The 60948-nt window shown below is 42.1% G+C and overlaps 1 pseudogene across 1 annotated transcript; it reads left to right on the plus strand.

Moving 5' to 3' along the window:
• The first annotated feature begins 34025 nt into the window (after positions 1-34025).
• LOC308620805 (elongation factor 1-alpha-like) lies at positions 34026-36769 on the plus strand (annotated as a pseudogene). The gene is made up of 7 exons: positions 34026-34169; positions 34354-34514; positions 35023-35303; positions 35439-35589; positions 35853-36109; positions 36270-36483; positions 36612-36769. The product of its transcript is annotated as an elongation factor 1-alpha-like (transcript).
• The last annotated feature ends 24179 nt before the right edge of the window (positions 36770-60948 follow it).

The raw sequence follows: 60948 nt of genomic DNA on the forward strand, positions 1-60948 counted from the left end.
TCCCCTCCCCCAGCCCCAGCTCCACATTTAGATTTTTATTTAATAGTCTGTAAATAATGAAATAGGAAATACAAAGAGCAACTGAAGGTTAAATTACACCAGGGCAAAAAAACCCTTATAAAATCTAAATTTCACTTTAAGCCCCAAAGAGGTAGCAGGTGAAATGTCTTCAGGACAAATCCTTCTCTCCAAATTGCACTGCAGAGGCTGAGTCAGGTGCTCTGAGCCCAAGGAACTCCCGCTGACGTCAATGCATACTTGGAAAACAGTCTATTAAAACTACAGGCAGGCAGACAGATGGCCCTGACAGCAAAGTCGTGTCCTTGGACTTTGGGAATTGCCAAATCCTAACCTTTGGAGAGGAATATATTTTCTGGCGTAACAGGGCACATGCCTCCACAACTTATAGTGACCTTGAATCTTGTTTGTTCAAAGTTAAAGATTCTCTGACCCAAGACCTAGAAGCTAGGCTTACATCATCCTATTTTATTTTGTTGTATCCACTTCCCAGGGGTCTATTCACTCTTTAACAATTATTTATTGAAGGACTTGCTATGAGCAAGGTCTAGACACACGGAAAAGCAAACAGAGACATGCATGGTCTAAGCCTGCATGGAGCCGAGTCTAGTTGAAAGCCAGACATTAAATCAATCAAATCAATCACACTAGTGAATATGTAATACTGAATCCATAGACTCAGGAGTGAAATGATGCTCTTTAAGAGAGAGTAATCAGGGAACCTGACCTAGATTGAGGAGTCAGGAGTGGGAGGGTGAGGAAGAGATTTCCAGGCAAAGGCTAGGATGCCGGAGGGCCTGAGAGACTGAAGAACAGAGGCAGGTTGGTGGGAGGGGAGCTGAGAGCTGGGCAGAACTAGACCAGGCAGGGCCTTCAGGACCTAGTTAAGGATTTGATCTTTATCCTAAGCATAATAGATGTGTTCAAAGCATTCTAAGATCAGGTTCATACCTGATCAGAAAGGCCTTTTGGAAAGATACCCTGGCAGCTGTGTAGAGGAGAGAGGGGGTGGGGGAGGATGTCAGATAGTAATGTCGGAAGACCAGTCAGGAGACCATTGTGGTGGTCCAGCCAAGACCTGATGGTGTCTTGGCTGGGAAGGTGGTAATGAAGATGGAGAGGAGAAAAGAGATAAAGTTAAATGTGACTGGATATAAGCTGAGGGAGAAGGAGGTGTAAAGGATGGTGCCTGGGCATCTAGCTTTCAGAGCTGGGTAGATGCTCGTGCCATTTGGTGAGATGAGGACCCTATAAAAGGACCAGGTGGTGAGGGAGAAGGCCACCTTTCAGTCTCAGCCATAGGAAATGTGCAGTGTCTGTGAGATAGCTTAGTCAGGATGACTAAGTCTGAGCATGGGACTGGAGACAGAAAGGCCAGAGCTGGAGACATATCTTGGGAATCACCAGGTAGTCATGGACATTTAAGATATGAATGAATTCCTCCAAACCAGGAGAGTGTACAGCATTAGAAGAGAAAAGGGCTTGGGTGTGTCTTCAGGAATTTTACCATGTGGCTTGAAAGAAGAAGATTAGTGTAAAAAGGCCTGAGATGGGTTTGCTGGAAAATAATTCTCTCTCTTGTATGGGCCCCATTCAAGGTCTTTTATTAATAATTTGGTATTCTTTTAAAGAAAGCCCCCCAAATTGAAACTCCTTCCGGCTCCACAAAATCCAGTTGCACCTCTGGCATTCTTAGAGGTAGGAGGAAATTTAGGAATACAGGCGACCCACAAAACCAACAGAAGATAGTGTTTCATGCAGGAAGACTGGTTCCAATATCCAAAGCTGCTGAATGATTAGGTAAAATGATGGTCAGATAGGTAGGAAGGCAGGATGTGAGGGAGAGCTGAGGACCCTTCCCAGGTTTCCAGCTTCTGTGATAGGGCAGGTGGTGGCGCCGAGGTAGCAATTCAGGAAGAGGAGCAGGACTGGCCCAGCCCTCTCTCAGGGCCACACGGAACTCCCTTTCCATCATGGAAATCAAACATCAAGATCCCCATGGGGCTCAACCTCTTTTCTTGAAAACATTACCTTTTCCTTCAAGCATTCTCGTTAGTTTCTTCTGCACAAGCTCCATATTCAGAAACTGAAGCCTGCCTTCCAGTAAGGTCCAAGCAGCCCTGAGGAGTGTACTCCATCGCCAAACTTCCTCATTCCAGATTCCATCTCAGTGGTTCCCCACTGCAGCTGCCTTTCACAGCCTTGCTTACTTGTCAATTAAAAAAAAAACCTATTTTCTGCTCATGTTCTGCTTCTCAGCCACATCTCCCCCTCTGATATTTGTGCCATTGGATTTTTTTACCCAAATGCAGTACCTTACACTTGTCCTTGATAAATTACAAACCTGTAGATTTAGTCCGTCTCTATAGTTTATGAAAGATGCTGTCCAGTCCTGATTCTTAATGTAATGTATCTTCAGAGATATCTGTACTATACTGTGACATGGTCTCCAGTACAGCAGTCAGCAGAAGGCAGGCTAATGATTGGTAAGTCACATATTGTAGCTGGCAAATTTTGAGAATCATGACTGCACAATATAACATGTTCTCTGCTTACACAAAGTTAGATTGAACATTTATGCTAGCATATATATTTTTTTAAATGTGTAAGTTTATTTATTTATTTATTTATTGCCCACACCATGCAGCATGTGGGATGATAGTTCAACGACCAGGGATGGAACCCGGACCCCCTGCAGTGGAAGTGCAGAGTCTTAACCACTGGACCACCAGGGAATTCCCTGCCATATATTTTTTATCTCACTCATTTAAATTAGAGTTACAGGTATCAACATGGACAAATCATAATATAATGTTGAGACAAAACAACTTGCAGAATAATATGTGCAGTATTATATTTATTTATATAAAGTTTTAAAATATGTAAAAACGCCATGCATTGTTTGTGAATTTGTATGTACATGGTATAAAACTATGCAAAGAAATGATAAACATCAAATTTAAGAGAGCGATTGCCTTTGAGGGGAAGGAAAGGGAAAGACATTGGGAAAGGGTCCTAGGAACCTTCAACTATATCTATAAAAGTTATTTTTAATTTTTTAACACATCTGAAGCAAATAGAGCAAAAATGCTAAGATTTGACAAGAATGGGTACCTGGAAGTTTATTATTCACTCTACACTTTTTGAGGTGCTTAAAGTATTTCTAAACTTTTTTAAAGGTCACAATCAAGTGAGGAGATAATAAGTGATACAGGAGAGGCATTGACAAAAGATTATGGGAGGACAGGAGAAGGAAAAATTAATTTTAACAGGAGAATTTATGTTGCTAACTTCATCATCAATAGAAATATAGCCAATGTATGTGCCTGGTTCTTCTAATTCAATAAACATTTATTAAGCACCATCATGTTAGTTGTTAGAGGCACAGGTATGAATACGGCAGTCTGTAACAACAAATCATACCGTTTGAAAGGGGAACAATGGACCTAGAGGCTGTCACACAGAGTGAAGTCAGAAAGAGAAAAATGAATGTCACATATTAACGCATATATGTGGAATCTAGAAAAATGGTATAGATGATCTTATTTGCAAAGCAGAAATAGAGACACAGACGTATGGATGCCAAGGGGGAAAGAGGGAACGGGATGAATTGGGAGATTGGGATTGACATATATATGCTCTTGATACTATGTATAAAATAGGTAACTAATGAGAACCTACTGTATAGCTCAGGGAACTCTACTCAATGCTCAGTGGTGAACTAAATGGGAAGGAAATCCAAAAAAAAAGGGGATATATGTATACATATAGCTGATTCACTTTGCTGTACAGTAGAAACTAACACAATATTGTAAAGTAACTATACTCCAATAAAAATTAATTTTAAAAAATTTAAAAGAAAATAAAAAGGGAGCAGACTTCATAGACAGTGAAATGATAACCAGGCAATGTTATGTTAGGGTTAAGTAAAAGGTTTTGAGACACCTATATCTGCCTGGGTAGGTGGGGGAAAGCTTCACAGATGGGGAATCTCTAAGAAATAGAAAAAGATAAGAAGAGCGAGAGGGAAGAGCAAAAAACAGGCGACAGGTACAGAATGTATTAAGATATGGAGTTGTGAAAGTTCCAGGTGACTAAAGATGAGCCTGGAGAGAGTCTAGTTTGTGAATGGTTCTGCATGGTGTGCTGAATGCCTGTCTTGCCCATAATTATTTGTAGGACGAAGAGAGGGAGAGAGGAAAGTAGGAAAGTGTATCTCAACCTGTAGACAAAGTGTAGCCAATGGAAGCTTTTCATAAAGGGAGTGACAGGATATGATTAGGATGGAGGAGAAGGAGAACATTGGCTGGAGTTGAGGGGAGAGAGAGTGGGGGAAAATGGAATGCTTTCACCTCGGTGCAGGAGAGAGATATTGAGGACCGGAACTAAGACCAGGCAATAGAGAGTGAGAGGAGAGACTCATGTGAGAGAAATGTTTGAAGTCGAGGCAGGACAATTGAATAACTGATTAGTTGTAGGAGGTGATAAAAAGGAAGAGAAGGAAGAGGTTGAACACTTTTTTAAAAATTCCAGTTGACTGGTTAAATTAACTTTATAAAGGTATGCGTTACATAAAATTAAAATGTGTCAATTTTAAGTATATAGTTTTGATGTTTTGACAAATATATACACCCATATACACATATATAATATATAAATATATATAATATATACATAATATATAATATAATACATATATAATACATACAGAACCAAGACAGGAAGTATTTTCATCATCTCAAAAGTTCTCTTATGCCCTTGACAGCCAGTAAACAATTCCCCTATGCCGCCCAACCCAGATAAACACTGATATGTTTTCTGTCCCTATAAATTAGTTTTTTCTTTTCTATAATTCCATATAGGTAGAATCTTACAGTGTGCACTCTTTTTTGTGTGTGGTTTCTTTCACTCAGCATAATATTTTTGAAATTCATATAGAATACTGTCTGTGTCAGTAGTTTGTGCCTTTGTTTTGCTGAATAGTATTCTGTTGAGTGGATGTACCAAATTTTATTTGTTTATATGTACCAATGGTCACCTGTTGATGGATGTTTTTGTTGGTTTCCATTTGGGGCTACTACAAATGAAGCTGTTATGTACATTTCTGTACAAGTCTCTGTGTGAAATACATTTTTATTTCTCATCAGGGAAATAACTAGGAGTGAATTACTAGAGTACATGGTAAATGTAAACTTAACTTTACAAGAAACTGCCAAACAATTATCCAAAGTGTTTGCACCATTTTGTATTCCCACCAACAATATACATTGCTCCATGTCCTTGCCAACACTTGCATTGTTGGTCTTTTCAATTTTAGACATTCTTGTGGATATATAGTGGTATTCTATGGTGGTTTTAATTTTCATTTATTTGATGGCTAATGACATTGAGCATTTTTTTCATGCGCTTGTTCATTTGTATATATTCTTTTTTGAAGCGTCTGTTCTATCTTTTGGTTGTAAGAGTTCTCCTCCCCAAGAAAAAAACAGTTTGGTTGGGAGCACAGTGAGAAAGATTAGAGCTCAAGAAGGAAATTTCTTGAACATAGAATGGTACACGAAGGTTGCAGCAGCCGTTCAGAATGCAATACAGGGCTACCGTGTCGTCTATGACAAGAAAAAAAGAGCTATTACCCAGACATCACTGGGTCGTTTTTTTTTTTCAAGAGGGTAGACAGAATCGAATCCAGCAAGGAACCAGAACCTGTACCATCAACATCAGGCGTGAGTGAAATTGCAGCCTGGCTTCCATCTCCTGTTCCTGACGACCCTTCAGCTCTACCATCTCCCACCTCCTCTCCCTCCTCCAGTCAGTAACTCTTCTTGCCTGTTCACTCGATGCCAACCCCTGTATGCCAGCTGCTGTACTGTACTACTGTACTTTTCAAGGTACTGTACTGTAAGATTAAAGATGTTTTCTTAAAAAAAATAAAAGGGAATTTCTGTGCAGCTCTAAAGGCTTCTTAAGGAGCTGTGTTACCTGCTGAGCAGTCCTAGGTGACAACACAGGACAATCTCCCTGATAGAAGGACCTGAAATAACGAGGTGGGCATGGATGGATCCTTCGTACCCTCATTAGATGTGGAGCGTATATTGTTGCTCTTTCTCAGGGAAAGAGGAATAATAGGACAGATAATTAATAGTGATCCCCCATGACTGCCTCTCTGGCAGGTAGGTGCTTGGCTATGGCCCCAGGAGCTTGGAAACTAAATAACTCTTTATTATAAACTGATTTCTCAGTGAATGGGACTATTGGTATTAATAATTAGAGTTAATTTACTATTATGTACATTATTGAGTGGCATGATACTGTGTAGAATTTGGAGCACAAGATGATTTTTTAAAATGCTTTGCATTGTGCTACAGCTATTTAACTCTGCTCCAATACATTTACTTTTTTGATTATGTCTGACTTGGGATAATTTGAAAATCATTTTGCAGTCCCAGAGGTGGGCCATGCAAGCATCCTTCTGGCTTCTTTCTTCCCTCAGACAGTCATGGCATTCCCCATTCTAAGAAATTTTAGCCTTAGACTAAAACCAGGTTTTATTTTAATTCTGTAAATAGAATTATTGAGAGTAGACTATGTTAGAATGATCATTGTAGTAATTAATGTGTCTCAGTCTAATCTGCCATAAAACATTTTGACAATATCTACTACTCAATAATATTTAAATCTCCTTGTTAGTCATTCATTCAATTTTTGAGGCCATGTAGCAGGTGTAGGAGATGCAGAAATAAATAAGATGTGATTATTTCTCTCTAGGAACCACCGGTATAGTAGAGGAAACAGGCATGGAAACAAATATTTGCTCTCAAATTTAATAAACATAAGGAAAAAGCAATCAACTCAATATGGGGTTGCGGCCTTCAGTGAAGATACATATGAGCGCTATCTAAAAATATTGCCTCCTTGTAGCCCGAAGATATGATCCCACTTTCATTTACATAGATCCAACCCAATCCAAGATTAAAATTCACCTATCTTCAGTGTGCCGCACGCAGACTGTCTCTGTTTTAAACTATTGTTGATATTTTTGTTTTTTAATTTATTTTTAGTCTTATTGCATTAATAGTGTTGCTTTTATTGACACAGTCCAGCATCTCTCCATCAAGCTAAAAGAATGACAGGCAATAAAAAGCTTAATTGTTTTCCTAGCAAACGTCTCAGGCCCAAAGTTTATAAAAAAGAGCTTTTGGCCATCTGCAAGAAGATGGATGATCACATCTAGATTCCAGTTGTGGACCCATGTGTTACCACCCCAGGCTCTTGAACTCTTTAATCAGTAGAAATTAATAAGGCCAGATGAGAATTTCAGGCAAGGCTTTATAGGGGCTCATGCTACAGCACAAGGGAGCAAAAACAAGAAGCAGGTGTTCTTGCTCGCTCCCCACCCAGGGGCAGGGGGGAGCTGGTCCCTTAAATGGGGAGAGGGTGGGGGGGATGGGTGGGTTGGGCAGGAGGTGTGGCTTAGGTGGTCTGCCCACCCCCATGGTGGTGCTGTGTTCAGGGATCACGTGCAATACCCTGCTTTTGCTCCCAGCACCTCAGAAATGGCAGTTGGTTTGTGGCCTTTTGGTATCCTATTGTTCATAATTGCCCCAACCATGCCTGAGTGCAGTTATCTTTAGGCCTTTATAGTTTCTTTGTATTCTGTTGCTTGAGGAGACTTTGTCCAGGTGCAAGCACTCTGGTAGAGTGTCTCAGGTCCCAGCCTGTCTCACATGCAGACTCAACCATGCAGGACTTTAGACATCACAGGTGGTGGGTGATGTTTGTTCTTGGCTGATGAGCTACCTCCCTCTGTCCCTGACCTGTCTCAGGGTAGTACAGTCTGGGTATGTTAGATCCAGTGCACTATGAAGACTGGTGACTTAAGACATTAGTAGGATGATAAGTGAGCATAATTTTCACCTCTCCCAGGCCTCTACATAGATATTGTGGATAGTATCCCAAAGATTTTATTCCCTCTGGCTGGGGAGAAGTCTCTTAAACATTATCCCTGTGAAAGAATAAAGAGGAAAAGGTAAATCTGTGGTTGACTGGACCTTAAGGTCATCGCAACTCAGATCCGTTGTTCAGTCATTGATTCATGCATCAATATTTAGTGACTGCCTACTGTATGCTAGGCGCTATGTGTGGTGCTAGGGACAAAACACACTATACAGATAGGCTGATCTGTGGAATTTACAGTCTAGCAGGGGAGAAAGATAGGAAATAAGGAAACAAATAAAGAAAGCAATAATAGACCTCAGATCAGTGCAGGAGTTGGGGGGCGGGGTGGCAGGCACCTTAGATGGAGTGGTAATAGCAATCAGGGCCAGGAGATTAAGGCCAGATGTCACCAAAGTAATGCTGGGAACTCTGGCTGGAGAAGTGGAGAGACTATAAAAATAGGCATTTCGCTATTCCACGATAGTTCTATAAGAAGACACGTAAAGGAAGCTGAGCCTGGAAAGAGGTATGAACTAGCTGTCATCAGTCATAGAATTTTAGAGATTATCTAGCTGGTAGGGGCTGAATTGTGTCCCCCTCCCAAATTCATTTGTTGAACCCCTAACCCTCAGTACCTCAGAATGTGACTATATTTGGAGATAGGGCCCTTAAAGAGGTGATTAAGTTAAAATGAGGTCTCAAGAGTGGGCCCTCATCCCATCCGACTGTCCCTCTAAGAAGAGGGACACAGAGACACCAGGGAAAAAGACCACGTGAACACACAGCAAGAAGGTGCCATCTGCAAGCCAAGGGCAGGGGCCTTGGGAGAAACAACACCTGCCGACAGCTTGATCTTGGATTTCTACCCTGCAGAACTGTGAGAAAATATATTTCTGTTGTTTAAGTCACCCAGTCTGTGGTATTTTATTATGGCAACCCAAGCAAACTAATACACTAGCCCAGGATCACTCATATCAGATGCTTATTAATAAACAGGATCTTGGTCCTGTGCCCCACTCCAGATTAACTAAATAAAAATTTATGTGGGGAAACAGGTAGAATTCTAAATTTTAAACAAGCACTGTCTCCAAAAAAAAAAAAATCCAATAATTGTAAAGATTTCACTACACCGAAGTTTGAGAACTATTAGCATTAAGACCAACTTGCTTATTTTATAGATGAGAAAACTGGGGTCCAAAGAAGGAAAGCAAGCTGGGGAGCAGGACCTGCCAACCAGGTCCCCTAGTGCTGAGCTTGCTGCCCTGTCCCCTGCCCCAACTGGAACCTGGGAGGTGTGATGTTGGGAGTGAAATCAGACACAGCAGAGGCCGCCCAGCAATGCCAATTAGGCAGTTGGCAGTAGCAGCTCCAACAATCTGTCCCACTGGAACTGAGATTGAGGGTTGTGTGGGTGTAGTGAGTAATGAGATCAACAGAAAGTAGAGTGAGAAGGTCCTTATCTCATAGCCATGTGCTGTGCTGACACAGCCCAGTCACACGGGCTCTTAATAATTCTATAATGAGATTCCATTATGGCCCCTCAACTCTTCTTGCTGTAGCTGAAACCTATTTCTTCTTATTTTTTCCACCTGGCAAAGAAAAATAATTGACCATTATTGTTTATAATAACCTCTTCTATAATTAAAGGCACTGACTGGTAAATTTCCATATTTTTCCTTGAATGAATAACCATTGTTAACCTTTTAGCAAAGCCCATTTTTTTACCCTTTTATCAATTTGTTTGCTTTTATAGTTTTCCAAATACTTCCCATACTAGGGGACCCCAAACTAGCCAAAATAAAAACTTAATCTATGACTATTGAATAATTATATCAATAATGAAGGAATGATTCTCCTTTTATTCCTCCCTCCTTCTAGGCTATGTTTGTGGTTAAAAAAAAATCTATAAGAACAACAACAACAAAAAAAATGACCCATGCATTTACTCACAGAAAATCCATCATGCAAAATGTTAGCTTGTGAGTAATGCTTCAGTCTTAACACATAATTACCAGCTTGTACTGGCCTGGTCTCTCAAGGCCTTATGCAGTTCTTTAGATGCCATATTCATTTTCTACCTTCTGATTGCCTTGTCTTTTACCTCAATCTTGTTTTGATCACCTTTCATTATAAAGCACTTTTTCTTTCTTCTAAATAATGAGAAAGTTGTCAGGGGAAACCTGAGTTTTGCTATTTACTTAGCTGGAGCAGGGGCTCCCAGACAGGGAGGAAGGGATCTTCGGGGACAGGAATAGATCCCAGGCACATAAAGCAGCTATGTAAATAAGCAAGGGCCTGAATGAAATCAGACTGGACCATATTTAAGAATTTACCAAAACACAACTGTCTCACATCACTCAAAAATGTGTGTATGTATGTATATATGTATGTGTATAGATAGGCACATACATGTGTATAGTTTAACATGGATCTTGGCATACATAAGTATTAAGTACATGGTAGCAATTAATTATAAGAAGCAAAAGAAGGCAGAGAGGGGAGAGAAGGGAGAAAAGGAGAACATTTTTCCAGGCAGGCAGAGTATGCTTTCAAAGACACTGGAAAATTTTGTTAATGGACTTGACTGTAAGGGAGAAAATGCTTGATTGGGAGGTATTTTCATGGGCCCTGAGCTGTGTGAGGGTTGAAGAGTGCATCCATCTAAATGCCTGACCCTTAGGATCAGGAAAGCTAGTAGCTAATATAATCAAACAGTCTTCTGAGAATCAGTTCTCTTCAACAAGAGCTGCCCGGCTGGATCTGTTATTAGCATCACCATGACAGGATCCTGGTCATAGACTCTCAGAGTTGGAAAGGACTTTAGAAATCACTGCATCCAATATTCCACCCAGATATAATAAAGAGTACTACCTCATAAGATTATTATGAGAATCAATAAGTTAATATTTGCAAGGCAATTGGAATAATGTCTGACACATAATAAGGCCTCTACGAGTGTCAGTTAAATAAATAAACACCATCTGTTGAGTGCCCTCTAAGTGTGGCACCAGCCAAGGTGTGAGTCATATGTCCTATCATTCAACCCTCTCCCCAGCCCTTACTCCGTTTCATACACAAGGAAACTCAGCAAGATTAAGTGACTCATTCAATGCACAAGAAAGTGGTGTTGCTGGGATTCCAATTCAGCTTGATTTCAAAGTCCATGTTGCTCTTACTGGGAACCATGACATTCCAGTGCCTTGGACTAGGAGTCCTCCTTGGGCTTGAACACTTCCACAGACAGAGAGCCCATCCTTCTGAGAGCCTGTTCTATAGATGGAAACAAGCTCAATTGTTGAAGAAAAAAAAAATGTCTCCTCTGCATGGAGCTGAAATTGACCTCTGGTATTTCTTCTCATTGGGCTCCACAAAGCGCGTTTCTTATTCTTCCATTCCACGGGCCTTCAGCTACGTGAGAACAGCTATCAGGAGAGAGAACAAACCAAAGCCTGGAAATCACTCATCAAACCAGTTTCGCTGCACTACGTCTAAGTGACTGTTCTGGGGAGTTGGGTCAAAACTGGAAGAGAAGGATCTGAACGCCAGACCCTGTGAGCTTTCGTGTTTGCTTTCCAGAGACTCAGGGTTTCTGCAGCTGGTTAGACCTGTGGGCAGAGACTGGCGATTGCTGGTGTGATGCAATAGGGCAGGGAGAGGGGGATCCCTGAGAAGAAGGTTCCTGCCAGGTTTCATCTGCCACAAGCTTTAATGAAAGGGAGCCCTCAGCGGCCCAAGGGACTACTGGTGCTGTTGTGTTGGTGTCCAGTAGGGGTCCGCAGAGAGGACCAGGAGGCCGGTAGGCAAGCATTGGAAACACTCAAAGAAATGAGAGAAAATTAGCCTGTGCTGGCTGCCAATAAGATAGGGGTTACAAACAGAGCTCTGGAGACTGAAAGATTGGATCACAAACCCAGCTCTAGCACCTAAATAACCATATGACCTCAGGTGTCTCTGCTTCCCCTCTGCCCCCAATTTCCTCCTCTAAAAAAGGAGATTGAAAAGAATGATTTCTACTTATACAATTTTTGTTAATGATTTACTGAGACAAATACACTTCAGGTATTTAGAAAAGTGCCTGGCATTCCATAGTATGCAATAAACACTAGCTATTATTAGTTGAGAGTTTCTCATACATATAATTCTCACAGAGACATTGGGGCAGAAGTTATTAGCACCCCGTTTTGCAGCTGAAGCAACTAGGTTTAGAAAATTAGGTAACTTGCCCAAGGTCACTGAGTTATAGACTAAGGAGTGCAGATTTGCTGTCTCCAAGGCCCTCTTTTCACCTACATTCATAACCAATAGGAAAGCTCACAGCCCAAGGAAATTAGCTCCACCAGATCAGGGGGGTGGAGTGTGGGGAAGACAGGGGAGATGGAAAACGAAGAGCATAACACTGGGGTGGAACCAGGGAGTTCAGTGAATAGAAACCCAAATTAAAGCCTGATTAAAAGAAGAAGGCAAGTTCAACAGCTTAGAAGAAACCATCGCAAAAGGTTTACTGGAGGGTATGCTGTGCAGATAACCAGTAACTTGTTCCAGAAAGAAAGCCTCCACCCTCCTAATGCCTTCATCCAGATGGGGATGTGGTCCCCATCCATTCAGTCTCCAGGCCCCAATACCCCACCCCTTTAATATAACAAGTCCTTTAATAAGGTACTGAAAGGGGTCAGAATATGCCACTCCAAAATATGCCACTTTGGCATAAGGATTATTTTTGAGCTGAAGAAATTAAGAAACAGCAAACACGGAAGGAGCTCTTTGCCCTCCCCCTATCTGCCTAAAAACAGATTAAAAAGTTTCCTTTGTGAAAATTTTCTCCTTCCTCTCTCTTGTACAAGGTGGAGAACAACTCTTACCACTGGAGATAGAAAGTCAGCCCCGAGATGGGTTTGCACAAACAAGTCTTACTAAAATAACACTTATCTTCCATTAGTTTTCCCCATATATTTACCTTCCCACAATTTACTGCTCCCAGAAGCCCAAACCCCTTTTCCTTTGTCTTGTCATTTTTCTACAGATATATTGCCCTTTGTTAAAATGGTATATAAGCCCCCAGGTCTAACCACCTCTTTGGGTCTTCATTTCTTTTCTGCGAAGGTCTCTATGCGCTAAAAATTAAAATATTAACATCAAATAAAATGTGTATGACTTTTCTTCTCTTAGTCTGTCTTTTGTCAGTTTAATTCTCAGGCCTCAGACACATATGATAAGAGGGTAGGGAAATAGTTTTTTTACTCCTATTTTTTACAGCTCGAAGTCTTTTATTCTGCAATCTGAGAGAGTTTAAAAGCAGATACCCTGGGGAAGGCAACACATTGATTTACAGACCATACTCTTGGACTGTAAATATATTTATCTTGTTTATTGGTGAAACACCAGTACCTAGCCTGGCACTTAAAAGAAGAGATAGATAGATGGATAGATAGATAGATAGATAAATAATGTTCCTGGTGAATTTGAGGTTCTTGATGTCTTGTCACAGAAAGAATTCAGTGAGAGACAAAGTTATAGGTAAGAAGTGGATTTATTTAGAGAGAAACACACTCCACAGAGTGTGGGTCATCTCAGAAGGTGAGAGAGAGCCTTGAAATATGGCATGGCTAGTTTTTATGGGCTGGGTAATTTCATAGGCTAATGAGTGGGAGGATTATTGCAATTATTTGGGGAAGGGGTGGAGATTTCCAGGAACTGGGCCACCGCCCACTTTTTGGCCTTTTATGGTTGTCCTCAGAACTGTCATGGTGCTGGTGGGTGTGTCATGTAGATGCTAATGTATTACAATGAGTGTATAATGAGGCTCAAGGTCTACTGGAAGTCAGTCTTCTACCATCTTGGACCTAGTTTGTTCTAACCAGTTTTTGTCATGTCCTATGGCTATGTCATTCTTTTAAAGGTTGTGCCCTGTCCCCTTCCCTCCTGTTTCAGATAGATAGATACTCATTTGTAAGTAAATAAACAAACAGATAAATAAGTAAATAAATAACCAATATCAAAATATTTTCTGAGAAAAGGTTTATTAATGCCTGACAGTAAGTGCTCAGTAAATGAGGAAATTAAATGATGTTACAGGAAAGACAAGTCATGAAAGCAAAGAAAATCAAGTTAGCCAATTTCACAGTTTTATTGAATCAGTTTTATTATAGTTACTTTTAGCTGTTTGTGTAAGACTTGACGTCTCTGGTTTCCAATTGTTTAGGAAAAGAAAAGACAGTAATCACAAGGAAGTGGCACACTTGATTAGGGTTATTTAAAAGTAATAAAAATGTAGGCGTGTGTGTGAGTTTGTGTGTGTGTGTGTGTGTGTGTGTGTCTCCAAATATTTTTGGAACTAATTGGTAAGGGACAGTTTTAACAAGGTGCATAGATTGAATAGGCCTACCCTATTTTAAGACTCAATAAATATCTGAGAAATTAGCTGAAAAGAACTGAATATATAAATGGAACCGAATTCTGAAAGAGAATTTTCAAGCAAAGGTAAACTTTGCCTTAGGACATAGTTCAGGCTGGTCCTCTGTACCTATTGGGTTGGTACATTATTTTGGTGCAATTGAAGAGTTTATTTTATTCTGAGCTGAGAAGTAGCTTAATGAGTATTTGCATTGCTCAGAGTGGGGACCTCCTCCTGTTTTAATGTTTTCTTCCTTTTCTTTCTTCTTTGTTTCTCTTCTGTTCCTTTTCCCTTTTATTCTTTTAAATCTATAACATTTCCTCAGTGGTTTTTCTCTGTTTATATGGACAAGATCTATATTAATGACAAAGAGCATTCATTCACTCACAATTAAATTTTTTTTAAAAGAACTGCCTTGGATTGCGGTTTCGTTCTCATGGCTACTCCAGAGTTCTTCATTTCCCTTTCATCAGGGAAACATTTCCCCAGATTGCATTTGGATCCTAAAAGTTGTTAGATCTGTGTAAGTGATTTAAGATCAATCGGAAGGCAGACCACCTGAAAATACAGTATTTCCTTAACGTCTTAATATAGAAACACCTCAGCCACATCAGATTTTGTTGAGTGGATGAAAATAATGAGCAAGTAAATGATTGAGGAAAAGAATGAATGAAGTAAAAGAAAAAATAGTGTTTTTCCATCTCTGTCACAAATGAAATATTCCTCATCAATAAAATTTAAGGGGAGAAGGGATAAATTGGGAATTTGGGATTAACATATACACAATACAATATATAAAATAGATAAGCAACAAGGACCTACTATATAGCACAGGAAACTATACTCAATATCTTGTAATAATCTATAATGGAAGAGAATGTAAAACAGAACATATATATATATATATATACATACATATATATATATATATATAAACTGAATCACTTTGCTGTACACCTGAAACTAACACAACATTGTAAATCAACTGTATTTCAATAAAAAATTTAAAAATAAAATAAAATTTAAATGTGGTAAAAACTCTACTCCAAAACATTTTGGATATTTTTCCCACCTTAACATGAGTCCATTGGACATAAATTACTCTTTGCTTGATGACCCAGAGTCATAGTTCTCTGTGCTATAATATAGAAATATATGTGGAGATTATTGAAGCACTTCATCCTCTACATCAGAGACCCTAGATTGGCAGGTGTTGAGTTTGGACATCTGCTAGACATAGAGGACTATAGCTCTTCCTTCAGTTAGAATTAGAGCTGCCACTAGCAGCACCTTAATGGAACAGGTTGCTTCTAATCTCCAGCTGGCTAAGAAAGCACTCATTCAAGCCACTTAAAATTGTGTCCAATATAAGAATATATTGATTCTCAGTGAAGTCGTGAAGCTCTACTATAAGAAAAGTGCATGAGTTCAAGTTTGCTGATTTGAGTCCGTTTGTTTTACTTGCTCTGTATTTGATTTCCTTCAGAGTTTTTTGTTGTTTTGTTTTGAGGGACACACGTTTTTTGGTGGTTTTTTCTTCTTTGTCTTTATTCTAGGTCATCTACTTTTTTCAGCGAGTTGAGACTGCTACCTAAGTGACTCCTGATTACTCTGCTATCCCAAAGCCTAATCCTGAGCTTCTTTGGGTCTTTTCAAGGGAGCGTATTTTGGTATTACAAGAATTAGATGACTAGAATATTAGATTACAAGAATCCCTGGGCTAAGATTTATAAATCCTAGATTTTAATACAAAATCACCTAATTCAGGGTTTGGAACTTGGCATACATTCAAAAAATATCAATTCACCTCCCTTGAGGACCATGCCCTTATCACCATGTGCAGACCATGCCCTTATCACCATGTGCAGAACTTATATGATATTGTGGCCTATAACTTGGTGATGTCTTGGTGTTTTCTTTTTCTCCTTCCTGGGTTAAAAATAAAATGGCTAAAAACATGCATACAAGTGTGCATGTGTGCCCACACACGCACACAAACACACACAAATAAATCCTCCTTAATTGAGGTCCCACTAAATTTGAGTTCATGGAACAGGGACATGACTAAAGTTTATTTCCAAAAGGTTACTTATTAGGATAAACAAAGTTGCAGGGAGAATATTGAAGATTAAAAAAATGGGCTTAAAGACAGCCCCTTCGGAGCATCAACGTACTGCACACACAGTCACTATGCTAATTACAAAGCATTGTCAGACCCAGTCTGGGAACTGGCGCTTCCAGGACACCCACCTGGCAAAATTTGTACCCAGTTTGAGTTACCATTTGCATTTAGGTTTGAGTTACTAAGTGCATTTCTTGGAAAACATTCTATAAATCAGACACTTCTCTCCAGTTAGTCTCAATAAGCCAGGTTTGGCAGAGCAGCCTACAGAAAGGAACTGAACCAGAGCGATGATGAGTATGCGCTTTCTTCATTTTTCCCTTTCATCTTACAAAAGGAGAGGAATGCTGATCTTTTGATTTGCTTGATGTATTGGGTTGGCCAAAAAGTTCATTCAGGTTTTTCCCATGTAAGATGTTATAGAAAAACCCAAACGAGGTTTTTGGCCAAACCAATATTTTTGAATGGTCTCCTAGCTGCTCTTCCAAAGATGCTGAGTCCCAGGATGGTCCTCCAATACAGCCATTAGTTCTTCCCCCTACTCCTTCTAAGCATGGTAACCTCCACAAATAATTATCCTTACATAAATAAAGCAGGCTATATTTTAATAACTTCTTATGTAGTTCAATTGACATAATGGATATACTGCAGGGGAGATGCATTTTAAAGTAATACTAGGAGAGTATTTCCCAAATCCCTAAGTCGTAAGGATAGAGACGGCAGTTTAGAAAGAATAGAGCAGAAAGTCTTTATATGTGCATTTCCTAAAATGGATTGGACTTCATGAATTTCAGTGTGGCAGGATAGTCACTCTGCTGTCCTGCCATTACCAAACAAGATGCTTGTTACAAAAAAGAAACATGCATGACTGCTGAGGATTTTGCGTTATTAATGACTGGGTTCCGCTCTCTGTAAAATACGTTATTGGAATGTTGTCACCTGCACTAAAAGATATGCACAAACTTTCTTACCTAAATTGTCTTGCCAAAGACATTCGGAATATGCTAACTCCACAAATCTCCAAATAAAAAGCCAGTTTAACAAGCCCCCATGTCCTTATATTTAATGTAGGAATAAAATACCAGAATCCTGACATCTATGGATGATTCTTCTCTAGTGAGTTGCAAGATATTTCTCTTTATTAATTGTTCCATGCAGTTAGTTTTAATAAGCAAAAGCCAAGCGACTTACATTTTTACTTTGTGAATGTATGATCGGCTTATGAGGTGTTGTTAGTAGTAAAAATGCATGGTGCTAATTAGTCTGAGGATAATGGGCATGACCTCTAGAGAAGGAGCCAGAATTTCCTCTGCTGGGAGCAGGGGAGGGGATATGTATGTGTGAAAAGAATACCTGTGTCTTCTTTCTGACATTAACCTCTCCTTCCCCTGAGCTCTTGATTCCACCTTTCCAAGCTCTTTCAGGATTTTGTCCTTTTTAATATTGTCAGTCTCTCTTTTTTCCACTGGCTCCTTCCTCTCTGTGTACAATTCTGGTCAAATTTGCCTTGGCTGGAGAACCTTTCATTGGTTCTCCATATGGGTCAGACGGCTCCACTAACCTACATTCACATCCCTCATTTTTGTAACCTGCTGCTCATTTCTTCATGTCCAGAGATCTATGTTTGCCTCTACCTCTCTTTGGAAATTACACTATGCAAAAACACAAATGAGCTTCTAATCCCAAATCTCATGGCAGCTGTGGTGTGTCCTCAATCTCCTGGCCTCTTTGGAGCATTGGTATTGCTGGTGTTTCCTCCCTGAGACTCTACTTTCTCTGGCCCTGGTGGCAGTCTGTGATCTTGGTTCTCAATTCCTTTCTATCTTGGAATGATCCTTCTGTCCCTTTACTCTCTGAGTCCCCCTAGATGTGGGCACAAGCCTGGATTAAGTCCTCTCTTCTTTCTCCACTCTCTTAGAACCCACGTATTCTCATGCCTTCCACAAATTCTTCTGCACGCAGGGCCATCCAATCTTTCCCCCTGCACTTGTGCCCAAGAGCCAGTCTAGTGTTTCCAGATGCTTGTTAGATAGTTCTACTTGCATGTCCTTCCAGGACCTCCAATTCGTCTAGAATTGGATTTGTCAGCTTTCCTCCAGACCAGCTCTTGCTTCTAATTTCCTTCTCTCTTTCTCTTAAGGATACCCAGCAGCCTAGACAAGACACATTTTGACCTTAGTCTTCTATTTGGTCCCTTCATCCTTCCAGTCATCATCCTGTCATTTTCTGCTTAATGAGGCATTTCCCAAGCCCTCTGCTTATCCCTACTGTTTCCAACTGTGGCCAGTTTGGCTAAGCTGGAACTTAATCCATTCCCTATATGGTTCCAGGTGAGACTTGATCAAGAGAAGAATGTGGTGGCCATGAGAATAAGATTCTTGGATTTCTAGCTAGAGGGAGGGCGATTGACTGGCCCCAGATGCTGGACTCTGAAATCTGTCACCATGTAAGCACCCATGTCACACTTCCTCCCATGGGCCACTCTCAGACAATGACTGAGCATGGCAGGGATACTAAAGCAGGCTTGTACCTGTGAGATGGAACATTCCTCTGATGGACATTCCTCTGATTTTGTTTAAGGACTGCCCAGTGGCTTTGCCAAACTCTCTTAGAACTATACTGATCCACCCAACCTTCCTTTCTTCCCTCTCTCCTTCACCCAGGACCAGACCTGCTTCATGGTCTGATGGCTCTTTCAGCCTCCCTCCTACCCTGGCTCTCTCTCCATTTTCCTTCACAGATGGTTCCCTTAAAAAGTCTCTTGCAGGGACTTCTCCGGTGGCACAGTGGTTAAGAATCTGCCTGCCAATGCAAGGGACACGGGTTCGATCCCTAGTCCAGGAAGATCCCACATGCCGCGGAGCAGCTAAGCCCATGTACCACAACTACTGAGCCTGCACTCTGGGGCCTGCGTACAACAACTGCTGAGCCCACGTGCTACAACTACTGAAGCCTGTGCACCTAGAGCCTGTGCTCCGCAACAGGAGAAACCACCGCAGTGAGAAGCCCGCACACTGCAACGCAAAGAGTAGCCCCCGCTCAACGCAGCTAGAGAAAGCCCGCGCACAGCAACGAAGACCCAACGCAGCCAGAAAAAAAAAAAAAAGTCTCTTGCATTGTTAACCCCATTTTGGCTTCTACTTCCCAGAGGACCTAGAGTAATTCAAAGAATCTGAGCAAGTTTTGAAAGGTGAAGTGAATTAGCAGCCACTGCCCTCTGAAGGTCATAATGATGAGAAGTGAAGACAGACAGATGCAGAAGTGGAGGGGTGGTCTTTTGGAGGGGGGGTTCTTTCTCATCTGGCTGTCTTGCTCTCATCTACTTCATGACTGGCTCTCTTTCCCAGCTGTTGGCCCTTATAACTAACGGTAGCCTGGGCTCACTACCAGACACATGGCTGGAAACCTACAGAAACAGTAGCTACAGAGATGCAACTTCCCACAGAGTTTTCCACCACCTCTCCTTTGTGGTCCCACCCTGGAGGCTACACATACCTATCCTCCAAACTGAAGCTCCAACTTTTCCACCTGTGCCAGTGCTTCAGGGAGACTAGTTAGTGGACTTTTCTCAAACGTTCCAACTCCCCCTTTCAGACGCTTACTTCCATGGCTTCTCTCATGATACTTAAGGTCCGTATCTATAACAAATCCTTATTCCATATACTCAGAGTGGATCTGCTTTCCTGATTGAATCTGACTGATCCAGCAACCCACTGGTGCCTTTATCATCAAAACTCAAACCACAGCAATAATGGCCTAACTGCTTTCTCTCCCACCAATGCATCTTGACCATTGCTGCTAGACATCTTTATCTTTACACTCCAAGGATGAAAAGTAGCCCTCCATTGTCTATAAAATAAAATCTGGGGCTTCCCTGGTGGCGCAGTGATTGAGAGTCCGCCTGCCGATGCAGGGGACACAGGTTCGTGCCCCGGTCCGGGAAGATCCCACATGCCGCGGAGCAGCTGGGCCTGTGAGCCATGGCCGCTGAGCCTGTGCGTCCGGAGCCTGTGCTCCACAACGGGAGAGGCCACAACAGTGAGAGGTCCGCGTACCGCAAAAAAATAAATAAATAAATAAAATCTGAAGCATCATCAGGATCCTCTCCACAACCTAACTTTCCAAGTTTATGTTCCTCATTCCCCCACATGAATTTTTCCCTTTTGCCAAATTGATCTACTCACTTCCCCCCAGTACTCCTTGTTTTTCTTCATTCTACCTATTCTTTGGCACCACGTCCCATCTTTCTGTTTTCCTGATCCATTTCTGATCCATTTATTCAAATCCAGTACATCCTAGAGAAGCCAGTTCAAAGCCCCACTGCCTCTGTGAAGACTTAGCTGGTAAAGATTGCTATTTCTACTGAGCAACTTCCTAAAGTAATTAGGGCCGTCTCTTGACATTTCTCTTCTATCATATGTGCCAGAATGTTGATTTTGATAACCCTTTCTCCATTTGACACAAGATGAAATTCTAATAAAGAATTTCATTTTTAATAGACCTCAGTCACCAGTAAAATGGAAGCAAGTATCATATACTGTTGAAACGTACATCAAATCAAATAAAATGTATTTCTTCAACATCTTTATTAGAGTATAATTGCTTTACAATGGTGTGTTAGTTTCTGCTGTATAACAAAGTGAATCAGCTATATGTATACTTATATCCCCATATCCCCTCCCTCTTGCATCTCCCTCCCTCCCACCCTCCCTATCCCACCCCTCTAGGTGGTCACAAAGCACCAAGCTGATCTCCCTGTGCGATGTGGCTGCTTCTAGTTATATATTTTATTTTATTTATTTATTTTAATTTTATTTTAATTTATTTATTTTTTTGCAGTACGTGGGCCTCTCACTGTTGTGGCCTCTCCCGTTGCGGAGCACAGGCTCCAGACACGCAGGCTCAGCAGCCATGGCTCACGGGCCCAGGCGCTCCACGGCATGTGGGATCTTCCCGGACCGGGGCACGAACCCGTGTCCCCTGCATCGGCAGGTGAACTCTCAACCACTGCGCCACCAGGGAAGCCCTAGTTATATATTTTATATTTGGTAGTGTATATATGTCCATGCCACTCTCTCACTTTGTCAGCTTACCCTCCCCCACCCCCCACCCCCCGCAGTGTCCTGGTTCTGATGAACCTAGGGGCGGGACAGGAATAAAGACGCAGATGTAGAGAATGGACTAAAGTGTATTTCCATATGGAGTTTTTTAACCCCCTATCTTATAAAATGAATTGGATTCCCCTTCCCCTTGTTCAGTGCTGAGGATGCAGCTAACGCAGTCAGGGGGGTTCGCAGGGCCAGCGTGGTCCTGATGTTGGGGCTGTGGATGAAGAGGCATCCTGCCTGGTTAGGAGACTACTTACAGAGGGAGGGATGGAGAAATAAGTGAATATATTGGTGATGGTGGGGGAGGGGAAGACTGGAATAAACCCATGGTGTTCGGTTAGAATTGGAAATATTGGTCTGAACTTATATATTTACAAATGTAGAAATAGGGGTGTGTGTATGTGTGTGTGTGTATGTGTGTGTGTGTGTGTTGCAGATTGGGTTCTCTGGAAGCAAACACTAAGATGAAGATTGGAGTGTAGAATATTTACTAGGGATCAAAACATGTGGAAGGAAACAGTTTGGGCAGAAGAAGATGTTGAACTGCGATGCCGGCCCAGGGTAGTCTTGGTCAGCTCCACTCTGGAGCACACATGGCCTGTCAGATTTTTTCTCACTGCATCAAAATGACCAATCTGTATCCCTTTCTTCAATCAGTCATTAGATGCGGGCTGGCTGCCCAGGAGAGGGGTGATACGGGGCAAGACATTTCTCCGCAACAAGTCCTTCCTTGTAGGGGGATCTTAGTGGGACATTTTCATGTCTACCACAATGCATATGTGTATGTGTGTGCATGCATGTGGGTATGTACATAGATTTCCTGGCTCTCTGAGAAGGCCTAGGAGCAATGAAATCCATTCTCTCAAAGGAACCAAGAGTACTCAGAACATGGCTAATTCCAGGGCTGATGCAGGGAAAGTATAAGATATACCTGGAACATTTTGTGCCATAAAGTAAGAAACTGATCCAAGAATGATGAGAGTCTGTCAGAAGAACATAGGCACCATCTTAAAAGGGCTCATCCTGGCCAAATCTGCAATATTTCAGTGTCAAAATAAATAATGATAGTAACAAATTATAACTCACAGAATAAAATAGAGATCCATGAATCCACACAAATAAAAATAAATTGAGGGAAAGGGAAGGATCGACCTATTGTAGAATGACAACTAATAATTGTAAAGGGTTTATGGAACTGAACAATTTGATGATTATAATAGAAAAAATTGATCCAGCAAGATTCATCAATGGATGCTAAAACTAGTAGGTAAAATTTTCAGGAGGACATTTAAGTCTAGAAGTATCTCCCTATAAAATGCTTATTGATGACTTATTGTATAAGGTATAAAATGCTTACAGTTTACCTTTACAGTGGAGAAATCTGGTTAGATACTGTTTTACCACATAATAACAGAATGGAACATCTCTTTTATCATCTCTAGTGATGCGACAAATCACCATCATGTGCCTCCTGGTATAATGCACTGAGAAGAATACAGCATCACTTCTGTGATATTCCTGCCACAGAGTGGATAAACTGAATCTAAACATGAACAAGTATCAGACAAACTTCAAATGAAGGACATTCTAAAAAGTAACTGGCCTGTACTCTTTTTAAAAAAAAGTCATACCGTAGTCATGAAATACAAAAAGACAGAGGAAGTCAGTGGTGTATGGGAGCCAGCTGGTATTGGCTCAGACCCACTTTAGAAAATCAATGGCATGTATCTCTTCCTAACACTGCTGGTCAGTGACAGTGATATCAAGTTGGTAACTTGAAATTGGCTAGAATGGGAATATGTACCCCATAAAAATTGGCAACCACTAAAAATTAGGGCTGTTTTTTTTTTCTCCCAGTGAGCCAGTTTAGCAGCACAGCCTGGAACTGTTCCCGATTGAAGGGGACAAAGGAGTCATGACAAATAATGCAACATGTGATCCTGGGTTTGATCCTGGGACAGAAAAGGATATGATTGGGATGACCAGAGAAATCGACATGGGCTCTGAGGTCTAGATGGGAGTAGTGTATGAGTGTTCATTTCCTGATTTTGATGACTGTACTGTGGTCATGTAGGAGAATGTCCTTGTTTTTAGGACATGTACAGTGAAGTATTAGAGAGAAATGAGGCATCATATCTGCAGTCGATTCTCAAAGGTTCAAAAAAAAACCTGTATGTAAAAAAAATATGGAAAGAGAGCAAATGACAAGGCAAATGTGGTAAACTGTGAATACCGCATTAGGGAATTTGGAATTAGGGAACAGGGTGGAGGCTAGATAGTAGTTCTTTTACTATTCGTGCCACTTTTCTGTAAATTTGAAATTATTTCCCCCCAAAATATTAAAGAATTGTATTTTAATCAAATGCTTTTAAGTCAGGGTCTCCCCTACTTTGCTGCTGGGTCTGATGGGTGTTCAGCCCCTTTCACATCCCACAGAGTTGGAGAAATACTAAAGGAAAGATAGGAATGCATAAATCGCTGTTTGTGATCCCGTGTAGCTAAACGCAATCTCTCCTGGGCTCTTACCCCCTTCTCCTGGGTCTGTGGAGAAGTGGAGAAGCTTCTTCTTCACTTCTCAGAAACTCAAGGATTCCTGGATACTGTAAGAATGTTACTTCACTGCTATTACAAACAATAAGGATGAGAACACAGTGAAAAGCAGAGTTTTTCCAGGGAAGTACTTTTCTGTTTGTTTTGTTATGAGCAAAATAGGTAGCAAGACATAGGTAGTGTAATGACTGAACCCACATTACTAGGAATTAAATGTTGGGGTTTTTTTTAATGCTAAGAAGTCAATTAGTTTTTTAAAAAATTAAGCATTGAACCTCTAATAAATTAATCTTAAATAATTTAAAAATAATGATCAGGGATCACTTGGAAAGCAATGGGGTTTGTTTTAAAATTACCTCTTTTTTGATACAAATGAGCTCATTTACAAAACAAACAGATTCACAGACTTAGAGAACAAATTTTTGGTTAGGGAGGGAAGGGTGGGGAGGGATACTTAGGGAGTGTGGGATTGACACGTACACACTGCTAGATTTAAAACAGCTAACCAACAAGGACCTACTGCAGAGCACAGGGAACTCTGCTCAATATTCTGTAACAACCTAAATGGGAAAAGAATTTGAAAAAGAATAGATACATGTATATGTATAACAGAATCACTTTGCTGTACACCTGAAACCAACACTACATTGTTAATCAGCTATACTCTAATATAAAATAAATGTTAAAAAATAAATAAAATTCCTTCCTTTTTCCCCTCCTTCCTTCCGTCCCTCCACCCTTCCTCCCTTCCTCCCTTCCTTCCTTCCTTCCTTCCGTCCTTCCGTCCTTCCTTCTCTCCTTCCACCCTTCCTTCCATCCTTCCGTCCCTCCACCCTTCCTCCCTTCCTTCCTTCCTTCCTTCCTTCCATCCTTCCTTCCTTCCATCCTTCCTTCTCTCCTTCCACCCTTCCTTCCGTCCTTCCGTCCGTCCTTCTTCCCTTCCTTCTTTTGGTGGCAAATAAGCACTGTGTGTGTGTGTGTGTGTGACTTTCCCACGCAGACTCAGTGCTCCCCAATGAATTTCACCTTACACTTTTGTTACCCCCACAACACCTACCAGCAGTTCTAGACTTTCCCATGTGTGATTGGGCCACTTAATGAGACAATAGAGGTTACTGCCAATGCTGAAAAAGACAGCAAGTCCCTTGCGATAGTTATCTGAATTGTCACCGTAGTTGATCTGAGAGTCAGGATGGAACCAAGTCCTGACAAAGAGCCCACGCTGCTCCAATGGAGGTAAAGGTCCTCTCCACCTCTCCTGCTGTCACAAAGCAATTTATAGTGGAAGGTAGGGAGGGAAGGGGCTGGCTGTGAACCCATTTAGCAGCATCTTTCTCTTGGGCTGTTCAGATTTGTCAAAAGCTCTCAACTTGCCATTTTCATGGGCCCTGCTGTGCTTCTCTTTAGGGAAGGTTAATAATGCCAATCAGGACTTCCTGTGTCTGTTTACCTGTGGTCAGGTGAGTTCCATCTCTTCCTTAAACTCTAAAAGAAGAAAGTTCAGGGCTGGTTACATGAGTAAGTAACAGGGTCTGCTGCACTGTAAGTTCAGTGGTGAAAAAACCAGCAGTCATCTAAGGGGACCGGGGAAGGCCTGTAGGACCCGGATGCATACTCTCTGATTCTGTCACTGCCTCTTCCCAGCTGTGGGCCTGGATATGAATAACCAGTTAGCCTCAGGCTTGAGCATCAGGGGTAGTGTTTTCAGCAAAAGTAAATAAAACTCACACTAACAAAATGTATGTGAACTATTTTAAACTCATAATATGTATATTAAATCAAGTTAATTTTTTTTCAATCTTTAAAACAAGCTTTTCTCTGCATTTTGGTAACTCCCTAGTGACATTGCAACTCCAATCGTTCTGCAAATAAATGGGCCTTCATGTAAGTATTGCTTAGGGAGCAGGAAGAAGCATTTCCTGCTTCCCCCTTTTCTTTCTCTTAAATGTTTCCTCCTCCCCCACCAAGATATTGTACTCAAATTGACCAACAATTAATATTTATAATTGAGGTATAATTTATATACAGTAAAACCAAAAATTGAAATTTTAAAATTATTAAATTCTATTTGAATGATATTAAATTGTATCAATAAAAAGGGATAAATTCAGGCATATTGAAATTTATCTTCTAAAATTCCATCATTTTGTTGTTTCAAACTTCTCCTTTTCTCTAAAATTTATACACATTAACTGGTAATTTTTTTCAAATACAGTGTGCACTAAATTATCGCTTCATGTAAATAAGAAAGCAAAAACTGTGGAATATAACCCTTTCAGTGCACCCTAGGGATTTCATTTTAAGTGTTTAATCAGGTATTTTACACATATTCTAAATGTGTCTAACTTTTTAAAAAATTCCTATATTAAAATTGTTCCCCTCTGTCACCTTTTTGAAGCTGGTTATGTTTAGTATAACCATTTAAAGCAGCTTTTAATTACATACTGCCAATCAAACTCTTGGCATTACGGGTTGTGTTTTAGTGCCAGGGAAGACACCAGTCTTTAATTACCGTTGCATTGTTTCTAATTCCATTTCCAAAGTATATCTGCATCTGGAGTGACAAGATGTTAAAAAAAAAATTCCTACATTTCACATTTTGCCCTTGCAATCGAAACTGCACAGGACAATGGTAATCAGACTATATTGTTTCAGTCCTAAACGTAACAGTAGCAGAAGATGGGGTTCCTAATGGAAAGAATTAATCATGGGCTTTTTTGATATTCATGGGAGGGGACGATAAGCTTGCTGCAGAGTGACATCCTTTTGAGGGAGCCCGGCTTCTGGCTGTGAAAACCATTCCCATGTGATTTCTTTCCAACACGCCAGAAAGCTGCTTTAATCTTTAAACATGAAGCATTGTGCTTATAGTATCAAAGGTAGGCAAGTTCTCCTACTGAGGTTCAAAAGCAGATAATAATAAGAACCTGGTTGTTAACGCCAGGCTGATGTCAGCTCTGAAATCACTTTTCACTTGATTGAGCCATTTTGTCCTCAGAATTACTTTGTTCTATTCAGCCAAATTTCTTCCAGCCCCTAAGAGTGAGCAGCACACCCAATGTGTGCTTTCCCCAAGGGGCTTCTGGTCAGAAGTGAGAGTCCTACTGCAACAGACATGTTATTTCTCAGCCAAACTCGGATAGCCCTGGGATAGCACAGCAGTTCCTCTCCACCCAGCTCCAGGCTCACTTTTCCAGTGTCCCACAAGCTCTGACACTTCCCAGCCTGATGGGGGGAGTAGGTCCACTCCCAGCAGGCAGAGCCCCCAGGATGCCAGACTTTCCTTTTTGCCTGAAAGAACCACCAAGATACTGGGTTTCAAAAAGATTTGCATAGTCCATTTGTACCATTTGAGGAGCCATCCTGTAAAAAGTCTCCTGCCACAAACAGAGGTAAGTGAACCAGAGAAAATAACTCCCAGAATGAAATTCCATTAGATCAAGACAAAGCTGAGAAAAAGGAAAACTTCCACAGACTATTAGCATCTAACGTTTTTACACACACACAACACAGATTTGAGACACTGTACAGTCTGCTGTGCAGAGTGTAATCCAAGTTTGGGGAAGTCCCCATATTTCTACCACCAGTCTCAAACTCGCCTTAATTTCTTTAACAAGTAACATTATTGGACACAAACAATTAGTCTCGGTTTGTCTTTTGGAGCCCTTAGACTTCCTAATTGGAGGCAGATCCTGGGACAGCTGTGAATCCTCCTTTCTGTGCCCTTATATCACTTCACCTCACTGTTTGTATTAGTTTCCTAGGGCTGCTATACCAAATTACCACAAATTGATGTCTAAAAACAGTAGAAATTTGTTCTCTCTTAGTTCTGGAGGCTAGAAGTCCAAAACCAAGGTGTTGACAGGGTTATGCTCCCTCCAGAGGCTCTCAGGGAGGATCCATTCCTTGCTTGTCCAGCTTCTGGTGACTGCTGGCATTCCTTGGCTTGTGGCCGTATCACTGTAATCTCTGACCCTGTGGCCACCTTGCCTTCTCTTCTTATCTGTGTCAAATCTTCCTCTGCCTCCCTCATATAAGGATATAAATGATTACATTTAGTGCTCACCCAGATAATCCTGGATAATCTCCCCATTTCAAGATCCTTAATTTTATCCTATTCTATCTTCATTTTATCCTATCCAAAGTTCGTTCGTTCTTTTTTTTCTTTGTGCCATATAAGGTAATATTCATAGGCTCCACAGATTAAAACAAGGAATATCTTTTGGGAGGCCATTACTCAGCCTACCACACTGTTATTGCTAAACCATGACTTGTCTCTCACTTGAAGGCAGGGGTTAGCTAAGAGAAAAGAGCTGAGTAGTCCATTCCAGCTTGGGACACCTTACAGGTCATCCCAGGCTCCTAGGGCCCTCCCTGATTTAAACTAGCAAATAAGACAGAATACTCAGATTTTAGTTACATCGAGAACCTCCAGAGAGTGGAAGTAAATTGTAGGAGGTTTTTCAAACTACCTTAAATTCCCTTTAGGAGGATCCATAAAGAGCTATTTAAATTTGGCCTATGTTTGATTCAAACAAACTTACCATGTAAACTAAAAATGTCATGGGCAGTGTTTATATCTAACACTGTATGTAACTGTACCATATTATTTTACCGTCTTTCAGGTCACCCACTGTTATGAGCAAATAGTTCGTTGTACAGGGCTTCAACAGCCTTTCAAGGGCTGGATCAGAGGTTGGTGGCATTTGAATTTTAGATTTGAGTCTTGAATACTTTCTAGCATGACCTTAACCTAAAATCCACTCTGACCTAAATCACCCAGCTTGCTGACCTGTGCCAACCAAATACACTGGATAATTATGCAGTATTGGACATTGTTTCAGTTGGGTACACACATTTAACTTATCTAAGCAAGAGCAGCAATGCAGCAATGCAACTTGGAAAAGCAGAAGCACCAGACCTTGGCTCCAGTGCTGAATTTAATGGACATTGCATAAGTAATGAGAAAAGCAATAAGAGAAAAATAAAAGCAAGGGACCAAGAAGCTTTGCCAGTAAGCTGGTGACACATTGAAAACTTTCCTCAAGACTTCCCTGGTGGCGCAGTGGTTAAGAATCTACCTGCCAATCAGGGGACACGAGTTCGAGCCCTGGTCCAGGAAGATCCCACATGCCGCGGAGCAACTAAGCCCGTGCGCCACAATTACTGAGCCTGCGCTCTAGAGCTCGAGAGCCACAACTACTGAGTCCGCGTGCCACAACTCCTGAAGCCCGTGCACCTAGAGCCCATGCTCTGCAACAAAAGAAGAGACGGCAATGAGAAGCCCACGCACTGCAATGAAGAGTAGCCCCTGGCTCGCTGCAACTAGAGAAAGACCACACGCAGCAACAAAGACCTAATGCAACCAAAAATTAATTAATTAATTAATTTTATAAAAACAAAAAAGAAAAAGAAAGCTTTCCTCAGAAACTTCAAAGCCTGCTGGTTTGGCTTACTACCTTACCCCACTTTTACTGGTTAGCAGTCAAGTTTACTCTGTACTAACTCTGAATACATTCATATTGCAAAATGTCTGATAATAATGATGTCCCTGAGCTGCTAATTGATTGTGAAGAGCTTTATGACAGAAGGAAGGTATAGTTATTATTAGATTATGCAATTCATTAAAGGGCAAACAAAACCTCAATGGCAAGTGTTCCTATGTATCTCCAGTGAAAAAATAGACTTGTCAGGCCACTATTCTCTGCTATTAGCAATGTCACCTCACCAGAATGGAATGTGCATATTTTGTCACAATATGAAGTTTTCTTATAAATATTGTTGGGAGCAGAGATATAAGCGTTCATTTAGATGGGATGCTTCATTGAAAATATAATCTGGCCATCATATCTATATACTAACCAGCACTCAAATGTAAATGCCTTGTAAGTGTTTTATATATCATATAGTTGAAAGCAAGAAGGGAATTTATGAGTTAGACACTGTTAGAAGCCCATCAGAGGAACTCCACATCTGTATATAGAAAAAAGGCCCAATATAAAAGTTACTTTAAAGAGAAATATGTTGGGCTTCCCTGGTGGTGCAGTGGTTGAGAGTCCGCCTGCCGATGCTAGGGCACACGGGTTCATGCCCCGGTCTGGGAGGATCCCACATGCCACGGAGCGGCTGGGCCCGTGAGCCATGGCCGCTGAGCCTGCGCGTCCGGAGCCTGTGCTCTGCAACAGGAGAGGCCACAAGAGTGAGAGGCCCACGTACGACAAAAAAGTGACAACCCAGGCACCCCGAGATTTCCTATCATCACAGAAAGATGAACTTTGTATGTTCATGGAACTGAGGGCAGAAAAAGGGATTTGTTCATTTGGAAATATTTTCAACAAGATCTGGACAAAAGAGGCTTCAGAGTTAATTTTAAGTTAATCTTCTAGTAAACAGAACATTCCATTCCCCATCTAAGCCTTTTCTGTAAAAGATTCATGTCAGTGAGTATTGATAAGTAAAGAAGTACTGAAAAAAAAAAAACCCCACAAAGGAACTCCATGAGGGAACATCATTTAATGATAGACACAATCTGAGTAAATGCTGCCTGCATGATCTGCAGGTTCCTGTAAAGTGTGCAAAAGATACGTCAAAATAGGGATGCACCAAACCGAGCCTACTGTTCTTACACATCAGACTGAGGAACTTTGGGAAAATCTTAGAGGGGGCTGCTGTTTGGCAATTATAATAATAGCTAACACATCAGACACCACTATGCTAGGCACTTAGTATAAAAGATCTTATTTAAATAAGATACATATACATATGCACATACATATACATATACATGTGTCTTGTATATAACTCTGAGAAATAAGTTATTATCACCCCCACCTTACAGATGAAGAAACTGAGTCTTGAAGAGTGAATAAAGCCTTTTGATTACCCAATACAACCCGTTTTAAAAAACTTTTTGTGGCTTAATAAGTTAATGTCTAAAGAGCAGAATATAAAGTTGGAAGTATACTGAGTAATTACTCAGTAATTGTTCAGAGACCCAATCTAGGTAATTCTGGCCTGGAAATAGATTTTGGAGGGCCTAAATTAGTCATTTACTTAAGTGGGGTTTAATTCTACAATTTAAATCACCCACAACTTCCATCCCAACTCATGCAGAGAAGTGACCACCACTTATAAAAATCCATAAGGAGTCTGATTCCTTTTTTTAAAATTAATTAATTTATTTAATTTATTTCTTGGTTGTGTTGGGTCTTCATTGATGCATGCAGGCTTTCTCTAGTTGCAGCGAGCGGGGGCTACTCTTCGTTGTGGTTCATGGGCTTCTCAGCATGGGCTTCTCATTGCGGTGGCTTCTCTTATTGTGGAGCACGGCCTCTAGGTGCGTGGGCTTCAGTAGTTGTGGCTCGCGGGCTCTAGAGTGCAGGCTCAGTAGTTGTAGCGCACGGGCTTAGTTGCTTTGCGGCATGTGAGATCTTCCCGGGCCAGGGCTCGAAGCCGTGTCCCCTGCATTGGCAGGTGGATTCTTAACCACTGCACCACCAAGGAAGTCCCAGGAGTCTGATTCTTGAGTTCAGTTGTGGAACTCATCCAAGAGGCTTTTTAACTCCAGCACACATGTGATGGGGTAGCGTAATCACATTGAGTCAAGATCAAATCTGACAACAGGGAGGTCATCTATTAAAGAAAATCATTTGAAGATCACTGCAGAATTGCTTGTTAAAAGCGATCATAAACCATGGTGCAAATATTGATATTTATTAAAATTTTTATTACTGTCATTTTAAGTGAATGGCTTAGCAGACTACTTGTCTGTTCTGGGGCACCCCAACTTGCCTCTAATGAGTTGACCTTATAAAATCAGTGAATTCAGACCACACTGTAAAAACGGGCTGGGCAGCCCTGTGAGGGCTTCTCCGCAAAATCAACCATCGACAACAAAGGCTGTACTATCGGACCAGGACAATGTCACGTGGAACGCAGAAGGAATGAAGTTGCTCTTGGCAAGAATATAAGATCAGTAGATAGTTTGGGAGCAACAGGAGAGGAAAAAGCACTTACTTTTTCAGTTTTGTGGTCACCAATGTGGGTGACCCTCTGTCCCCTGCTACCCTTTTACTTTCTAGTTGAGCGTTTCCTCCTGGCCTTACAGGCCTTTTCTCCAGGCTCTTAAACAGAAGGAAACATTCCTTCCGTTTCTCTGTCATTAACTCCTGAGCATGTATGCTCTTCTCTCTCTTCTCCTAATCACACTGTATTAGTGTAATTCAGCCTTATCTTGCTTCACTGTGGTCTGCGCTACAGGGAGGGCGGGGATCTGACGTGGAAAGCAAATGTCCCCTAAGGGAGAGCAAGTGAGCAAGGCCATTCTAGCACATGGTGCGGGGGGAGGGGGGGAGGGGAGGGGGAGGTGTGGGGGAGCGCTCTGCTGCTTCACCCCACCCCCCACCCCTGGCTTGCAGCTCCAGGTTTTCACATTGGATATGACAGCCCTGGAAGTTCTCCCCCCAAAAGTATCAAAGAGCATATGTAAAGTTAGTTTTTAATGCAGTCTTAAAGGACAAGGGAATATTCTGAAATGGGGTTTGGAGGCTAAAACATTTAGAATACATGTGAATATATAAGAAAATGGTTGTGGTGGTGGCCTCTGGGGAGAGGAACTGAGAGACTGGGATGGGGATGTATAAATCCTCTTATACATTTTGGATTTTGTATCACATTTTTAAAACAGGTTTTTTTAAAATTGAAGTACAGTTGATTTACAATGTTGTGTTAGTTTCAGATGTACAGCAAAGTGATTCAGTTATACATATTTTTTCAGATTCTTTTCCATTATAGGTTATTACAAGATATTGAATATAGTTCCCTGTGCTATACCATAGGACTTTGTTGTTTATCTATTTTATAGGTAGTAGTATGTACCTGTTAATCCCAAATTCCTAACTGATCCCTCCCCCACCCTGCCCCTCTGGTAACCATAAGCTTGTTTTCTATGTCTGTGAGTTTGTTTCTGTATTGCAAATAAGTTCATTTGTATCATTATTTTAGATTCCACATATAAGTGATGTCATATGATGTTTGTCTTTGTCTGACTTACTTCACTTAATGTGATCATCTCTAGGTCCATCCATGTTGCTGCAAATGACACTATTTCATTCTTTTATATGGCTGAGTAATATTCCATTGTATTATACCACATCTTTTTTATCCATTCATCTGTCGATGGACATTTACGTTGCTTCCATGTCTTGGCTAGTGCAAATAGTGCCTCTGAACATTAGTCACCCACCATCTCTTCATCTGAATATCCAATCGGTCAGAGAAGAAGTCTGTGAAATTGAATTTGGGGGAGGGAGTAGCATTTCCTAAACCAGTTCCAGCTCTGGTGTCAGCTTTGGAAGGTCCAGTGCTAGGTTTAGAAAAGCAGGAGGCAAGACAGCTATTCACTATCATCACAGCTGCTGCAGCTCTTGGTGGATCGAATTTGGTCCTTTTTCTCTGGAGGTAGGGACTTGCAGGGGACAGGGAAAAACTGCAAATTACAGAGTGTCAGGGTTTCTTGTACAAGAAGTGGGCCGGGGCTGGGGAGTGCGGTGCGGTGTGGTGGAGGGATGGGTGGGGTGGAGGGAGGGGAGGGATGGGAACGCCCAACATGTTCTGGGGAAGGCCCACACAGGAGAAAGGATGGATGGGCCAGGACTGCTTGGAAGTACCAGCTATGGCCCTGGGATCGTGACTCCTGCCAGGGCGTGAGCCTGGCAAGTCTTTTACTTTTCAGTTGATGCTACCATGTCCCCGGCTCCGGGCTAGGCTGTGAAGTGGGAAGGGGGGTGCTGGGCAGGAGCAGAGTGGAGGGGAGGAGAGGAGAGAGGCAGGCCTGGAACGCTGTGGCCTCACCCGCCCCGTGCTCCCCTCTAGCAGTGACTGAAGGAAGGAACCCGCCGCCATGGGCAAAGAGAAGACCCATATCAATATCGTTGTCATCGGTCACGTGGACTCTGGCAAGTCCACCACCACCGGGCATCTCATCTACGAGTGTGGGGGGATCGATAAGAGGACCATCGAGAAGTTTGAGAAGGAGGCAGCCGAGGTAAGGCACCCACGCGCGGTGTTGGCCTCTAGGAGCTGGGGTGGGGGGATGGATGTCCTGCTTCTCGGTGGGTCCAACGCAGACAGCAGGGTGCGCTGTGAGGTCTAAGGCACCACTGAATTCCCTGGGATAGGTCAGTCTGCTCGCCATCAATGTGCTCTACTCACTCCCCAACCCTCCCCAGATGGGTAGGGGCTCCTTCAAGTACGCCCGGGTGTTGGACAAACTGAAGGCAGAGAGAGAGCGTGGCATCACCATCTACATCTCCCTGTGGAAGTTTGAAACCAGCAAGTACTACATCACCATCATCGATGCCCCATGAACATGATCACGGGCACCTCCCAGGTAAAGCAGCCCATGTTCCCAGGGCCCTCCCTTTCGGATGGGGGTGGGACAGGCGCAGAGGAAGGGAGGAAACTCAGGCTTTATTTCCGGGACTCTGGGAAGGAGGGTATCATAAGCCTTAGAAGGTTTTCCTCATCCATGCCAATCGTCAATTCTGAAAGAACCAGAAGAGGACAGACTCGGTGAGGCTCAGATACGGTCCCCCTTTCAGGCTGGGGCAGGGACCAGGTTTTCTGACACCCAGACAAGTAGATCACTTGGGGTCCGTCTGGGAGGAAGGAACTAAAAGCTCATTTATGGGACTAGGTGAGAGTTTAACTGGGAGGCAGGGCTTCTGCACACAGCAGCAACCAAGGGACCCATGAATTTGTCAGCTTCTGGGGAGCATCCCGTCCCTGAGCTTTCCCAACGGACCCGGGACTGCCCAAAACTCTAGCAGGCTTCCCAGCCCGGCCGGCGCCCCCTCCCCTAACTAAGCCCTTGACCCCGTGGTGTCTGTGTCCTGCAGGCCGACTATGCAGTGCTTATAGTGGCCGGCAGCTTAGGCGAGTTCAAGGCGGGCATCTCCAAGAACGGGCAGACCCGCGAGCACACGCTTCTGGCCTTCACCTTGGGTGTGAAGCAGCTGATCGTGGCCATCAACAAGATGGACTCGACCGAGCCCGCCTTCCAGGAGATCACAGAGGAAGTGAGCGCCTATATCAGAAGATTGGCTACAACCCTGCATCCGCGGCCTTCGTGCCCATCTCGGGTTGGCACAGCGACAACATGCTGGAGCCCAGCAGTGACGTGAGTGCAGGCTGGGTCTGCGGGCGGGCGGAGTGGGTCCTGGTCCTGGTCCTGGTCCTGGTCCTGGTCCTGGGGTGAGTGTGCTGAGAGCAATGCCCCAGGCTCACCTCCACTACGTTCTGCATCCTCCCGCAGATGCCCTGGTTCAAGGGCTGGAAGGTTGAGCAAAAGAAGGGAAACACCACCCAGGTGACACTGCTGGAAGCTCTCGACTCTATCCTCCCACCCACTCACCCCGTCAACAAGCCCCTGAAGCTGCCTCTGCAAGACGTGTACAAGTTTGGAGGTGAGATGACAGGGCTTCTTGAGGAATGAAGGAATTGAGAATGAGGTCGGGTGTCTGACTTGCCAGGGTTCAGATCCTGACTTCTGAGCTGTGATAAAGTGTAAAGCCCCCAGCGTTTCCAAATTATCTGATACACAGAAGAAACAGCCAGTCCTGTAGGTGGCCTTGGTCCTTGAGCCCCAGGACCAAGGGACTCCCCCAGAAGCCAGTTGTCACTGGGTGGGTCTAGAATCTTTCTGAGTGCCCTTCTTCCCATTGGACAGGCATTGACACTGTGCCCTTGGGCCGTGTGGAGACCGGCTTCCTGAAACCTGGCATGGTAGTCACCATTGCCCCCAGCAACGTCACCACTGAGGTCAAGTCTATGGAGATGCACCACGAGGCCCTGCCCGAGGCCCTGCCCAGTGACAAAGTGGGCTTCAGCATGAAGAATGTGTCTGTGAAGGACATCTGACACGGCAACGTCGTCAGAGACAGCAAGGACGAACCCCCGATGGAGGCCAGCAGCTTTGTGGTGCAGGTAGGTGCCCAGGAAGCCAAGGGCCTTGGTGCTTGGTGGTGATGGAAATGCTTCTTAGAAATTAGCCCCAGTTCAGCAGAAGCCCCAGGTTGGTTGAGGGTTGGTCCCAGATCACAGGTGCCATCGGATCTCTTCTAATTCCATCCTCCTTCCCTGCCAGGGGATAGTCTTGAATCACCCGGGACAGATCCATGCTGGTGCTGGACTGCCACATGGCCCACATCTCCTGCAAGCTTGCTGAACTGAGGGAAAAGATTGACCGGTGCTCAGGCAAGAAGCTGGAGGACAACCCCAAGGCCCTGATGCAGCCATAGTGCAGATGGTCCCCAGCGAGGCCATGTGTGTGGAGACCTTCTCTGAGTACCCACCTCTAGGTGAGCCAGGGACTGATGGCTGCTGAGTCCTGGGAAGGAAAGCACCTCTGACTGAGGCCAAGAAGCCTTTCCTTCTATGCCTCTTTCTAGAAATTTCACTCTTTCTTCTTCCTTCCTTCCTCCTCCAGGCTGTTTTGCTGTTCAGGACATGAGGCAAACAGTGGCCACTGGAGTCATCAAGGCAGTGGAGGAGAAGACAGCCTCTGCGGCCAAGTTCAGCAGTGAAGACCAGCAAGAAATGAAGTGTGTCCTCGTCAACCTCCACTCTATGAGATACTTCTATTGACAGAATAAAATTAATAATAAAACTTAAACTAGCTGTCTTGGTTTCTTCCAAGGAGGAAAGCATCAGGTTAATGAGGAAACTCTGGGTAGATGAACAACTGATTTAAGGCCCATAGGCTTCAAAGTTTTATGCTCTGGGTGGTGAACACAATTCAGGGTCTTACCTCCTTCTCCCACCCAGGGCTCTTTCCCATCCTCTTCCCGTTTCCCTCGAACCTAATCACCTCTGGCTGGTCCTCTCTGTGAGGAAGAGGAATTGTTTTGGGATGTAATTAAGTGTATTCACAATGGCATAGGGTAGGATCCAAGTGCCAATAGGCTAGTTCAGTGCTAACATCCCTCTCACCCACCCTCAATTTCATATAGATATATTTCTCTTTTTTTATTAAAGTATAGTTGATTTACAATGCTGTGTTAGTTTCAGGTATACAGAAAAGTGATTCAGTTACACACACACACACACACACACAAACATTCTTCTTCAGATTCTTTTCCATTGTAGCTTGTTACAAGATACTGAATATAGGTCCCTGTGCTATACAGTAGGCTCTTGTTGTTTATCTATCTTATAGATAGTAGTATCTGTTAATCCCAAACTCCTAATTTATCCCTCCCCCACCCCCTTTCCCCTTTGGTAACCATAAATTTGTTTTATATGGCTGTGAGTCTCTTTCTGTATTGTAAATAAGTTCATTTGTATCATTTTTGAGATTCCACATATAAGTGATATCATATGATATTTGTCTTTCTCTGTCTGACTTACTTCACTTAGTGTAATAATCTCCAGTCCATCCATGTTGCTTAGAATAGCGTGATATTCTATTTATGGCTGAGTAATATTCCATGGTATAAATATACCATATCTTCTTTATCCATTCATCTGTTGATGGACACTACGTTACTTTCATGTCTTGGCTATTGTAAATAGTGCTGCTATGAACATAGGGGTGCATGTATTTTCAAATTAGAGTTTTCTCCAGCTATATGCCTAGGAGTGGGATTGCTGGATCATATGGTAGTTCTATTTTTAGTTTTTTAAGGAACCTCCATACTGTTCTCCATAGTGTCTGTACCAATTTACATTCCCACCCACAGTGTAGGAGGGTTCCCTTTTCTCTGCACCCTTCCCAGCATTTATTTGTAGATTAAATAGGTTTTAGAGGACCTAGAGGGCATCTAGTAGTTGAAGATGAGATAAAGGCATGATTTTTTTTAAAGGAATCCTTGATGACTGTTTATCTGCCTCTCCCCTAGACCTCCCTGAAGTCCTCTCACAGGGAAACGACCCATTCGCCTATTCCCTCGTTTGCACACAGAAGTGGTAGAAGAGTGGAGGGCATGTGTGGCTAGTGTTCTTCATACTCCTTTGAAACATTGCTCATGGGTCTTCAAATAAAAACCACTCCTTCAAAGCTCTTGCCCTCCAGGCAGTAAATGCTAATATCTACATTTATTGAGCTTTTATTAAATGTACAGCATTCTAAGTGTTCTGTACACGTAATCTATTGTATTCCCATTTACAGACGTCAATGCTGCAACAAGAGAAGCTAAGTGACTACATGGCTATTGTGTGCTAACCTTGGCATTCAGATCTAGGCTTGTGTCTGAAATCTATGCTCGTAATCCCATCCCAACCCTCCCTTCTCCCTCTGCTTTCTCCCTGTGTCACCTCCTGTCACCTCGACATCCACTGAAGAGTTTTCCGTGTGACATGGTATTTGTAGCCTCCCCTTACCTCACCTTCATCCTGGAGTGAGGGAAGGAAGCTAGAAAGGGCAGGTAGGGAAGGTTAGAAGGCCACTCCAGGTGGGGGCAGGGGGGCAGAATTTAAACCACCGGGGAAAAAATAAGCATCAGGAAAATCCAAGCACAGCCTCTTCCTCATTCTCTGTCACCACATCCTCCCCCCAACACACACACACACACACACACACACACACACACACACACACTCATAAACACAGACACTAATGCCCTGACAGCTATAGATACCACTGTTGAGAAGTTTGCTTCTTTTCTTCCTAGGCCCTGAGGTTTCAACTTTTTATTTCATCTTTTGTCAGGAGCATCACTAAAAGACTCACTGAAAAGGATGCTAGAAAGACCTGCCTAGTGGTGCCTGCTGAGTTGACAGAAAAGAAGCCTTCGTCCTGTGGGGAGGCACAATTCCTAGTGGAACAGGGCATGGAATTGGGACACAAAGGCCAGCCACTCATAGGCAGAAAGCAGAAAAAGGAGAAGAGTGGGATCCCGGGAGGTCAGAAGGATAGAGAGGAAAAAGGACAATGTTTTTTCTTTCTTCAAAATTCCAAAGCAATCAGAGAAATAAGAAAGTTAATCATCTTCCTTCCCTCGCCCCCTGGCTGATCAGTGGCCTGAAAATAAATAGCTGAATTACTGTCCTCTGTACCATCCACTAAGCCATCACAGTGAAAAAACAAACTACAAGCAGAGCCTGTGTTTCGGGAAAAGAAGAGAGAATTCATCTTTGGTTTTCAAACTCAGAAGTGGTTGCCATAGCCCTACTAAGGGACAGACAGACACACACACACACACACACACACACACATACACCCTAAATAGGAAAAGAATCTAGGTAGGTGTCTTTGTGTCTTTTCAGTTTCCTACAGCTTGTATCCCAGGCAGGAAAGATGTTGTTTCAAGTTCTGACAGGGGACTACCTTGAAAGAGAAACTCTGAAGGATTTAAACTGCTTTCTGAATAAGGCAAAACTCAAACTGTCAACAAGATTTATATTATTTTTTTTCTTATTTTCCCCCACTCTTCTATATTTTTCTTTTGCTTTTCTCCCTTGATGCACCCCTGATCTTTTCCTTTTTTCTACCCTCCCTCCCTTTCTTCCCTTCTTCACAAAAACTATAAAGACAGAACAGCCAATAAGAGTGCTTTCACTGTATCACAGTGTTTGGGGAATTAGGAAGAATAAATGTCATGTCTCTTTAGAAGACTGACAGCCCAGAAAAAAATCTCAAATAAGAGAACTGGAGCAGAATGCCGGGAGCTACCAGAGAACAGCTCATAACCAGTGGGATGAGAAGAGATGCATCTTTGGGGCTGGTTTTACAAAATCAGCTGCACTGATGGTAACTTTGACTAAGGTTAGCACCATAAGCACAAGGCCAAACCTGCTGCAGTTCTCAATAAATATTACTTCATTAGGATATTTTGATGGAACATTATGCCACTGTTTTGCAAACCAGTATGACCCTTGTGTCAGAGACATGGTGGCAAAAAGGACCTGGGTAATTGTAGAGATGTCATTTCTATATGTTTGAGCATCCACGTGGAAACCTCAGGGGGTCAGTAAAGAAGCTTGCATTAGGAATCAGGTAAAGCCAATAACACCTACTGTGTGCCAAACCTATGTAAGCAAGTTTGCAGCCCCTGCCCTGGAAGCCTCAAAGTCTGCTGGGGAAGTAACATTTATATATATAAATATATATATATACACACACACATAAATCCAACAATAAGGCTAAGAATATATATGGAAGGATTAATTCTGCTTTAATGAATAGAAACAGCTTCCTAAGAACCTATAGCCTCTACTTTCCTCTGCCCTCACCAGCTACCTTCCTTTCTCACCTCTTGGCTCCCATCTGTGCACATATACCCACCCAAACGTTGACCTTACTCCTGCCAAGATTCCTCACCTCTCAGAACTCCTAGTCTGACCCTGACCTTGACAGCTAGGAGTACCTTGGCCCTTAGTGATTCTCCAGTCCTCTCACTTTTAGCCTATTTCTGACCAGAAAATTCACCCATTCACTCCTTTGTTCTTGCCTAGACTTTTGAGTCCCCTGACTTCTGTCTGTTCCTGTCCACTGATATCCCACTCTCATGGGTCTTTGGCTCACCCCCAACTAGTGATCTGGTTAATGCCCAGGCCCCAAATGTTTCCTACTTTACCCTCCCTTTGGCCTGATGGAGTCCTACTCTGTGTCTTGTTGAGTGGAAGGTCAAGATTCTTGCCCCAGCATTCTTGCCCCAGTTAAGTGAGCTACATTATAATGATGGAAAAAAGGGAAAGTGGTAGATTTCCTCTTGCTATAATGTATTATCCTCATCTAGGTGAAATGACCCAACCAGTGCCTGTAAGGCTTAGGATCCATAAAAAGGTTTCTGTGGCTTTAAGAGACCAAATAAGGGGTCCTTATATCAGAGTGAGCCTCATCCCCTTCCTCGTTACGAAGTGAAGTAAGTCAGAAAGAGAAAAACAAATATCATATATTAACACATATCTGTGGAATCTGAAAAAATTTACAAAGCAGAAAGAGAGACACAGATGGACATGAGACAGACAGAGACAGAGGCACACGTATGGATACCAAGGGGGAAAGTGGGGGGGAAGTAAATTAGGAGATTGGGATTGACATATAAACACTATTGGTACTATGTATAAAAGAGGTAACTACTGTAGAGCACAGGGAACTCTACTCAATGCTCTGTGGTGACCTAAATGGGAAGAAAATCCAAAAAAGAGGGGATATATGTATACATATAGTTGATTCACTTTGCTGTACAGCAGAAACTAACACAACATTGTAAAGCAACTATACTCCCATAAAAATTAAAAAAAACAAAAAATGAACTGCAGAACTCCACAGAAGTTGGCAAGTATTATCACTACCTTCAAGAGCTCCAAACAGTGCTGTGGCTAAACCCTCTCATTGTCAGGAGGTACCCACATGCTGGGTTTATTACAATCTGCTTCCTTGTGTGTCTTGGGTCTGCAGGAAGAGGGAGCAGTGGAGAGCTAACAAAGTGGACAGCCCATGCCAGTTGCCTCTCTTCTCTTTCTCTTGATCTGTATGCCGGATGTGGAAATACTGCTCCTACTTTTCTGGCGAGGCTGAGGAAATATTGTGGGCCTCTTGGATGGAGGCAGCAGCTTACTTACCTTCATACCCCCATGTTTAGGCCAGAACCAGGCACATAGTAACAGCTTGATTAACGTTTGATGAACACATGGTGAGGACTCTGCTTTACTACACTTGGAATCTTCTAGTTCAATATTCCTTCAATTAACACTTCTTGGATTCAATTCAAACATCATTAACAGAGGTTAGGGGACCTTCCTGAAATGTTGGCTTAGGAGACTCACAATGTTTAACTGAATCAGTGATTCACCTTCTGCTTAAGCAGCATATAATCTTTGGCCCAAAACAAATTCATGTGGATCCAGTTTACTCTGGATCTTAAGGTTTCCTTTCTCCAGGTTGGTGTCACTCAGCTGTGACCCTCAGTCTGTTATTGAAAGGCTGGAGTCTCAGGTTCAATGAAGGTTGAGAGCAACCAGTTGAAGGCAATTGACTAAGAATTTTGCCTTTGGGGACTTCCCTGGTGGCGCAGTGGTTAAGAATCTGCCTGCCAATGCAGGGGACACAGTTTCGATCCCTGGTCTGGGAAGATCCCACATGCCACAGAGCAACTAAGCCCGTGCGCCACAACTGCTAAGCCTGCACTCTAGAGCCCGCGAGCCACAACTACTGAGCCCGCGCGCCTAGAGCCTGTGCTCCTCAACAAGAGAAGCTACCGCAATGAGAAGCCTACTCGCTGCAACTAGAAAAAGCCTGCGCTCAGCAACGAAGACCCAACGCAGCCAAAAATAAAATAAATAAAAAGAATTTTGCCTTTGGACAAATTTCAAACATTAATGTAGAAATTTATACTGTGTTTTCTTCTAACGTGGTCGGAATACTAGCAGAGAGATGCAAGTCTCTCCCACCCCACCCCTCACTGGGGTAATTCTGAAGCACTTAATTGTAATCTTAAATAACAATGATGACTTGGCTATGGCTTTTGGAAGCAGTGGCAGTGCCTGAGAATCACTTTCCCTGAGACTGAAACCCATGCAGTGTTGCTTGTGCATGTGGGGCTCACTGAAGGTTAGTGGAGCCAGCACCCAATCCAAGGGGAAAATCTGATATATTTCCCTCAGTATCCAAATCCATTCTCCCAGAGATCATGCCAGGATTCAGGGAGTTAATAAGGTGTTTCCTAAACCCCTTAATGATCTCCCAGTCACAGGGCTATTCCCTATACAGTTTGGTCTAAATTATCACATCTGCTTGGCAAGACTTGGCTGCTTCCTAGTGTAGACTGACTCCAGGTAAAACTGTAAAGATGTCTAAGTTTGTCTTTGTGACCCCCAGCTCAATTTTCTGCACTTTCCCCTACCCCCTCTGTGCCACCTCCCTCTGCCCAGCCACCCTTGAGGTACCCAGGCCCTCGGGCACAAATTCTCAAGAAAGGCTTCACAATTAATGTGACTAGATTTCCTATTCTATTTCCTATTCTAAAAAGTGTTCTCTGTGGAATGAAAGTCTTTATCCCTCCTAACTTGGGGTGGAGGGATGGGGATTGATGTAGCCCTTCCCCAATACCTTTCAAGTTCAACAAATGTATTCTAAGGGCTTTGCAAAGGCCGAATAGTGTAGGGCAGTGATTCTCAGCCTTCACTACCAATTAGGGTCACCTGGGAGGCTTTTGAAATATACCAATGTCTTGCCTGTACTCCAGTCCAGGTAATCAGACTCTCAGCAGGGGTTTTTTTGTTTGTTTGTTGGTTTGTTTGTTTCATATTCTTTTCCCTTATGGTTTATTACAGGATATTGAATATAGTTCCCTATGCCATACAGTAGGACCTTGTTGCTTATCTATTTTGTAGACAGTAGTTTGTTTTAGCTAATCTCAAACTCCTAATTTATCCCTCCCTCCCCCTTTCCCATTTGGAAACCATAAGTTTGTTTTCTATGTCCATAAGTCTGTTTCTGTTTCATAAATAAGTTCATTTGTGTCGTATTTTAGATTCCACGTATAAGTGATATCATGTGATATTTGTCTTTCTTTGTCTGACTTGGTTCACGTAGTATGATAATCGCTGGGTCCATCCATGTTGCTGCAAATGTCAGCCAGGGTTTAGAACCACCGGCATGGTGGGACACACTTAGGCTATGAAACTGACAGATGTAGGTTAGATGCCAACCCTGATACTTACAAGTGACATGATTTTGAAAGAATTACTTAACTTTGGTATGTCTCAGTGCCCTCATCTGTCAAATGAGGTAGTAATACCAATCTCACTGAGGTGTAGGGCAGTTAAATGACCAACAGGGCACCTGACCCATAATAGGGATGCTGGAACTTTGGTTTCTTTCCCCCACTCTGCCAGACCTTGAGAGAGGTACCAGAAATCACACAAACAAAGAACCAAGTACTATGACAATATCTAGCCCTACATAAACAAATACCTCCCTTTTGACAAAACAAAAACAAAAAAATTCCTCTAGCAGTTCCCACAACGTCTTCTCGAGAAGTGATTTCTTACTTTTGGAGGCACATTAGAATCACTCTCAGAATTTTTTTTTAATGCAGATGAATTTTGTCTCCATCCCAAAGATTCTGATTTAATTGATCTGGGATAGGACCTGGGCATCAGTATTTTTTAAAAGCTTCTAATGTGAGTCCAGGATTGAAAAGATACCTTTCTAGAATAAGGTCAGATATATTTTTGTGGAAAGAGCAATAAATAACTGGTCAAAAAATGGTTTTGCCTTCGAGCTCTACCACTTTCAGTATGACCCTGGACACATCACATAAATTCTCCAAAACTGATAATACTATCTGGCTTAAAGGAGAGTCATAAGGATCAAATAAGATAATAAAAGTGCTTTTTAAACCATAAAGCACTGAGCAATTTTAGCTTATCATTCTGAAGATGACAAAGTCTGTGGTTGGAAGCATTGTTGGTCTACAACCCTTCCCAAGATTGTCCAGTGCCTGGGGGTGGGATGCAGAATTTGGACATGGGAATACAAAGGAATATGGTGTTGACTATAACAAGATTTTGCCCACTTTCTCCAAATGAGAAAAGAGAAAGTTTTCCTCTAGGTCAAAAATCCATCAAACTTTAAGGCAAATTGAAACAGCAAATTTCTCACCATCCCAAACAACAATTTATCTGATATGTAAACAGTTGGTAGGACTTACTTTTGAAATAGTTTCTGCTTCCCGAACTTGTCTTCTTCCTGCTCCTACAATACTCCCCCCACTGACAGGTCTTCGAGGTAGATTGAAATAGTTCATTATTCTAATCACACAGGTCTTGGGTATTGAGTTTAACTTAGCTGTTTGTGCAGTAGGATGCTGGGATATTATCAGACCTTTAGCCCCTGGCACTGTAAATCAGTGTGAATGTCAGCCAAGGAAAGTGTTAGGATATGAGTTAGCTTTGTGTCCACAAATATCACTCATTATTTCTGTAATGAGAAAATATAAAAAATAACTGTTGCATTTAAACACTACTTTGTAGCAGGTCTTAAATATGAATTGGGGAAGCTTTACAAATGCTGCTCTGATTCCCTCTCCCTTCAATGTTCAGACACTCATGGGTGGCAGTGGCCATGTGCTGTTCCAACATTTCTTTAGACGGTGGTTCTCAACCTTGGTCCCGTCATTGGAGAGTTTGGTAGAAATCAGATTCTCAGGCCCCACTTCAGACTTAATGATTCAGAATCTGCACTTTAATCTGCATTTCCCACAGGTGATTCCTATGCACATTAAAGTCTGAGAAGCCCCATCTGACAAATCATCTCATCGAATCCTCCCAAATCAAAGCAGCCATTATTATGTCCCCATCTCAGGGATGAAGCAGCTGAGACTCAGATGGGAGCAATTACGTGACTAGATCAGGACCACACAGCTAATTATCGTCAGAGACCCATCCACGCTCTGCTGATTCCAAGAGAAGAGCACTACCCGCACCCCCCGAGACACTGGCCTTGCTGTAGAGGTTCTTGGGTTTCTTTTAACTGTCACCGAGGACACAGGGTCTGTAATTTATTCTACTTCCTCTTCTGCACCAAGCAGCTTCTCAAGGATTATTCATTTTTCTTTTTTTTATTCAAACAGAAAGTCACAAAAATTATAATCATCCTCATCAGTTCTCAAGGATTATTCTTAACAAATTAACTGCAAGAAGAAATAAAACAGAAAAGTTGTGAGAGACACACCATCCATCCAGAAAACAAAGGTGGAGGAAAGTAAGATTTCCACTGATAAGGACTTTGACAATAAAGCCAGAGAAAGGCTTCAATCTATGGATTTCTGGTAACCCTGGAAACCTGCACCTCTATGGAACAGGGATAAAAATCCTCAAAGGGCTGGGATGAAGATTAGTGACATAATTAGATAAAAGGCAGATGGAACCCTTTGAGAAGGAAATCAATACCCACACAGATGCAGAATACCAATGTAGAAAACAAGGCCCTGGCCCTGTTCCCCCACCCCCACCCCCATTGCTGAGGTGATGCCCAGCTGCAAAGCAATGGCCTGGCAGGGGTGGAGCTGAATATCTGGGGCTTTGACTGATGACATTGCCGCCTACCAACTTCTATGTTTGCCCTGCCTGATCCAAACCCCAAGTGCTCACAGTCCAGGCAGTTCCAGAGGATGAAGGAAATGCACTGGAATAGGTATGCGGAGACTAACTAGCTGTGTGACTTAGATAAGTCACTTAACGTCTCTGAATCTCAGTTCCCGCATCCATAAAATGGGGGTAACAAACCTGGCCTGCCCCCATCATGGACTTTTTGAGGATTAGCACAAACCTGGCCTACCCCCATCATGGACTTTTTAAGGATTAACTATGTTAATCCATATGAAAGTGCTTAGGAGCTCATGATTTTCTCATCGTGAAGCCTGATATGTATGGTGTTATAATTACTAGCTTCTTCCTGGTCATGCCGGCATAGGCACTTGAAATTCACACTATCTGGCTGAAAGTAGCCCAGTGCTATGCAGAAGCCATCAGCTTCCCAGCTGCTTGAATTGCGTGTCAAGCTGGGTGCCAGCAAATACTGGAGGGTATGATAAATACAGGTTGTTTAGAAGGGACTGGGAATAATCCAGAAAAGTCCCCCTAACAAAAAAGCTCCCCCACTGGCAAGCCACACTGCTTCATATTCCACTATTATGGCAGTATGTGCTTAGTCGAAGCATTGTCCTGGGAAAGCTTTGAAATGCAAATATTCGTAGAAAAGGTTAACATTGACTGGTTACCAGTCTCTCACACTTTTGTCTGAATTAGTCTATATACAGATTCCTCGGGTATTGCTGTTAAGCAAAGTCCCCAACCAAGGGAATTGAATGGAAATTTTGATAGTGGAGAAGAGAGAATTTTGGAGACTGAGACTCTAACTTGAGTGGCAAAGCTGGGTAGGGTGCTGCAGGAAGATGCAAGAGGGCACTGCGGTGGGGGGGGGGGGGCGGGACGGCGTGTTGCAGGAGAGGTAAAAGTCCCAGACTAGTGAGATGAACACTAAATAAAGGAATGGTAGAAAGTGCTGACTGTAGAGCACAGGGAACTCTGCTCAATATTATGTAACAACCTAAATGGGAAAAGAATTTGAAAAAGAATAAATACATGTATAACAGAATTAATTAATTAATTAATTAATTAATTTTAAAAAAAGAAAGAAAATGCTGAACCAAATTCACTTTCTACTTTTTCTCAAGGTCTAAAAGGACAAGAATTGGATTACTTTGCCTGATCTAACTATCTCTTTGCCTTTTCTTCTTTGTAGCAGAGTATACCTTGCTATTGCTCCAGGTAATGGGAAAACAAACCAAGCTAACTTAACAATATTGACTATTGCTTATTGGAAATCATTATTTATCCCAGACAAGTTGCTATCTGCAAGGCTCTCCTAACTTCACCAACTTGTTATCAAAAGTCCTTTAAAGTGAGTTGGAAGAGTTTTGTACAATATGTTACTCCGTTTAAGAAAAAAGCATCCAAGGGTCCTAAAAAGGATCTTCTAAGGCTGTAAACATGGGAAGTGTTCTAGAACCCATCACTGGTGTAGCAGCCTGCTGCCTCAGTTTCTCCAGGGTGATCAGGCTCTACTGAGCTGAAGACAAGATAATGTAAAGGCAACTCTGATCCAGTCAAACAAAATGGATAACTCACACCACTCTGATGGACCCTAATGAGTTCTGTTCCCCAACATTCATGAACCTTTAAACCATCCAGTTCATCCATGTCCCAGCCAGTCACAGGTCAGTGGATGAAAACCACACAGGGTGTCCACCCTTGAGCCCACCCTTGCTCTGAATCCCTGCATTCCTTCAGTTCTGGTAGATTCGAGCCTCACTGATCTTCCTTTCCAATTCAGCCTCCACTTTCATCCATTGTACTTGACTTCTGAATTTAGATCCCAAATTCATTCCTCAGAACCCTTGACTCATCGTAGTAGATTGATTTACTCATCACCAAATGTTCTGATCCTCCTCCCTGTGAGAGGATTATAAAAGCCTGCACTGCTGAACTCCAGATTAGCTATGGGCTCACTTGGCCAATGAAAAGTGGGCAGAAGTGACACTAAGAACATGGTTTCCCATCTTTCTTTCCCTCTGCCTCAATGACAGGAAATGTTCCCAGAAGAGGCTACTCCATCAGCTTGGTTTCAGTATGGAGATATGTAACAGAGTAGCAGCTGAGCCTTTGTGGGACATAGGAGTGAGAAATATACCCTTATTACCATAAACATTGAGATTTGGGAGTCTTATTTGTTACTGTAGCATAACTGATTCACACATCCTTGGATTCCTACCACTTCTAGCAACTTCAGACAGACAGACAGACAGACTGTTAAACTTAACTCCAGCCCCAACTTACCATGATGTTCAAAGTGGGAGGATAGACACACCAGCCAGGGAAAAGCCACATACTCAGGTATTCTACAACAACTCAACACCTGGATAGAAGTGTGTAATCTTCTGAGTCCCTTGATTTCATCTGTGTTTCTGGGTTTAAGGCTCTTAACAAAATCTCATACCAAAATCTAGCATCCTACATGATACCAGGGTCCCCTTTGGGTAAACTAAGCATTAGCATCTGAGAAGGCTGGGGTGGAATCTCATTACAGGGTCTCTTTCAGGCCTTGTAAGAGGAAATCATTCATCTGGCCTTGACCAGGCCATCTACTCATCCTGAAAATCACTAAACTCTATCCGATACCACAGAATTGAATTTCTAAAACCTCAGCAGTAATCGTTAGAGGTGTTACTTTCTAAGTTAAATTTTCTTCACATGTGGATTTTCCTTTCTTCTCTTTATCACATTCTTAACTATGGAAATAAGGTGGTAAGTTCAAAAAAGCTCTGCTCTGGGGTCTGACAAACGCAGGTCCTGATTATGCCACGTTCCCCCAGTGTACCCTGGGGAATATTCTTACCATCCCGGAGCTTCCCCTCCTTGTCTATACATCGGAGATAACTATGCAGAGATGGCACTGCTGAGAGGAGTGTCTCACATGAGTAAGTAGCCCTTCCCCAAATCACGGCTTACTCTCTGTTATTACATTTTCCAAGGCCTGGATTTCTTCCTTATTGATAACAGATATATTCCAGGGAGATCTATTTGGGGGAGGCATTTCCTTCATTAAGTTACTGCGATAAAATTGTGTATTTCTGTTTTTCCTCCTATTCTCCCCCCACTCCTCCAGGAGACTGTGGTACCTTGAGGGTGGAAGCCATGATAGAATCAAGTATCTAGCAAATGGCCCGGTGTGTGATAAATGTTCAGTGCAGGCTATTAAATAAAATAATGAATGAACGGATTCAAAATGGGGAGTCAGACAAAGACAAATATCATATGACATCACTTATATGTGGAATCTAAAAAAATGATACAAATGAACTTATTTGCACAACAGACACAGACTTCGAAAAAAAACTTATGGTTACCAAAGGGGAACGGTGCTGGGGAGGGATAAATTAGGAGTTTGGGATTAATATATACACACTACTATATATAAAAAAGATAACCAACAAGGACCTACTGTAAAGCACAGGAAACTCTACTCGATATCCTGTAATAACCTATATGGGACAAGAATCTGAAAAAGCATGGATATATGAATATGTATAACTGAATCACTTTGCTATACACCTGAAACTAACACATTTTAAATCAACTACACTCCAATATAAAATAAAAATTAAATTAAAAACAATTTTAAATGAGGAGTGTTACAAATAATTCACTACTATTTATTCTTTCCAGTTCCTTCCCCTTAGTTCCCCTTCTGTTCATACATCAATCCTAGGTTCACTTGTAGCAATCATCAAATAAAGGGAATGTGAGTATGACTGTGTGTATGTGTTACACCCTGAGCTCTTTGGAAGGAGAGTGTAGGTCAAAAACATACATATATTCAAAAATGAACTCTGTTGAAATAAAACGGGAGAGGAGAGCTCCTGCACCTTTGTGACTAGCTATTGTTCATCGTTCTTTAACTCTGCCATGCCCCAAGGGGTTCAACAATGAACAGAACGATTCTGCTGTGCTGGTTGATTTTTATTGTGTTCAGGGTGTACACAATTTATTAGCAGGAGTTACAGCCATCCAGTGATCTAAATTATACATGAAATCATAATAAAAAATTTAAAAGGTAACCAACATCCCTGCCTGCATTCAATTTTGTAGACTGTGAAAAATAACAAGCTTTTGGTTTTGTTCCTAAATGCATCCTGGATCTTTCCTTTACCTGGCCGCAGTGTCTGTCTGGTACTCAATCAACCCTTATTCAGCTGTGGTGGATCTCCTCCATGCTCTCTCCCAAAGCTTGGAATGGTTTCCAGAGGCTGCCAGGGGATCTGGGTCCATCAAGGTGGAGAAAGTCTTTATTACTATCAACCAAGCCCTCATTTGGAAGTGCTTTGGAAATATAGGGTAGTTTTCTCCCCCAACAGTACATTCAGAAAGTATAGTAAAGTGCTAGTGCTTTGCAAATTGTAACCACTTGCCTCGAAATCCCCAGGATGGGTGGGTTAAAATGCTGATTTCTGGGCCTTGCCCTAGATGGGTTGGATCCGAATTTCAGGAAGGAAGCACAAGAAACAGTATTTTTAATAAGCTCCTCAGGAAAAGTCTTCCACATATGAAACTGTGAGAATCACTAGTATGCCCATTAAGAGCATGGGTTCTAGAGTCAGATGGGATCTAGTCTGAATTCTTACTAGTTGTGTGACCTTAGGCAAGTTACTTCCCTAGACCTCAATACCCACACATGTGAAAAACTAGCCCACAGTGTGTTGGACAGATAAAATGAAATGAGATTATGCATGTAAAGACTGTTTCTCAAGCTCCATGTGCATAGAAATCACCTGGAGATCCTGGTAAAATGCAAATTCTGATTCAGTGGATGTGGGTTGGAGCCTGAGATTCTTCTAGCAAGATCCCTGGCAAAGTCAATTCTGTTGTTCCCCTGTCCACACTTAGCAAATTCTGAATAAGTGTTATCTATTCCATTATAAAAATCGGCTGGACCATACAACTCCACATTAAAAAAAAAATTCAATTAAAAAAATGGGCAGGGCTTCCCTGGTGGCACAGTGGTTGAGAGTCCGCCTGCCAATGCAGGGGACACGGGTTCGTGCCCCGGTCCGGGAAGATCCCACATGCCACGGAGCGGCTGGGCCCGTGAGCCATGGCCGCTGAGCCTGTGCGTCTGGAGCCTGTGCTCTGCAGTGGGAGAGGCCACAGCAGTGAGAGGCCCGTGTACCACAAAAAAAAAAAAAAAAAAAAAATGGGCAGAGGATCTGAATAGGAATTTTTCCAAAGAAGACATACAGATGACCAAGAGACACATGAAAAGATGCTCAACACTGCTAATTATTAGGGAAATGCAAATCAAATTCCCAATGAGATATCACTTCACACCTGTCAGAATGGCTATTATCAAAAAGACAACAAATAACGAGTGTTGAGTAGGGCGAGGAGAAAAGGGAGCTCTGGTGCACTGTTGGCAAGAATGGAAATTGGTGCAGGTACTATGGAAAACGGTATGGAGGTTCCTCAAAAAATTAAAAATAGAACTACCATATGATCCAACAATTCAACTCCTGGGTATTTACCCAAAGAGAACGAAAATACTAATTCAGAAAGATATATGTACCCCTATGGTCATTGCAGAATTATTTACAAGAGCCAAGATATGGAAGCAACCTAAGTGCCCATCAATAGACGTGTGGATAAAGAAGATGTGGTATATATATATACAATGGAATATTAACCATAAAAAGAATGAAATCTTGCCATTTGCAACAACATGGATGAGCTTAGAGAGTATTATACTAAGTAAAATAAGTCAGACAGAGAAAGACAAATACTGTATGATTTCATTTATATATGGAATCTAAAAAACAAGACAAATGAACAAACATAACAAAACAGAAACAGAGTCATAAATACAGAGAACAAACAGGTGGTTGCCAGAGGGGAGGGGTGAAGGGGAAGGAAAGAAATAGGTGAGGGGGATTAAGAGGTACAATTTTCCAGTTGCAAAATAAATGAGCCACGGGTATTAAATGTACAGTATGGGAAATATAGTCAATAACTGTATAATATCTTTGAATAGTGACAGATTGTAACTAGACTTACCATGGCAATCATTTTGAAATGTATACAAATACTGAATCACTATGCTGTGTAACAGGAGCTAACACATCATTGTAAGTCAATTATACTTCAAAAACAAACAGAAGATGGCAGAGTAGGAGGATGTGGGGTTCATGTCTCCTCACAGTTGAGGCACCTACTGGGAGCTAGAAGGGGTCCTCGGGTGCCTAGGGGGACGGGAGGAACCCCCACTGAACCAGGTAGGATGTGGGAGGGAAGAAGGGAGGGAAGAAGAGTGGAGGCAGGATGGGACCAGTGCCCCTTAGGGGAGGCTGGGGGAGGGAAGAGGTTCCCGGCCTTGGAGTGGCCAACTGGCAGCGGGCGGCAGGGGATCAGCGTGGACAGAGACCTTCAAGGGATGGGGATCAGAGGGAAACGTAGCCAGAGCCTCCCCCAACTGTTCAGGTCCCAGCGAGCCTGCTGGGGTCCTGGGCCTGAACCCTCCCACCCCCACTGGGCTTCTTCTGGCCTCGTGGGTCCCTGGGCCTGAGCTGCGCCCCCCAACCAGGCCCTCTTCCTGCCAAATGGGTCGCTGGGCCCAAGCCCTGGACATGCCAAAGCCACCCCGCGAGTCCTGGCAACATGAGTGCCTCCTCTGGCCAAGTGGATCCGTGCAGCTGAGCACTGGCCCACTCCAAGGCCTCTTCCTGCTGCACTGGCCCCTTCAGGCACTGGCGTGGGCCCCAGCTGGCCTGCATGGACATGTGTGCTCCGGACCAGCTCCAGGAACAGACGCTGGTGAGAGAACACACACAAGGGTGGAGCTGGCACAGTGGGGCTAGAGACCTACCTAGAGACCTCGGAGACCTACTGGGGAGGCAGGTGTCTGCTCTAGCTCACTGTGAGGGCAAGGACACTGATACAGGAGCACCAGGGAACTTCTTCTAATTTTAATTTTTTTTATTGTTTTTATTTTCTTTATTTTACTTTATAGTTTTGTTTTTTGCTGTTGTGGTTTGTTTTGTTTTCTTGTTGCTGATTCATTTTTATTGTTATTTTTTCTAGGATATTTAAATTTTTTTTAATTAATTTAATTTTATTTATTTATTATTATTTTTTTATTTTACTTTCCTGTTTCATTTTCATTTTTTTAAACATCTTTATTGGAGTACAATTGCTTTACAATGGTGTGTTAGTTTCTGCTGTATAACAAAGTGAATCAGCTATACATATACATATATCCCCATATCTCCTCCCTCTTGCATCTCCCTCCCACCCTCCCTATCCCACCCCTCTAGGTGGACACAAAGCACTGAGCTGATCTCCCTGTGCTATGTAGCTGCTTCTCACTAGCTATCTATTTTACATTTGGTAGTGTATATATGTCCATGGTGCTCTCTCACTTCGCCCCAACTTACCCTTCCCCCTCCCCGTCTCCTCAAGTCCATTCTCTACATCTGTATCATTATTCCTGTCCTGCCCCTAAGCTCATCAGAACCAATTTTTGTTTTTAGATTCCATATATATGTGTTAGCATATGGTATTTGTTTTTCTCTTTCTGACTTAATTCATTCTGTATGACAGTCTCTAGGTCCATCCACTTCACTACAAATAACTCAATTTCATTTCTTTTTATGGCTGAGTAATATTACATTGTATATATGTGCCACATCTTCTTTATCCATTCATCTGTAGATGGACACTTAGGTTGTTTCCATGTCCTGGCTATTGTAAATAGAGCTGCAGTGAACATTGTGGTAAATGACTCTTCTTGAATTATGGTTTTCTCAGGGTATATGCCCCATAGTGGGATTGCTGGGTCATATGGTAGTTCTACTTTCAGTTTTCTAAGGAACCTCCATACTGTTCTCCAGAGTGTCTGTATCAATTTACATTCCCATCAACAGTGCAAGAGGGTTCCCTTTTCTCCACACCCTCTCCAGCATTTACTGTTTCTAGATTTTTTGAGGGTGGCAATTCTGACTGGTGTGAAGTGATACCTCATTGTAGTTTTGATTGGCATTTCTCTAAAGCTCAGTGAGGTTGAGCATCTTTTCATGTGTTTGTTGGTAATCTCTATATCTTCTTTAGAGAAATGTCTATTTACGTCTTCTGCCCATTTTTGGATTGGGTTGCTTGTTTTTTCGATTGTTTGTTTTTTAATACTGAGCTGCATGAGCTGTTTATATATTTTGGAGATTAACACTTTATCCACTGATTCATTTGCAAATATTTTCTCCCATTCTGAGGGCTGTCTTTTCATCTTGTTTATACTTTCCTTTGCTGTGCAAAAGCTTTTAAGTTTCATTAGGTCTCATTTGTTTAGTTTTGTTTTTATTTCCATTTCTCTAGGAGGTGGGTCAAAAAGGATCTTGCTGAGATTTATGTCATAGAGTGTTCTGCCTATGTTTTCCTCTAAGAGTTTTATACTGTCTGGCCTTACATTTAGGTCTTTAATCCATTCTCAGTTTATTTTTTGTGTATGGTGTTAGGGAGTGTTCTAATTTCATTCTTTTACATGTAGCTCTGCAGTTTTCCCAGCACCACTTATTGAAGAGGATGTCTTTTCTCCATTGTATACTCTTGCCTCCTTTATCAAAGATAAGGTGACCATATGTGCGTGGGTTTATCTCTGGGCTTTCTATCCTGTTCCATTGATCTATATTTCTGTTTTTGTGCCTGTACCATACTGTCTTGATCACTGTAGCTTTATAGTATAGTCTGAAGACCAGGAGCCTGATTCCTCCAGCTCCGTTTTCCTTTCTCAATATTCTTTTGGCTATTCTGGGTCTTTTGTGTTTCCATACAAATTGTGAAATTTTTTGTTCTAGTTCTGCAAAAAAATGCCAATGGTAGTTTGATAGGGATTGCATTGAATCTGTAGATTGCTTTGGGCAGTATAGTCATTTTCACAGTGTTGATTCTTCTAATCCAAGAACATGGTATATCCCTCCATCTGTTTGTATCCTCTTTAATTTCTTTCATAAGTGTCTTATAGTTTTCTGCATATAGTATTTTGTCTCCTTAGGTAGGTTTATTTCTAGTTATTTTATTCTTTTTGTTGCAGCAGTACATGGGAGTGTTTCATTAATTTCCCTTTCAGGCTTTTCATCATTAGTGTATAGGAATGCAAGAGATTTCTGTGCATTAATTTTGTATCCTGCTACTTTACCAAATTCATTGATTAGCTCTAGTAGCTTTCTGGTAGCATCTTTAGGATTCTCTATGTATAGTATCATGCTATCTGCACACAGTGACAGTTTTACTTCTTCTTTTCCGATTTGGATTCCTTTTGTTTCTTTTTTTTCTCTGATTGCTCTGGCTAAAAGTTCCAAAACTATGTTGAATAGTAGTGGTGAGAGTAGACAACCTTGTCTTGTTCCTGATCTTAGTGCAAATGTTTTCAGTGTTTCACCATTGGGAATGATGTTGGCTGTGAGTTTGTCATATATGGCCTTTATTATGTTGAGGAAAGTTCCCTCTATGCCTACTTTCTGAAGAGTTTTTATCATAAATGGGTGTTGAGTTTGTTGAAAGCTTTTTCTGCATCTATTGAGATGATCATATGGTTTTTTTCCTTCAATTGTTAATATGGTTTATCACACTGATTGAGTTGCATACATTGCAGAATCCTTGCAGTCCTGGGATAAAACCCACCTGATCATGGTGTATGATCCTTTTAATGTGCTGTTGGATTCTGTTTGCTAGTATTCTGTTGAGGATTTTTGCATCTATGTTCATCAGTGATATTGGCCTGTAGTTTTCTTTCTTTGTGACATCTTTGTCTGGTTTTGGTATCAGGGTGATGGTGGCCTCGTAGAATGAGTTTGGGAGTGTTCCTCCCTCTGCTATATTTTGGAAGAGTTTGAGAAGGATGGGTGTTAGCTCTTCTCTAAATGTTTGATAGAATTTGCCTGTGAAGCCATCTGCTCCTGGGCTTTTTTTTTATTGGAAGATTTTAACAACAGTTTCAATTTCAGTGCTTGTGATTGGTCTGTTTATATTTTCTATTTCTTCCTATTTCAGTCTCCGAATGTTGTGCTTTTCTAAGAATTTGTCAATTTCTTCCAGGTTGTCCATTTTACTGGCATATAGTTGCTTGTAGTAATCTCTCATTATCCTTTGTATTTCTGCAGTGTCAGTTGTTACTTCTCTTTTTTCTATTGATTTGAGTCTTCTTCCTTTTTTTCTTGAATGAGTCTGTCTAATGGCTTATCAATTTTGTTTATCTTCTCAAAGAACCAGCTTTTAGTTTTATTGATCTTTGCTATCATTTCCTTCATTTCTTTTTCATTTATTTCTGATCTGATCTTTATGATTTCTTTCCTTCTGCTAACTTTGGGGTTATTTTGTTCTTCTTTCTCTAATTGCTTTAGTTGTAAGGTTAGGTTGTTTATTTGAGGTGTTTCTTGTTTCTTGAGGCAAGATTGTACTGCTATAAACTTCCCTCTTAGAACTGCTTTCACTGCATCCCATAGGTTTGGGGTCATCGTGTTTTCATTGTCATTTGTTTCTAGGTATTTTTTGATTTCCTCTTTGATTTCTTCAGTGATCTCTTGGTTATTTAGTAGTGTACTCTTTAGCCTCCATGTGTTTGTAGTTTTTATATTTTTTGCCCTGTAATTGATATCTAGTCTCAGAGTGTTGTGGTGAGAAAAGATACTTGATACGATTTCAACTTTCTTAAATTTACCAAGGCTTGATATGTGACCCAGGATATGGTCTATCCTGGAGAATATTCCATGAGCACTTGAGAAGAAAGTGTATTCTGCTGTTTTTGGATGGAATGTCTTATAAATATCAATTAAGTCCATCTTGTTTAATGTGCCATTTAAAGCCTGTGTTTCCTTATTTATTTTCATTTTAGATGATCTGTCCATTGGTGAAAGTGGGATGTTAAAGTCCCCTACTATTATTTTGTTAATGTCGACTTCCCCTTTTATGGCTGTTAGCATTTGCCTTATGTATTAAGATGCTCCTATGTTGGGTGCATAAATATTTACAATTGTTATATCTTCTTCTTGGATCGATCCCTTGATCATTATGTAGTGTCTTTCTTTGTCTTTTGTAATAGTGTTTATTTTAAAGTCTATTTTGTCTGATATGAGAATTGCTATGGCAGCTTTCTTTTGATTTCCATTTACATGGAATATCTTTTACGTCCCCTCGCTTTCAGTCTGTATGTGTTCCTAGATCTGAAGTGGGTCTCTTTTAGACAGCACATGTAAAGGTCTGTTTTTGTGTCCATTCAGCCAGTCTATGTCTTTTGGTTGGAGCATTTAATCCATTTACATTTAAGGTAATTATCTATATGTATGTTCCTATTACCATTTTCTTAATTGTTTTGGGCTTGTTTTTGTAGGTCTTTTCCTTCTCTTGTGTTTCCTGCCTAGAAAAGTTCCTTAGCATTTGTTGTAAAGCTGGTTTGGTGGTGTTGAATTCTCTTAACTTTTGCTTATCTGTAAAGTTTTTAATTTCTCCATCGAATCTGAATGAGATCCTTGCTGGTAGAGTAATCTTGGTTGTAGACTTTTCCCTTTCATCACTTTAAATATGTCCTGCCACTCCCTTCTGGCTTGCAGAGTTTCTGCTGAAAAATCAGGTGTTAACCTTATGGGGATTCCCGTGTATGTTATTTGTTGCTTTTCCCTTGCTGCTTTTAATATTTTATCTTTGTATTTAATTTTTGATGGTTTGATTAATATGCGTCTTGGCATGTTTCTCTTTGGGTTTATCCTGTATGATACTCTCTGTGCTTCCCGGACTTGATTGATTACTTCCTTTCCCATATTAGGGAAGATTCTGACTATAATATCTTCAAATATTTTCTTAGACCCTTTCTTTTTCTCTTCTTTTTCTGGGACCCCTATAAGTCGAATGCTGATGCATTTAATGTTGTCCCAGAGGTCTCTGAGACTGTCCTCCATTCTTTTCATTCTTTTTTCTTTATTCTGCTCCCTGGCAGTTATTTCCCCCATTTTATCTTCCATCTCACTTATCCGTTCTTCTGCTGTAGTTATTCTGTTATTGATTCCTTCTAGAGTATTTGCAATTTCAGTAATTGTGCTGTTCATCACTCTTTGTTTGCTCTTTAGTTCTTCTAGATCCTTGTAAAATGTTTCTTGTATTTTCTCCATTCTGTTTCTGAGATTTTGGATCATCTTTACTATCATTACTCTAATTCTTTTTCAGGTAGGTTGCCTATTTCATCTTCGTTTATTTGGTTTTGTAGGTTTTTACCTTGCTCCTTTGTCTGTAACATCATTTTTGGTGTTTTCTTTTTTTTTCTTTTTGATGGGTGGTGTTGTATTCCTGTCTTACTGGTTGCTTGGCCTGAGATGTCCAGCACTGGAGTTTGCAGGCAGTTGGATAGTGCTGGGTCTTGGTGCTGAGATGAGGACCTCTGGGAGGCCTCACTCCAATTGATATTCCCTGGGGTCTGAGCTTCTCTGTTAGTCCAGCAGTTTGGACTCTGGTCTCCCAGCACAGGAGCTTGGGCCCGACCTTTGGCCTGGGAACCAAGATCCCTCAAGCTTCATGGTGTGGTAAAAAAAAGAAAAAACAAAAGGAAGAAAGAAAGAAAAAAAGGAGCAGTACAATGTCAAAGAATAAAAAACAAAATAAAATTAGAAAGATAAAAAATATATTAGGAAAAATAAAACTGTAATTGAAATAACTGCAACAAGGTAAAATAAAGCCACAACAGAAAAAAAAAAAAAAAAAAAGGTTAGGGGTGGGGAACAAGCCAAAAGGAGAGATCACTAACAAAGTATAAAGAATAAAATAAAATTAGAAAAATAAAAGAATTCTTAGGAAAAATAAAAATATAAAAGTATCAACAACAATGAATCAACAAGGTAAAACAGAACCCCAATCCAAAAGAGGAAAAAGGAAAAAAAAGGCTTGGCTATGGGGGCGGCGTTTAGGTGGGGGGTGGGTGGAACTTAGGCAGGGGCAGGTTTAGGGTGGGGTGTGACCTAGGCAGGTTGGGTGGTGACGTTTGAGCATGGGGCGGGGCCTAGGCTCAGAACCTATAGGGCCAGAAAAGACCTTGGGGGTGGGGCCTCTGCTCAGGACCTGCACAGAGGGGGAGAGGCAGCATGTGGAAAAGAGGGCCTCTGGAGTGTGGAGTTCCTGAGTTTGGAGGTAGGTCCCTGAGTGAGGGTGTGTGTGTGTGGCTTAGGCCCAGCTCCTTGGAGGGGGTCTCCAAGTGTAGAGGTAGGGCCCTGGGTGGGAGTATAGGGCTGGGGCTTGGGCTCTGCACAGCAGGAGGGAGGCTCGGAGGGCCGAGGTTTAGGCCTGGGAGCCCAACAAGCTTCCTGGTGCCTAAGTGGACAGGGAAAGCACTGGCCCCGTTCCTTTCCATTACTTTGCACCCCTCCCCCACTGTCTCCCCCAGGGTCTCCCCTGTTGCTGCTGGACCCCTAAACATGGGTAGGTCTCACTGGGTGTAGGAACTCCTTCCCTCCCCCAGCCACCCCTCTTGGGTGCCAGTCCCAGGGGTCCAGCCTTTACTTTTGTTCCCCCTTCCCTCCCTCCCACTCCCTCATGACCCACGCAGCTGGAGGGGGCCTTTGTGGGCAGAGGATCAGGCCCTGGATCTCAACTCCTGGGAGTCCAAGTGGGCAGGGGAAACCTGGCCACACTGCCTTTTGATCCTCTGCCCTCCCAATGGTTCCCAAATTTCCCCCTTCAGGCGTGGGATCCCCCTGCCTCCCCCATCTGACCCTGAGGGGCTCCAGTCCCGTCCTGCCTCCACTTCTCCTCCCCCTTCACTCCCCCAACACCCCATGTCCTACCTGGTCACTGGGGGTTCCTCCCATCCACTTAGGTGTCCGTGGTCCCCCAGTGGTGTCTGGTAGGTGCCCTAGTTGTGAGGAGACACGAATTCCACATCCTCCTAGTACGTCATCTTGACTTCACCCCCTAACTTTATTTTTTATTCTTTGTTATTGTTCTGCTCTTATCTGTTTGTTTTTGCTTTTTGTTTTCTGTTTTTTTTCTGCACAGTGTGGCTTGTGGGGTTTTGGTTCCTGGGCCCAGGGTCAGGCTTGAGTTCCTGTGGTGGGAGTGCTGAGTCCAAGCTGCTGGACTAACAGAGAACTTCAGGCCCCAGGGAATATAATCAGTGTGCAGTCTCCCAGAAGTCCTCATCTCAGCACCAAGACTGGGTTCCACCCAACTACCAACAAACTCCACTGCTGGACACCTCAGCCCAAACAACCAGCAAGACAGGAACACAGCTGTACCCATCAAAAAAAGTGAGACAACAAAAAAATACCTTACAGACAAAGGAGCAAGGTAAAAATTTACAAGACCAAATAAATGAAGAAGAAATAGGCAACCTACCTGAAAAAGAATTCAGAGTAATGATAGTAAATGATCCAGATAGTAAATGATAGTAATGATCAAGAATATCAGAAATAGAATGGAGGCAGGGATCAAGACAGTACAAGAAATTTAACAAGGACCTAGAAGAACTAAAGAACAGAGATCAATGAAACTAAATGCTGGTTCACTGAGACAATAAACAAAATTGGTAACAGTTTATCCAAACTCATCAAGAAGAAAAGGGAGAGAACTCAGATCAATAAAATTAGACATGAAAAAGGAGAAATTACAACTGACACCACAGAAATACAAAGGATCATAAGAGACTACTACAAGCAATGATATGCCAATAAAATGGACAACCAGGAAGAAATGGACAAATTCTTAGAAAGGTACCACCTTGCAAGACTGAACCAGGAAGA

The sequence above is a fragment of the Mesoplodon bidens genome (assembly GCF_964165515.1).
Source record: "Mesoplodon bidens genome assembly, chromosome: 7".
In the NCBI taxonomy this organism is placed as follows: domain Eukaryota; kingdom Metazoa; phylum Chordata; class Mammalia; order Artiodactyla; family Ziphiidae; genus Mesoplodon; species Mesoplodon bidens.